At 43.4% G+C, this 72,089-nt stretch overlaps 1 protein-coding gene and 1 gene segment (V, D, J or C); one reads left to right on the top strand and one right to left on the bottom strand.

Annotated features, from left to right (window-relative positions):
- The first annotated feature begins 17,920 nt into the window (after window positions 1–17,920).
- On the top strand, window positions 17,921–20,266 carry LOC137308022 (uncharacterized). Its single transcript, XM_067976981.1, has 3 exons — window positions 17,921–17,925; window positions 19,075–19,146; window positions 19,534–20,266. The coding sequence occupies exons 1-3, from the start codon at window positions 17,921–17,923 to the stop codon at window positions 20,264–20,266; spliced, it is 810 nt and encodes a 269-aa protein (XP_067833082.1).
- Window positions 20,267–25,656: 5,390 nt separating this feature from the next.
- LOC137308052 (T-cell receptor alpha chain constant-like) lies at window positions 25,657–48,746 on the bottom strand. The segment is given in 5 exon segments: window positions 25,657–26,583; window positions 27,593–27,700; window positions 30,291–30,338; window positions 30,429–30,722; window positions 48,695–48,746. Coding segments are annotated over 4 exon segments (501 nt in total).
- Window positions 48,747–72,089: the final 23,343 nt, after the last annotated feature.

Raw genomic sequence — 72,089 nt, forward strand, 5'->3', positions numbered from 1 at the left:
GAGACAGAATGAGGCAAAGGGAGAGAGAGAGACAGAATGAAGCAGAGGGAGAGAGAGAGACAGAATGAGGCAGAGGGAGAGACAGAATGAGGCAGAGGGAGAGAGAGAGACAGAATGAGGCAGAGGGAGAGACAGAATGAGGCAAAGGGAGAGAGAGAGACAGAATGAAGCAGAGGGAGAGAGAGAGACAGAATGAGGCAGAGGAAGAGAGAGAGAGACAGAATGAGGCAGAGGGAGTAGGAGAGACAGAATGAGGCAGAGGGAGAGAGACAGAATGAAGCAGAGGGAGAGACAGAGACAGAATGAAGCAGAGGGAGAGGGAGAGACAGAATGAGGCAAAGGGAGAGAGAGAGACAGAATGAAGCAGAGGGAGAGAGAGAGACAGAATGAGGCAGAGGGAGAGACAGAATGAGGCAGAGTGAGAGAGAGAGACAGAATGAGGCAGAGGGAGAGACAGAATGAGGCAAAGGGAGAGAGAGAGACAGAATGAAGCAGAGGGAGAGAGAGAGACAGAATGAGACAGAGGAAGAGAGAGAGAGACAGAATGAGGCAGAGGGAGTAGGAGAGACAGAATGAGGCAGAGGGAGAGGGAGGGAGACAGAATGAAGCAGAGGGAGAGGGAGATACAGAATGAAGCAGAGGGAGAGGGAGAGACAGAATGAAGCCGAGGGACAGGGAGAGATAGAATGAGGCCGAGGGAGAGGGAGAGACAGAATGAGGCAGAGGGAGTGGGAGAGACAGAATGAGGCAGAGGGAGAGGGAGAGACAGAATGAAGCCGAGGGACAGGGAGAGATAGAATGAGGCCGAGGGAGAGGGAGAGACAGAATGAGGCCGAGGGAGAGGGAGAGACAGAATGAAGCAGAGGGAGAGGGAGAGACAGAATGAGGCAGAGGGAGAGAGAGAGACAGAATGAGGCAGAGGTAGAGGGAGAGACAGAATGAGGCAGAGGGAGAGGGAGAGACACAATGAGGCCGAGGGAGAGGGTGAGACAGAATGAAGCAGAGGGAGAGAGAGACAGAATGAAGCAGAGGGAGAGAGAGACAGAATGAAGCAGAGGGAGAGAGAGAGACAGAATGAAGCAGAGGGAGTAGGCGAGACAGGATGAGGCAGAGGGAGAGGGAGAGACAGAATGAGGCCGAGGGAGAGGGAGAGACAGAATGAGGCAGAGGGGGAGAGAGAGACAGAATGAAGCAAAGGGAGAGAGAGAGACAGAATGAGGCAGAGGGAGAGACAGAATGAGGCAGAGGGAGAGAGAGAGACAGAATGAAGCAGAGGGAGAGAGAGAGACAGAATGAGGCAGAGGGAGAGACAGAATGAGGCAGAGGGAGAGAGAGAGAGACAGAATGAAGCAGAGGGAGAGGGAGAGACAGAATGAGGCAAAGGGAGAGAGAGAGACAGAATGAAGCAGAGGGAGAGAGAGAGACAGAATGAGGCAGAGGGAGAGACAGAATGAGGCCGAGGGAGTGGGAGAGACAGAATGAGGCAGAGGGAGAGGGAGAGACAGAACGAAGCAGTGGGGGAGAGAGAAACAGAATGAAGCAGAGGGAGAGAGAGAGACAGAATGAGGCAGAGGGAGAGACAGAATGAGGCAGAGGGAGAGAGAGAGACAGAATGAAGCAGAGGGAGTAAGAGAGACAGAATGAGGCAGAGGGAGAGGGAGAGAGACAGAATGAGGCAGAGGGAGAGGGAGAGACAGAATGAGGCCGAGGGAGAGGGAGAGACAGAATGAAGCAGAGGGAGAGGGAGAGACAGAATGAGGCAGAGGGAGAGAGAGAGACAGAATGAGGCCAAGGGAGAGGGAGAGACAGAATGAGGCCGAGGGAGAGGGAGAGACAGAATGAGGAAGAGGGAGAGACAGAATGGGGCAGAGGGAGAGAGAGAGAGACAGAATGAAGCAGAGGGAGAGGGAGAGACAGAATGAGGCAGGGGAGAGGGAGGGACAGAATGAGGCAGAGGGAGAGGGAGAGACAGAATGAGGCAGAGGGAGAGGGAGAGACAGAATGAGGCAATGGGAGAGAGAGAGACAGAATGAGCAGAGGGAGAGGGAGAGACAGAATGAGGAAGAGGGCGAGCGAGAGGGAGAGAGAGAATTAGCCCGAGGGAGAGGGAGAGAGAGAACGAGGCCGAGGGAGAGGGAGAGGGAGAGAGAAAATGAGGCCGAGGGAGAGGGAGAGAGAGAATGAGGCCGAGTGAGAGGGAGAGGGAGAGAGAGAATGAGGCAGAGGGAGAGAGAGCGACAGAATGAGGCAGAGGGAGAGAGAGAAAGACAGAATGAGGCAGAGGGAGAGAGAGAGACAGAATGAGGCAGAGGGAGAGAGAGAGAGAGACAGAATGAGGCAGAGGGAGAGAGAGAGACAGAATGAGGCAGAGGGAGAGAGAGAGAGACAGAATGAGGCAGAGGGAGAGAGAGAGACAGAATGAGGCAGAGGGAGAGAGAGAGAGAGAGACAGAATGAGGCAGAGGGAGAGAGAGAGACAGAATGAGGCAGAGGGAGAGAGAGAGAGAGACAGAATGAGGCAGAGGGAGAGAGAGACAGAATGAGGCAGAGGGAGAGAGAGAGACAGAATGAGGCAGAGGGAGAGAGAGAGACAGAATGAGGCAGAGGGAGAGAGAGAGACAGAATGAAGCAGGGAGAAACAGATGAGGTTTAAAGAGATAGTAAGAGAGGGAGAAAGAGAGAACGATGTAGAAAGAGATTTGGACGAATAGAATTACATAGATCGCACAGCACAGAAACAGGCCATTCGGCCCAACAGGTCCGTGCTGGTGTTCATGCTCCTCACGAGCCTCCTCCCTCCCGACTTCATCTCACCCTATCAGCATATCCTTCTATTCCTTTCTCCCTCATGTGTTTATCGAGCTTCCCCTTAAATCCATCTACACTATTCACCTCAACTACTCCTTGTGGGAGCGAGTTCCACATTCTCACCACTCTCTGGGGAAAGACTTTATGGAGAAGTGTAACAGCCTATCAGCACTGATCTGATTTGACTCGCTGCTGGGCAGAGTCGACAGATTTACTGTAACACTCTCCTACTTTCGGTCCCAGTTCCTGAATTCAAGTTCCTGAACAGGTGCACAAGAGGGCAGGCGGCCGTGTTATCAGGGCTCCCTCCCCCCACAGCTGGAGGCCGCTGATGTAAATCTGGGTCTAATGGGGAGATCGTGCTGGTATATTTAACAGCGGTGGGGGTGTGAGGGACTTTCCGCGGCCCAGGGCCGGTGTTATATCGGTGCTGGGCCGGATACAGAAAGAGGAAGTGTGTGGGAATAAAGGTGTGAGTGGCACGTCGCAGGATGTCACGGACAGGAGGCAAAAGGGGAGAGAGAGAGAGAGAGAAAGAAAGAAAGAGAGAGAGAGAGAGAGAGGGAAAGAGAAAGAAAGGGAGAAAGAGAGAGAGAAAAAAAGAGAGAGGGAAAAAAAGAGAGAGGGAAAGAGAGAAAGAGAAAGAGAGAGAGTGAGGGAAAGAGAAAGAAAGAGAGGGAGGGAAAGAGAAAGAGAAAAAGAGAAAGAGAGCGAGAAAGAAAGAGAGGGAGGGAAAGAGAGAGAGAAAGAGAGAAAGAAAAAGAGAAAGAGAGGGAAAGTGCGAGAGAGAGAGAGAGAAAGAGAGAAAGAAAGAAAGAGTGAGAGAGAAAGAAAAAGAGAAAGTGAGAGAGAAAGAAAAAGAGAGAGAGAAAGAAAGAGAGAAAGAAAAAGAGAGAGAGAGAGAAAGAAAGAAAGAGAGAGAGAAAGAGAGAAAGAAAAAGAGAGAGGGAAAGAGAAAGAAAGAGCGAAAGAGAGAGAGAGAAAGAAAGAGAAAGAAAAAGAGAGAGAGTGAAAGAGAGAAAGAGAAAGAGAGAGAGGGAAAGAGAAAGAAAGAATGAGAGAGAAGGAAAGAGAGAAAGAAAAAGAGAGAGGGGGAAAGAGAAAGAAAGAGAGAGAGAGAGAGAGAAAGAAAGAATGAGAGAGCGAAAGAGAGACAGACTTGTATTGAAACAGCTCCTTTAACGGAGATCCCACCATCAACAATGAGATAATGAGCTAATAATCTGTTTTAGACAATAAAAACAGGCCTTAAGGTCCTCGACCTGAAACATTAACTCAGTTTCTTTCTCCACAGACGCTGCCTCACTCGCTGAGCTTCTCAGGCATTTTCTGTTCTTATTTCTGATTTCCAGCATCTGCAGCATTTTGCCTTTGAATCTGTTTTCTTTTTAGTGATGTTGGTTTGAGGGATAAATATCGGCCCCAGGTCACCGGGGGTGAACTCTCCCCCCACAGCTCTTAATTCGAAACAGTGTCCGTGGGATCTTTTACGTCCCGCCTGAGAGGGGCAGACGGGGCCCTCGGTTTAACGTCTCATCCGAGAGACGGCCCCTCCGACAGTGCGGCGCTCCCTCTGTAATTGGGAAACCAGGGGAGGGTGGGCCCTGGATTATGGGGCTCGAGTCTCCGGAGTGGGGACCTGAACGCACGACCTTCTGACTCACAGGCGAGAGAGAGAGAGAGAACAATAACCACCAACCCAAGGCTGACATTATGAAAACTCTCGGACACAGTGGCTGCTCATTCATTGCCCCCTCCTCTTGTGTTGGGGTACAGGTTCCACCGACACTGCCCTGCCCCCCTCCAGTACCCCAGGCAAGCGACCGCTCTCCATGTTTGATCTCAGACAGTGAGTGTCGGCAGGGTATTCGACCATGGGGGGAGCGCGTGACAGCCAAGCACATTCCTCTCCACACACACACACACACACACACATACAGGCAGACTTTGCAGCAGGAGTCACCGACTAGTGATCAGGAGCAGGAACCTGGCTCATCTCTCCCCTTCCCCCCACCCCAACCTCGAGGGGGTCGAGGTCAATGGCATTGCTGCTAGCGCCAAACCAGGCTGAGATTGGCCAGTTGAGGTAGGCCATCTCAGCGCAGGTCCGTGCTGGGCCAGATCGAGAGAGAGGAGGGGTGTGTTTGTGTGTGTGTGTGTGTGTGTGTGGGGTGGGAGGGAGAGAGAGCAGGGAGGGGAAAGAAAGAAAGAAAGAAGGAAAGAGATAAGGAGAGAAAGAGAGAATACAGTGTCTTTCACAGAGGCGTACACACACACTCAGATACAGACATAGAGAAAGAGAGAGACGGAGAGAGAGATGGAGAGAGAGAGAGAGAGAGAGATAGAAACGGACAGGGAGAGAGTTAGAGAGAGCCAGAGACAGGGAGAGAGAGAAAGAGACAGAGAGAGAGTGAGAGAGAAAGAGACAGAGAGAGAGAGATGGAGAGAGAGAGAGAGAGAGAGATAGAAACGGACAGGGAGAGAGTTGGAGAGAGACAGAGACAGAGGGAGAGAGAGAGAGAGAGATGGAGAGAGTGCGAGAGAGAGAGAGACGGAGAGAGAGAGATGGAGAGAGTGCGAGAGAGAGAGAGAGATGGAGAGAGAGAGTGATGGAGAGAGTGAGAGAGAGACACTGTATTCTCTCTTTCTCTCAGGACGTCCCAAAGCCTTTTACAGCCAATGAAGTACTTTTTGAAGTGTAGTCACTCCTGTTATGTAGGAAATGCGGCAGCCAATTTGTGCACAGCAAGATCCCACAATCAGCAGTGAGATAAATGGCCAGATCATCTGCTTTTTAGCGATGTTGGTTGAGGGGTAAATGTTTGAGCCCAAACAGTGAGTGTCGGCAGGGTATTCAACCATGGGGAGAGGGCATGGGAGAGAGATAGAGACAGAGGCACAAAGAGAGGGAGAGAGAGAGAGAGAGAGAGACGAAGAGACAGAGAGAGAGAGACATAGAGAGAGAGACCAAGACAGAGGCATAGAGAGAGACAGACACATACACACACACTCAGATTCAGACATAGAGAAAGAGAGAGACGGAGAGAGAGATGGAGAGAGGGAGAGACAGAGAGATAGAAATGGACAGGGAGAGAGTTAGAGAGAGATAGAGACAGGGAGAGAGAGAAAGAGACAGAGAGTGCGAGAGAGAGAGAGATGGAGAGAGAGATGGAGAGAGTGAGAGAGAGACACAGAGAGAGGGAGAGAGAGACAGAGACACAGAGAGAGAGTGTATGTGTGAGAGAGAGAGACAGAGAGAGAGAGATGGAGAGAGAGAGAGACAGCAAGAGACAGAGACAGAGGCATAGAGGGAGAGAGACAGACATATGCACACACACTCAGATACAGACATAGAGAAAGAGAGAGACGGAGAGAGAGAGAGACAGAAACAGACAGAGAGAGTGAGAGAGAGACAGAGAGAGAGGGGGAGAGAGACAGACAGAGAGGGAGAGAGTGTGTGTGTGAGAGAGAGAGGAGATGGAGAGAGAGGGACAGAGAGAAAGAGAGAGACAGAGAGTGAGACAGAGAGAGACAGAGACATGGACACACACTCAGATACTGACACAGAAAGAGAGAGAGAGGCATCGAAGGAGAGAGAGACAGACATACGAACATACACTCAGATACAAACATCGAGAGAGAGAGAGAGAGAGAGATTGAGAGAGTGAGAGAGAAACAGAGAGAGAGAGATACAGGGAGAGTGACAGAGAGAGACAGAGAGAGAGGGATAGAGGGAGAGAGAGAGACAGATACATGCACACGCACATAGAGAGAGAGAGAGAAAGAGAAAGTGTGAGAGAGACGGAAAGAGAGAGAGATGGAGAGAGAGAGCGAGAGAGAGAGAGAGAGTGAGAGAGAGAGTGAGAGAGATGGAAAGAGAGAGAGACGGAGTGAGAGAGAGACAGAGAGAGAGGGAGATGAAGAGAGAGAGAGGAGATGGAGAGAGAGAGAGAGAGATAAACAGATAGAAATGGACAGGGAGAGAGTGAGAGGGAAAGACAGAGTGGGAGAGAGAGAGAGAGAGAGAGATGGAGGGAGAGATGGAGAGAGAGAGAGAGGAGATGGAGAGACAGAGACAGAGGGAAAGTGAGAGACAGTGAGAGTCAGAGAGACAGAGAGAGAGACAGAGACATGCAAACACTCAGATACTGACAGAGAGAGAGTGAGTGAGAGAGACAGAGGCATAGAAATTGAGAGAGTGAGAGAGAGTTACAGGGAGAGTGACAGAGAGAGACAGCAAGAGACAGAGAGAGAGGCATAGAGGGAGAGAGACAGATGCATGCACACGCACATAGAGAGAGAGAGAGATGGAGAGAGGGACAGAGACAAACACATACAGATACGGACAGAGAGAGAGAGTGAGAGAGAGACAGAGAGAGAGAGGGAGACGGAGAGAGAGAGAAAGAGTGAGAGAGACGGAAAGAGAGAGAGAGAGACGGAGGGAGAGGGAGACGAAGAGAGAGGAGATGGAGAGAGAGACGAAGAGAGAGAGAGAGAGGAATCGGAGAGATAGAGAGAGAGATAGACAGAGAGATAGAAACGGACAGGGAGAGAGTGAGAGGGAAAGACAGAGAGGGAGAGAGAGAGACAGAGACAGAGAGAGAGAGAGGGAGAGAGAGACGGAGAGAGAGAGAAGATGGAGAGAGAGAGACAGAGAGAAAGTGAGAGACAGAGAGAGTCAGAGAGACAGAGAGAGACAGAGACATGCACACACACTCAGATACTGACATAGAGAGAGAGTGAGAGAGACAGAGGCATAGAGGGAGAGAGAGAGAGAGAGAGAGTGAGAGAGAGAGAGAGAGAGAGAGTGAGAGAGATAAACAGAGGCATAGAGGGAGAGAGAGACAGACATACGAACATAACTCAGGTACCGACATAGAGAGAGATGGAGAGAGAGACAGAGACAGAGAGATTGAAAGAGTGAGGGAGAAACAGAGAGAGAGAGATACAGGGAGAGTTACAGAGAGAGACAGCAAGAGACAGAGAGAGAGGCATAGAGGGAGAGAGACAGACGCACGCACACGCACATAGAGAGAGAGAGAGATGGAGAGAGGGACAGAGACAAACACATACAGATACGGACAGAGAGAGAGAGTGAGAGAGAGACAGAGAGAGACAGAGAGAGAGAGAAAGAGTGAGACGGAGAGAGAGAGAAAGAGCGAGAGAGACGGAAAGAGAGAGAGACGGAGAGAGAGCGAGAGAGACGGAGAGAGAGAGAGTGAGAGAGAGTGAGAGAGATGGTAAGAGCGAGAGAGACGGAGAGAGAGAGAGAGAGACGGAGAGAGAGGGAGACGAAGAGAGAGAGACGAAGAGAGAGAGAGGAATCGGAGAGATAGAGAGAGAGAGATCAACAGAGAGATAGAAACGGACAGGGAGAGAGTGAGAGGGAAAGATAGAGAGGGAGCGAGAGAGACAGAGACAGAGAGAGAGTGAGAGAGAGAGGGAGAGGGAGACGGAGAGAGAGAGTGAGTGGGACAGAAAGAGAGAGAGAGACGGAGGGAGAGAGAGAGAGCGAGAGAGATGGAGAGAGGGAGAGTGAGAGAGACGGAAAGAGAGAGAGATGGAGAGAGAGGGAGCGAGAGAGAAGGAGAGAGACAGAGAGAGAGAGAGGAGATGGAGAGAGAGAGACGAAGAGAGAGAGAGGAAACAGAGAGAGAGAGAGATGGAGAGATAGAGAGAGAGAGACAGAGGGAGAGACGGAGAGAGAGAGAGGAGAGAGAGAGAGAGAGAGTGAGAGAGACAGACAGAGGCATAGAGGGAGAGAGAGACAGACATACGAACATACACTCAGATACAGACATAGAGAGAGATGGAGAGAGAGAGAGAGAGACAGACAGAGACACAGATACAGAGAGATTGAGAGAGTGAGAGAGACAGAGAGAGAAAGATACAGGGAGAGTGACAGAGAGAGACAGCAAGAGACAGAGAGAGAGGCATAGAGGGAGAGAGAGACAGATGCATGCACACGCACATAGAGAGAGAGAGATGGAGAGAGGGACAAAGACAAACACATACAGATACCAAGAGAGAGAGAGAGTGAGAGAGAGAGAGATAGAGACAGAGAGAGAGAGTGAGCGAGAGAGAAAGAGACAGAGAGAGAGATGGAGAGAGAGGGAGAAAGAGTGAGAGAGATGGAAAGAGAGTGAGATGGAGAGAGAGAAAGTGAGAGAGACAGAGAGAGAGAGTGAGAGAGAGTGAGAGAGATGGAAAGAAAGAGAGACGGAGAGAGAGAGCGAGAGAGACGGAGAGAGAGAGAGAGAGACGGAGAGAGAGGGAGACGAAGAGAGAGAGTGAGGAGACAGAGAGAGACGAAGAGAGAGAGAGAGAGAGAGGAAACGGAGAGAGAGAGAGAGAGAGAGATAGACAGAGAGATAGAAATGGACAGAGAGAGTGAGAGGGAAAGACAGAGAGGGAGAACGAGATCGAGACAGAGAAAGAGAGTGAGCGAGAGAGAGAGAGACAGAGAGGGAGCGAGAGAGAGAGAGACAGAGAGGGAGAGCGAGATCGAGACAGAGAAAGAGAGTGAGCGAGAGAGAGAGACAGAGAGGGAGAGCGAGATCGAGACAGAGAAAGAGAGTGAGCGAGAGAGAGACAGAGAGAGAGAGACAGAGAGAAGGTGAGATGGAGAGAAAGAGACAGAGGCAGAGATAGTGAGAGTGAGAGAGAGACAGAGACAGAGACATGTCTACACACTCAGATACTGACATAGAAAGCGAGAGAGAGAGTGAGAGAGATGGAAAGAGGGAGACGGAGAGAGAGAGAGCAAGAGAGACGGAGAGAGATGAAGAGAGAGAGAGAGGAAACGGAGAGAGAGATAGACAGAGAGATAGAAATGGACAGAGAGAGAGTGAGAGGGAAAGACAGAGAGGGAGAACGAGATCGAGACAGACAAAGAGAGTGAGCGAGAGGAAGAGACAGAGAGAGAGGAGATGGAGAGAGGGACAGAGACAAACACATACAGATACGGACAGAGTGAGAGTGAGAGAGAGACAGAGAAAGACAGAGAGAGAGAGGGAGACGGAGAGAGAGAGAGAAAGAGTGAGAGAGACGGAAAGAGAGAGAGACGGAGAGAGAGAGAGCGAGAGAGACGGAGAGAGAGTGAGAGAGATGGAAAGAGCGAGAGAGACAGAGAGAGAGAGAGAGACGGAGAGAGAGGGAGACGAAGAGAGAGAGGAGACGGAGAGAGAGACGAAGAGAGAGAGAGGAATCGGAGAGATAGAGAGAGAAAGATAGACAGAGAGATAGAAACGGACAGGGAGAGAGTGAGAGGGAAAGACAGAGAGGGAGAGTGAGAGACAGAGACAGACAGAGAGAGAGAGTGAGAGAGAGAAGGAGAGCGAGACGGAGAGAGAGAGGGAGAGAGACAGAAAGAGAGAGAGATAGAGGGAGAGAGAGAGCGAGAGAGATGGAGAGAGGGAGAGTGAGAGAGACGGAAAGAGAGCGAGAGAGATGGAGAGAGAGAGAGACGGAGAGAGAGAGGGAGATGAAGATAGAGAGAGAGAGGAGACGGAGAGAGAGGGACAAAGAGAGAGATAGAGCGGAAACAGAGAGAGAGAGAGATAGACAGAGAGATAGAAACAGGCAGGGAGAGAGTGAGGGAAAGGCGGAGAGGGAGACAGAGAGACAGAGAGACAGAGAGAGAGAGACAGAGAGAGAGGGAGAGAGAGAAGAGATAGAGAGAGGGAGAAACGGAGAGAGAGAGAGAGACGGAGAGAGAGAGACAGAGAGAGAGACGGAGAGAGAGAAGAGCTAGAGAGAGGGAGAAACGGAGAGAGAGAGACAGAGAGAAAGAGACAGAGACAGAGACAGAGGCAGAGAGAGAGAGTGAGAGAGAGACAGAGAGAGAGAGACAGAGAGAAAGAGACGGAGGCAGAGAGAGAGAGTGAGAGAGAGGCAGAGACAGACACAGAGAGACAGAGACATGCACACACACTCAGATACTGATATAGAGAGAGAGACAGAGAGAGAGAGTGAGAGAGTGACAGAGAGAGAGAGAGAGAGACAGAGACGGAGTGAGAGAGAGACAGAGGTAGAGAGAGACACACACAAACACACACTCAGATACAGACATAGAGAGAGATGGAGAGAGAGACAGAGACACAGATATATATATAGAGAGAGAGATTGAGAGAGTGAGAGAGAGAGAGACAGAGAGAGACAGCAAGAGAGAGAGAGAGAGACAGAGGCATAGAGGGAGAGAGAGACAGATGCACGCACACGCACATAGAGAGAGAGAGAGGGAGATGGAGAGAAAGAGAGAGACAAACACACACAGATGCCGACATAGAGAGAGAGAGAGACGGAGAGAGAGACAGAGAAAGAGGCAGAGAGAGAGAGAGAGAGACAGACAGATAGAGAGACAGATAGAGAGAGAGAGAGAGAGAGCGACAGAGGCATAGAGGGAGAGAGAGACAGACACACACTCACACACACGCAGATACAGACATAGAGAGAGAGCGATGGAGAGAGAGAGACAGAGAGACAGACAGAGAGAGAGAGTGAGGAGTGAGAGAGAGACAGAGAGAGAGGGAGTGCGACACAGACAGAGAAAGAGAGACAGAGAGAGAGAGACGGAGAGAGAGAGAGAGACAGAGAGAAAGAGAGACAGAGAGAGCGAGTCAGAGAGACAGAGACAGACAGAGACAGAGACATGCACACACACTCAGATACTGACATAGACAGAGAGAGAGAGAGAGAGACAGAGAGAGAGAGAGAGAGAGACAGAGGCATAGTGGGAGAGAGAGACAGACATACGAACATACACTCAGGTACAGACATAGAGAGAGATGGAGAGAGAGAGACAGCAAGAGACAGAGAGGGAGAGGCATAGAGGGAGAGAGAGACAGATGCACGCACACGCACATGGAGAGAGAGAGAGATGGAGAGAGGGACAGAGACAAGCACATACAGATACTGACATAGAGAGAGAGAGTGAGAGAGAGAGTGAGAGAGACGGAAAGAAAGAGAGATGGAGAGAGAGAGGGACAGAGAGACGGAGAGAGAGCTAGAGAGACGGAGAGAGAGGGAGACGAAGAGAGAGAGAGAGAGAGAAGACGGAGTGAGAGAGACAAAGAGAGAGAGAGGAGACGGAGAGAGAGACAGAGAGATAGAAACGGACAGGGAGAGAGTGAGAGAGATAGAGAGGAAGAGAGAGAGAGATACAGGGAGAAAGAGTGAGCGAGAGAGAGACAGAGAGATGAAGAGAGAGAGGGGAGTTGGAGAGAGAGAGTGAGAAAGGGAGAGACAGAGAGAGAGAGGAGACGGAGAGAGAGAGAGATGGAGAGACAGAAACGGACAGAGAGAGAGGGAGAGAGACAGAGACAGAGACAGAGTCAGAGAGAGAGAGTGAGAGAGAGACAGAGAGAGAGACAGAGAGACAGAGCCAGGCACACACTCAGATACTGACATAGAAAGAGAGAGACAGAGAGACAGACAGAGAGAGAGAGTGAGAGAGAGACAGAGGTATAGAAGGAGAGAGAGAGACACACACAAACACACACTCAGATATAGACATAGAGAGAGATGAAGAGAGAGACAGAGACACAGATATATATATAGAGAGAGATTGAGACAGTGAGAGAGGGATGGAGAGAGAGATACAGGGAGAGAGACAGAGAGAGACAGCAAGAAAGAGAGAGAGAGAGGCATAGAGGGAGAGAGAGGACAAATGCATGCACACACACATAGAGAGAGAGACGGAGAGAAAGAGACAGAGACAAACACATACAGATACTGACATAGAGAGAAAGAGACGGAGAGAGAGACAGAGAGAGAGGCAGAGAAAGAGACAGAGAGAGAGAGAGAGAGAGTGAGACAGAGGCATAGAGGGAGAGACAGACACACACTCACACACACTCAGATACAGACATAGAGAGAGCGATGGAGAGAGAGTCAGAGAGATAGACACAGACAGAGAGAGAGTGAGGGAGTGAGAGAGAGACAGAGAGAGGGGGAGAGAGAGACACAGAGACACATATGCATAGATACAGACATAGAGTGAGAGAGAGATGGAGAGAGAGAGACAGGGAGAGAGAGGCAGAGAGAGACAGTGAGCGAGAGAGAGGGACAGAGAGACTGAGGGAGAGAAACAGAGACAGAGGCATAGAGGGAGACAGAGACAGATACACGCACACACACTCAAATACAGATATAGAGAGAAAGATGGAGAGAGACAGAGAGACAGACACAGACAGAGAGAATGAGGGAGAGGGAGACTGAGAGAGACAGAGAGAGAGACTGAGACAGAGAGAAAGGGAGAGACAGACAGAGGCACATACAAAGATACAGACAGAGAGAAAGACTGACACACAGAGAAAGGGGAAGAGAGGGAGAGAGAGAATTGGAGATATTGATATAGAAAGACAGAGACAGAGGGAGAGATATACACGCAGAGAAAGAAGAGAGGGACAGAGAGAATTAGAGAGCACGATAGAGAGATAGGAAGACAGAGACGGAGGACAGAAGATGAGCCCAGTGTTTGCAGGCCCCGGCGCTAAAATCCATTACCGTAATGAAGACAATCTCCCAAAGCAAAAATTAAATTGAATTTAACGATGAATTCTCCAGTGGAGGTAGGTGGAAATCTTGTTTTAGCTGCCCTCTTACACAGCATTCGGTGCAGTTCTGAGCAGACAGGAAGTTGTAGTGAAAAAGATAAGATGCTGCAGATATTCAAAATCAGAAAATAAAGTCAGCAGGTCAGGCAGCATCTGTAGAGAGACAGCAGGCAACATCTGGGGCCTTAAAACCCTTCCTCAGCACCAGGTGTAGTGTCCAGGTAAGGCCATTAGATGGGGCACAATGACCAGCTCCCCGTCACTGTACCCAGCAGTAGCCCTTCACTGACTGCATCTCCCTCACGTCAATCTGTCCCCTCCGTGAATCTGTGTGTGTGTGTGTGTGGGTGAGTGTGTGTATGGGTGTGTCAGTGCGTGTGCGTGTGTGTTGAGTGTGTGTGTGTGTGTGGGTGTGTGCGTGCATGTCTTTATGTGTGTGTGGGTGTGTGTGTCTGTAGGTGTGCATCTGTCTGTGTGGGTGTGTCTATAGGCGTGTGTGGGTGTGCGTGTCTGTGTGTGTGTCTATGTGTGTGTATCTGTGTGTGTAGGTGTGCGTGTCTGTGTGTGGGTGTGTGCAGGTGTGTGTCTGTGTGGGTGTGGGTGTGTGTGTCTGTAGCTGTGCGTCTGTGTGTGTGGGTGTGTGTGTGTATGGGTGTGTCAGTGCGTGTGCGTGTGTGTTGAGTGTGTGTGGGTGTGGGTGTGTGCATGCATGTCTTTATGTGTGTGTGGGTGTGTGTGTCTGTAGGTGTGCATCTGTCTGTGTGGGTGTGTCTATAGGCGTGTGTGGGTGTGCGTGTCTGTGTGTGTGTAGGTGTGCGTATCTGTGTGTGGGTGTGTGCAGGTGTGTGTCTGTGTGGGTGTGGGTGTGTGCGTCTGTAGCTGTGCGTCTGTGTGTGTGGATGTGTGTGTGTGTCTGTAGGTGTGTGTGGGTGTGCGTGTCTGTGTGTGTGGGTGTGTGTGTGTGTCTGTAGGTGTGCGTCTGTCTGTGTGTGGGCGTGCGTGTCTGTGTGTGTATCTGTGCGTGTGGGTGTGTGTGTCTGTGTGTGTAGGTGTGTGTCTGTGTGAGTGTGTGTCTGTGGGTGTGTGTGTGTGTCTATCTGTGTGTGTGTGTGTGTCTGTGTATGTGTGTGTGTGCACATGTGTCTGTGTGTGTGCGGGTGTGCATGTCTGTGTGTGTGGGGTTGTGTGTCTGTAGATGTGTGTGTCTGTGTGTGTGCGCGTCTGTGTGTCTGCATGTGTGTGTCTGTGTGTGTGCGTGTCTGTGTGTAGGTGTGTGTGTGCGTGTGTCTGTGTACATGAGTCTGTCTGTGTGCGTGTGGCTGTGTGTGGGTGAATATTTGTGTGTGGGTGTGTGTGTGTGAATGTTTGTGTGTGGGTGTGTGTGTGTGAATATTTGTGTGTGGGTGTGTGTGTGTGAATATTTGTGTGTGGGTGTGTGTGTGTGAATATTTGTGTGTGGGTGTGTGTGTGTGTGAATATTTGTGTGTGTGTGTGTGAATATTTGTGTGTGTGTGTGTGTGTGTGTGAATGTTTGTGTGTGGGTGTGTGTGTGTGAATGTTTGTGTGTAAAAGATCCCTACGTGCTTCACAGGAGTGTAATTAGACAAAATTTGACACCAAGCCAAATAAAGAGCTATTAGGACTGCTGAAAGTTTTGTCAAAGAGGTAGGTTTTAAGGAGAAACTTCAAGGAGGAGAGGCGGAGAGGTTTAGAATCATAGAAGCATGAAATAGCACAGATATCAATCAGTCCCACTCCCCCCTCCTCTTGCCCCGTACCCCTGTGAATTTTTTCCCTTCAAGTATTTATCCAATTCCCTTTTGAAAGTTATTATTGAATCTGCTTCCAACGCCCTTTCAGGCAGTGAATTCCAGATCATCACAACTCGCTGCGTAAAACAAATTCTCCTCATCTCCCCCTCTGGCTCTTTTCCCGATCACCTTAAATCCGTGTCCTCTGGTCACCGACCCTTCTGCCACTGGAAACAGTTTCTCCTTATTGACTCTCTCAAAACCCTTCATGATTTTGAACACCTCGATCAAATCTCCCCTTAACCTTCTCTGTTCTAAGGAGAACAATCCCAGCTTCTCCAGTCTCTCCACGTAACTGAAGTCCCTCATCCCTGGTACCATTCTAGTAAATCTCCTCTGCACCCTCTCTAAGGCCTTGAGAAGTTAATCTGTTTTGTCATTAAATATTAATAAGCAATTTCTCAAAATACAGCTTTACAGAGAATTTTATACGGATCATAAGAGAGAAACTGAAATCAATAATTCAGTGTTACATCGAGAATAAAACACAGGTGGTCTCATTCACCAACTGTCCACCTAATAGGCCTCATCCATGGCTCAGTGGTTTCACTCTGGCCTCTGTTTTGGTTGAGGGATAAATATTGGCTCCAGGACACCGGGGAGAACTCCCCCCTGCTCTTCTTCGAAAGGGTGGCGGTGGGATCTTTTACGTCTACCTGAGAGGGGCAAACAGGGCCTCGGTTTGAAAGATGGCACCTCCGACAGCGCAGCGCTCCCTCAGCACTGGCACCGGGGGAGTGTCGGCCCTGGATTATGGGGCTCGAGTCTCTGGAGTGACCCTTCTGCCTCAGAGGCCCGAGTGAGACCGACTTAGCCAAATCTGTCCCCTTAAGCCTGGGAGTAGGTTACTGTTAACTGTTAGATTCTATAGCAATGGAATACAATATATTTGTGAGAATTATGTAAGTGTTTGTTCACGAGATTTTCCTCATGAAATATAATTATAATGCACAGGCAACAGGAGCTCTATTTACAGACTTATTTCAATGACAATAACTCTATAATCCTCTTACACACGCAACTCATAATGGCACGCGTCCGTCTCCCTGTTTCCTGGTGCCAGCACAAATCGCATTGCCTCCTCTTGAGGCTGGGGAGTCAATTGAAAACTTCAAACCTGAAATTGATAGATTTTTGTTAGGCAAGGGTAGGAACATAGGAACAGGAGTAGGCCATTCAGCCCCTCGTGCCTGCTCCGCCATTTGATAAGATCATGGCTGACCTGTGATCTAACTCCATATACCTGCCTTTGGCCCATATCCCTTAATACCTTTGGTTGCCAAAAAGCTATCTATCTCGGATTTAAATTTAGCAATTGAGCTCGTATCAATTGCCGTTTGCGGAAGAGAGTTCCAAACTTCTACCACCCTTTGTGTGTAGAAATGTTTTCTAATCTCGCTCCTGAAAGGTCTGACTCTAATTTTTAGACTGTGCCCCCTACTCCTAGAATCCCCAACCAGCGGAAATAGTTTCTCTCTATCCACCCTATCTGTTCCCCTTAATATCTTATAAACTTCAATCAGATCACCCCTTAACCTTCTAAGCTCCAGAGAATACAACCCCAATTTGTGTAATCTCTCCTCGTAACTTAACCCTTGAAGTCCGGGTATCATTCTAGTAAACCTATGCTGCACTCCCTCCAAGGCCAAGGGTATTAAGGGTCATGGCAGTAGAATACAACCCCAATTTGTGTAATCTCTCCTCGTAACTTAACCCTTGAAGTCCGGGTATCATTCTAGTAAACCTACGCTGCACTCCCTCCAAGGCCAAGGGTATTAAGGGTCATGGCAGTAAGGCGGGTAAATGGGGCTAAGATACAGATCAGCCAAGATCTAATTGAATGGCGGAACAGGCTCGAGGGGCTGAATGGCCTCCTCCTGTTCCTATGTCCATAATAGATATGAGGGGCTGAATGGCCTCATTCTGTTCCTATGTCTCTAACAGATATGAGGGGCTGAACGCCCTCCTCCTGTTCCCATGTTCCTAACAAGCTCGACGGGCTGAATGGCCTCATCCTGTTCCCATGTTCCTAACAGGCTCGAGGGGCTGAATGGCCTCCTCCTGTTCCTACTGCTTTATTACATTATTCATCCTTATTGTAAGTCCGACTGACACCCCCACCACCCCAACACATGCACTAAAACGAAGACAAAAAAAAGCAGGTTGGGAGGTGCAGGGTCCCTTTAAGAGGCCCCTCGGGGGTCAGGGGTCACGGCCCTGCGCAGACTGCGGCTCTTTCCACCCTGAGTCCAATGGGCGGATCAGCCAATCACGGGGCTCTGTGACGGTGCGGCGAGCATTGTGGCGTCATCCAGCTGCAGGGCAAACCGGCGGCCATGTTTGCGTAACGTGCGGGCGGCCATCTTTGCGTGACGTACGGCCGGCCCCGGGTTGGTCAATAGGGGGCGCTGCAGGACCGCGGATGACCGCAACAGTTGGGAATAGGCAGCTGCGTTGATTTTAGGCGGATTACGGTAGCGGCTCCTCCGCGACCTTGAAGCCAGACGCCCAATTTGACGCCAATATTGCAACCGGCGCAACAGCAGCGCAACTGGCCGCGGCCAATTGCGCCCCAAAACGCGACGCTCAAAGGCTTTAAGCGCCTGGATGCGGCCAAAATGAGCATGAACCCTTGCATGCAAAAAAATGCATAACACGTTTTCCGCCGGCAGAAATACATCCCTTTAATAATAAGCACCGCTTCTAGCTTTGGCATCATTGCACCGGAAAGAGCAAACTCGGTCAGATGAGGTCGGGGGGGTGCGATTACCAAAGATGGTCTCAGAATGCAAACCTGTAACACTAGCCAAGCATTAAAGCATGCAAATATTATGCAACTTTGTGCAGATACTGCATCCAGTGATTTTTGCATTTCGGCCTGTAAATGATCTTTTAATGGATTTTTTGGCAAATTCTTAACGCCTCCTGCGGGATATATGTGTGTGTCACCGGTTTGCAGTTTTGCACCGTGCGTTTTGCAAATTGCACCTCGCCTCCTTGCGGTGTAACTGAATTCCGCTTGAGTTCCACAGCTGATGTTATTTGCTTGAAACTCGGTGCAAAAAAAAAAGGACGCATCAGATCTTATCTTGCAGAAATGGATGGTTCTTTCTGTCAGCAACGTCCCCAACCCCGGCCAGTGTCAATAACACCTGTCACTCCGCATCCTGCCTGTCTGACCCACTTTTTCACTTCGACTTTTGGAAGAAAGAGAACAAAATAGCGGCTGAGTTTCCAGTGACCAAAGCAGAAGTTTCAGGACATAAGGAAAGGTCATTTTCATCTGTTAATAAACATTTACATTATTACTAGTAGCAGCATTCCCATTGTTACTACTGCTATTAGTGTTAGTGTTACTATTAAGATTTTTAAACTTTATTATGAGTACAATTATTGCCGTTCTCGTTATTACTGATGTTGTTAATAATGTTACAAGTATTATTATTATTGGCATCACCATTATTATTACTGTTGTTAATGCCACTTCAGGGACCCAGTCCGTAACACCACCTGCTGGCTAGATATTGCAAGGACATCCTTACAAAGAACATAGGAACAGAACATGAGAAATAGGGGCAGGAGTAGGCCATTCGGCCCCTCGAGCCTGCTCCGCCATTCAATCAGCTGATCTTCGACCTCAACTCCACTTTCCCGCCCGATCCCCATATCCCTTGATTCCCCTTAAGTCCAGAAATCTATCCATCTCAGACTTGAGTATGCTCAACCACTCAGCATCCACAGCCCTCTGGGGTAGAGAATTCCAAAGATTCACAACCCTCTGAGGGAAGAAATTCCTCCTCATCTCGGTCCTAAATGGCCGGCCCCTTATCCTGCGACTGCGCCCTCTGGTTCTAGCCCTGCGACTGTGCCCTCTAGTTCTCCTGCGACTGTGCCCTCTAGTTCTAGTCCTGTGACTGTGCCGTCTAGTTCCAGTCCTGCGACTGTGCCCTCTAGTTCCAGTCCTGCGACTGTGCCCTCTAGTTCCAGTCCTGCAACTGTGCCCTCTAGTTCTAGCCCTGCGACTATTCCCTCTAGTTCCAGTCGTCCAACTGTGCCCTCTAGTTCTAGCCCTGCGACTATGCCCTCTAATTCTAGTCCTGTGACTATGCCCTCTAGTTCCAGTCCTGCAACTGTGCCCTCCAGTCCTAATCCCGTGACTGTGCCCTCTAGTCCTAGTCCCGCAACTGTGCCCTCTAGTTCCAGTCCTGTAACTGTGCCCTCTAGTTCCAGTCTTGTGACTGTGCCCTCTAGTTCCAGTCCTGTGACTGTGCCCTCTAGTTCCAGTCCTGCGACTATGCCCTCTAGTTCCAGTCATGTGACTATGCCCTCTAGTTCTAGTCCTGCGACTGTGCCCTCTAGCTCTAGTCCTGCGACTGTGCCCTCCAGCTCTAGTCCTGCGACTGTGCCCTCTAGTTCCAGTCCTGCAACTGTGCCCTCTAGCTCTAGTCCTGCGACTGTGCCCTCTAGTTCCAGTCCTGCGACTGTGCCCTCGAGCTCTAGTCCTGCGACTGTGCCCTCGAGCTCTAGTCCTGCGACTGTGCCCTCTAGTTCCAGTCCTGCGACTGTGCCCTCTAGTTCCAGTCCTACGACTGTGCCCTCTAGTTCTAGTCCTGCGACTGTTCCCTCTAGTTCTAGTCCTGCGACTGTTCCCTCTAGTTCTAGTCCTGCGACTATGCCCTCTAGTTCTAGTCCTGCGACTGTTCCCTCTAGTTCTAGTCCTGCGACTATGCCCTCTAGTTCTAGTCCTGCGACTGTTCCCTCTAGTTCTAGTCCTGCGACTGTGCCCTCGAGCTCTAGTCCTGCGACTGTGCCCTCTAGTTCCAGTCCTGCGACTGTGCCCTCTAGTTCTAGTCCTGCGACTGTTCCCTCTAGTTCTAGTCCTGCGACTGTGCCCTCAAGCTCTAGTCCTGCGACTGTGCCCTCTAGTTCCAGTCCTGCGACTGTGCCCTCTAGTTCTAGTCCTGCGACTGTGCCCTCTAGTTCTAGCCCTGTGACTGTGCCCTCTAGTTCTAGTCCTGCGACTGTGCCCTCTAGTACAACCAACTGTTCTACTGCGGATTCTCCATTCCAAATATTTACACAGTTAGCCTAAATATTACAGAAAAACACGACCCAAACCAGCGAAAACAGGCAGTTGCACAGGAAGTGTGCACTTGCACGAGGTTAACATACAGCCATGTAACCTTCAAAGGGTCAACAGAAGCATTAGCTAAATGCTGAAGAGATACATCTAAAACATCATGTGTTTTCTTCACGATTTGATTGATGCTGAAATTAATTCCATGATCAGTATTCTGAAACCAGTAAAGTCTCACATTTTCCACTGTGACATCAATATGGTTGTGGTGGGTGGCCTACTTTTCACTTCAGAGAACAGCTGAAACCAAGATCCAACTCAGTCGAGCACCTGCGTATGTCTGTTGACCCTCATTTGAAGGTCATGAGTTCAAATCCAACTCCAGGAGATTTGAGCACCAAATTGAGGCCGACACTCCCCGGTTACCAGAACCGAGGGAGCGCTGCACTGTCGGGAGGTGCCGTCATGCGGATGTGACGTTAAACCGAGGGGCCCGTTTGCCCCTCTCAGGTGGACATAAAAGATCCCACGGCCTACGAAGAGCAGGGGGAGTTCTCCCCGGTGTCCTGGGGCCAATATCAATCAACATCACTAAAGAACAAATTATCTGGTCATTATCTCATTGGGATCTTGCTGTGCACAAATTGAACCTCACTGGGTGGGGATTCTAGGAGTAGGGGGCACAGTCTAAAAATTAGAGCCAGACCTTTCAGGAGCGAGATTAGAAAACATTTCTACACACAAAGGGTGGTAGAAGTTTGGAACTCTCTTCCGCAAACGGCAATTGATACGAGCTCAATTGCTAAATTTAAATCTGAGATAGAGAGCTTTTTGGCAACCAAAGGTATTAAGGGATATGGGCCAAAGGCAGGTATATGGAGTTAGATCACAGATCAGCCATGATCTTATCAAATGGCGGAGCAGGCACGAGGGGCTGAATGGCCTACTCCTGTCCCTATGTTCTCACTTCTAAAGTACTTCATGGGTTGTAAAAGGCTTTGGGATGCCCCGAGGTCATGAAAGGTGCCACTGAAAGTTATTTTTTATTTAAATTTGAAAGAAAAATGAATCATTTTTTTTCACATTATCTTTCTTAATGGACGGACGGTGTAGCGAGTCCCTTCAATCGAGGCCCAGGTGTGGTATCCATCTCCCTGCTGCGGGATTGGATGGCGCAGTAAGTGAGGCCCAGTCCTTTCACATTTAGGACCTGGGACCTGATCCAAAACTGGCAAAAGGGCCGCCCGTTCACTTGCTCTAATGGGTGGACTCGGTGGTAAGCCAGACTGTGTGGTTTCACATCTCGGAGCAGGGATGAAATCCAATATGGCGCAGGGCAAATGAAAGTTTCCTGACTGGTAGAAGATTGGTGCTCTGGGGAACATGGGAACAGGAGGAGGCCATTCAGCCCCTCGAGCCTGTTCCGCCATTCAATTTGATCATGGCTGATCTGTATCTTAACTCCATTTACCCGCCTTGGTTCTGTATCTCTTAATCCCCTCACCCAACAAAAATCTATCAATCTCAGTTTTGAAATTATCAATTGACCCCCCCTCCCAGTCGTAAACAGCTTTTTAGGGGGAGAGTTCCAGATTTCCACTCCCCTTTGTGTGAAGAAGTGTTTCCCGAACGGCCTGGCTCTAATTTTAAGGTTCTGCCCCCCCTTATTCTGGATTCCCCTCACCAGAGGAAATAATTTCACTCCATCTATCCTATCAACACCTTCTCAAGGGCAATTAGGGATGGGCAATAAATGCCGGCCTCGCCAGCGACGCCCGCATCCCATGAACGAATAATAAAAAAAAAACACCTCGATTAGATCATCCCACGCCCCCTAATCTCTCAAGACTGCTCTGTGCAACCTGTTCTGGGATTCGGGTTCCAATCCAGCCCGTGCAGAAGCGATGAAGGCCGCCTGTGTGTGGGCGGCCTTGATTGTTGCAGTGCATCAAACACCCATCAAAGGCAGGAGGCCTTCGTGACTTATGGCCGTGTCCCAGAAGGGTTGACAGACTGTTCTCTTCTCCCTCTGCTGGGGAGATACGTGGTGCAGTGGGTCAGAAACTTGCATTCATCCCTCCTAAACTGGATTTAAATCCATCCCGGAAAAAGAACATGCTCTGGGACCTGAACTCAAATCGACTCCCCCTCCCCCACAGAGGGGATAAAAGTCTCCTCTCTCTGATGAGGGACTGGGTAGGGCAGTGAGTCATACATTGAATGCCTAAGAAAGGATATACTTGCCATAGAGGGAGTGCAGCGAAGGTTCACCAGACTGATTCCTGGGACGGCAGGACTGTCGTATGAGGAGAGATTGGGTCGACTCGGCCTGTACTCACTCGAGTTTAGAAGAATGAGAGGGGATCTCATTGAAACATATAAAATTCTGACAGGGCTAGACAGACTGGATGCAGGGAGGATGTTTCCCCTGGCTGGGGGTGTCCAGAACGAGGGGTCACAGTCTCAGGATAAGGGACTGAGATGAGGAGAAATGTCTTCACTCAGAGGGTGGTGAACCTGTGGAATTCTCTACCACAGGAGGCTGTGGAGGCCAAGTCACTGAATATATTTAAGAAGGAGCTGGATAATAGACACAAAAGGCATCAAGGGGTATGGGGAGAGAGCGGGAATATGGTATTGAGATAGAGGATCAGCCATGATCATATTGAATGGTGGAACGGGCTCGAAGGGCCGAATGGTCTACTCATGCTCCTATTTTTCTGGTGTTTCTATGTTTGTTCTTTCTCCTCTGGGACCCGTGTTAAAAGCCAACCCATACTGAGGGGATGTAGGTCCGATCTTTCTGGGCTCATCCTGGCAGTAGGACCAAAAAATCCTTCTCTCACCTCCACGAAATGGATTCAAATCAGACTGAGGGCATGAAGGCCTCCAGGCAGGATGAAGGCCTCGTTTCTTTAATGGAACATTGGGTCAGGCTAAGTACTTTCAACCTCTGGGGCTTGAGCTCAATTTTTTTTTATTCGTTCATGGGATGTGGGCGTCGCTGGCGAGGCCGGCATTTATTGCTCATCCCTAATTGCCCTTGAGAAGGTGGTGGTGAGCCGCCTTCTTGAACCGCTGCAGTCCGTGTGGTGAAGGTTCTCCCACAGTGCTGTTAGGAAGGGAGTTCCAGGATTTTGACCCAGCGACGATGAAGGAACGGCGATATATTTCCAAGTCGGGATGGTGTGTGACTTGGAGGGGAACGTGCAGGTGGTGTTGTTCCCATGTGCCTGCTGCTCTTGTCCTTCTAGGTGGTAGAGGTCGCGGGTTTGGGAGGTGCTGTCGAAGAAGCCTTGGCGAGTTGCTGCAGTGCATCCTGTGGATGGTACACACTGCAGCCACAGTGCGCCGGTGGTGAAGGGAGTGAATGTTTAGGGTGGTGGATGGGGTGCCAATCAAGTGGGCTGCTTTGTCCTGGATGGTGTCGAGCTTCTTGAGTGTTGTTGGAGCTGCACTCATCCAGGCAAGTGGAGAGTATTCCATCACACTCCTGACTTGTGCCTTGTAGATGGTGGAAAGGCTTTGGGGAGTCAGGAGGTGAGTCACTCGTGCCCCAATGATTGGGATGAAATCCCGCTTGTTCCGATTGACTGAGAGGTGCAGTGAGTCCGGCACTATGCTTTAACCTTTGGCACCTGGGTTCAGCGCCAGCCCAGACAGAAAGGGTAAAAAGCCTATTATCTCTACTGGGGGAGCTGGCTGGTGCTGTGGGGAAACTATTGCCATGTTACCTTTGGCACTAGGGTGCAAATGCAGTCGAGACAGAGAGAGTGAAAAGGTCCCCTCTCAGATACGGGCCTAGGTGCATCAGCCAATTCCCCTATCAGAGAGCATTCCTCTCTGCCTGGGCTGGATTTTAAACCAGATGGCAGGGAAGGTAATATAAAAATCTCTCTCTGAAGGCAGACTGGGTTTCACAGTGAATCAGATCCTGTCTTTTTGCTTCCGATGCCTGGATTGAAATCCCGCCCAGATGAGGGTAAGATGCTTTAGACTCTCTGCCAGCTGCCCAATATTGGAGGTTACCAAACTCGAATCATCGAATGATACGACACAGGAGGAGGCCATTCGGCCCATCGTGCCTGTGCCGGCTCTTTGAGAGAGTTATCCAATTATTCTCACTTCCCCCCTACTCTTTTCCCTATTGCCCTGCAATTCTTTCCCTTCAAGTATTTATCCAATTCCCTTTTGAAAGTTACTATTGAATCTGCTTCCACCGCCCTTTCAGGCAGCGAATTCCAGATCATCACAACTCGCTGGGTTAAAAAAAAACTTCTCTACTTGTCTCTGGTTCTTTTGCCAATCTGCGTCCTCTGGTTACCGACCCTCCTGCCACTGGAAACAGATTCTCCTTATTTACCCTATGAAAACCCTTCATGATTTTGAATGCCTCGATCAAATCTCCCCTTAACCTTCTCTGCTCTAAGGAGAACAATCTCAGTTTCTCCAGTTATAAGGCCTGCACTAGTAATAGGATCATAATCAATGATCGGGGAAAAAAAGTTTAACTAATATTTGCAATGTTCGAAAAGGAGACACTTGTGTCTTGAAATGTTTCCAAAGAGTTGAGAGTAAAATCTTAACGGTGTCTTCTTCTGGTAATTTGCTCTTGTGTAGAAGTCAGTGTCGGACCGCGACAATAATTTGATAAAAGAATAAGTATAAGATTTTGATTTTATTCGTTCATGGGATGTGGGCGTCGCTGGCGAGGCCGGCATTTATTGCCCATCCCTAATTGCTCTTGAGAAGGTGGTGGTGAGCCGCCTTCTTGAACCGCTGCAGTCCGTGTGGTGAAGGTTCTCCCACAGTGCTGTTAGGAAGGGAGTTCCAGGATTTTGACCCAGCGACGATGAAGGAACGGCGATATATTTCCAAGTCGGGATGGTGTGTGACTTGGAGGGGAACGTGCGGGTGGTGTTGTCCCCATGTGCCTGCTGCTCTTGTCCTTCTAGGTGGTAGAGGTCGCAGGTTTGGGAGGTGCTGTCGAAGAAGCCTTGGCGAGTTGCTGCAGTGCATCCTGTGGATGGCTGTGTGTGTGTGTGTGTGTGTGTGAGACTGTGTGTGTGTGTGTGTGTGTGTGAGACTGTGTGTGTGTGTGTGACTCTGTGTGTGTGTGTGTTACAGTGTGTGACTGTGTGTGTGTGTTTGTGTATGTGTTTTTGTGTGCATGTGTTTGTGTGTGTGTTTGTGACTCTGTGTTCGTGTGTGTGACTGTGTGTGTGTGTGAGACTGTGTGTGACTGTGTGTGTATGATTTGCTATATTAAGAACATATGAACAAGTCATTTTTCTTTCAGTAATGAACATTTATAAAAAAGTAAAATAATGAACTTGACAAAATTCTGAACATAAATGCATCTTACATTTGAAGTCACTGAAAGCAAACTGATGACCAGTAACAATTGTTGATAAAATGTATTTTATTTTCAAGAAATACCAGAAGAAATTTATCAGCGTATATCTTATAAATTCTTATTAAAAGATAACAATACTTGGCAAACTAATATCTAAACCTGCAAAAATGCATTTTAATATAATGTTGCATTTCTTAACAATAGAAATAAAAATAAAAATATATTCATACAATTGTAATTCAGTATTCCAACCTCAAAATGAACTTCTTGATGCATTTAAGTGCAATCGTGCTGACATGAAATTTGCATTTTTTTTCTTAATGGACGCCTGCACCTGTTTATTCTCAATGGGTTGAGCCTGGAGATTACTGTTGGGATGTTGCTGGGTTATTGTTGAACACATTCCTTTGTTGTTTCTCTAAACATCTATTTTAACAAAAGCCCAATCGGTTTAAAATGAAAGGGATAGACCCTACATTGGAAAAGTCGACACTACAATATCAGGCAAACACATCAGGCTCCTGCCCACTGATATCACTAAAAGACTTTAGTTGCTCATTAGAAAGTGGAACAAGAATTTAGAACAAACGCGTTATTGTACTCTAATATTGCAAGGACCTAATTTGTAAGCATTACACTCAATCTGCATAGACTGTACAATTTAAATCATACCGTAATCCACGTTATAATGTTAACACAATTTCAGTAATGTCAAAACGGTAATAAGCAATTAGAATTCTTAAAACTCTAAATATAACAGAATATTCTCAACGAGGGGCATTTTAACTCAAGAGGTAAGGGTACAGATTAGGCAAACAGGCCACCAGGACGATTCATTAAACCAACACCCAACACGCGAGTACATCAGTTGTGACCATTATTCAGGGTATACGTGAAAAGGCCATCAGTGACAAAGCAAATTTTTGTTCTTCACTGTCGGGGTAGCTGTTCTGTTCTGATCGTTGTTTCATGATCCCTGTGGAGAGAGAAAGCAGGAACAAGTGGTCTTAATATATCCTAGTCAATAAGTCTGTCGCCCCTAAGCAGAATTAATCATTAACTGTAAACTGCCAATGTTACCAAAACTGAGCTCATAGTTCATTACATCTACAGACTTAACTGATGTAAAAACTTTTAATATGTACATAAGATAATTACTATAAACACACAACCCCATACATATTTTTATTTGTACTCGAGATGTCGGTAAGACTGATAATTATTACTCATCCCAAGTTTCCCTGAGAAAGTGTTAGTGTTTTCCTTTGGTTTATAAACTATTTAAGATAATTGGCGAAAGAGCCAGAGGGGAGATGAGGAGATTTTTTTTTAACGCAGCGAGTTGTTACGATCTGGAATTCACTGCCTGAAAGGGCGGTGGAAGCAGATTCAATGATAACTTTCAAAAGGGGAATTGGATAAATACTTGAAGGGGGAAAATTTTACAGGGCTATGGGAAAAGAGCAGGGGAGTGGGACTAATTGGATAGCTCTTTCAAAGAGCCGGAACAGGCACGATGGGCTGAATTGCCTCCTTCTGTGCTGTACGATTGTATTTGGCTCACAGGGCATGAAAAGTTAATCGCATGATGTGGGCTAATCGCCTATCGGCCAGGCCATTCCACGAATTATATAGAATTACATAGAATTTACAGCATAGAAACAGGCCATTCGGCCCAACTGGTCTGTGCCGGTGGTTTTGCTCCCTCCCTACTTCATCTCACCCTATCAGCATATCCTTCTATTCCTTTCCCCCTCGTGTACTTATCTAGCTTCCCCTTAATGGCGTCTATGACATTGGAAGACGAGCAGGGGAGTTCTCCCTGGTGTCCTGGCCAATATTAACCCTCAAGCAACATCTGTTTGTGGGAGCTTTGTAAAATTATTCGGTCAATACATACAGGTGTTCATTGAAAGGGGGCTGCCTGAGGTGGGGTTTAGTCTTAGATACGGTGCACGGAAGACCATGGGACATTGTGGTCTCACCTTATGAAATCCAAGCACGAACAGTCATCAACAGATTGAATGCGATGCTTTTGAAGAAGATGATTCTTAAACTTAAGACTGTCAGAGAGAGAAGATTCATATGTTCGTCTGTGAGAAGGAAAGAAAACAAAATGTTGAGACTATCTGTCTGTCTGTCTATGCCTGTCTGTCTGTCTATCTATGTTTGTTTGTATCCATATATCTATCTATCTATCCATCTATTTTTATTCGTTCATGGGATGTGGGCGTCGCTGGCGAGGCCGGCATTTATTGCCCATCCCTAATTGCCCTTGAGTAGGTGGTGGTGAGCCGCCTTCTTGAACCGCTGCAGTCCGTGTGGTGACGGTTCTCCCACAGTGCTGTTTGGAAGGGAGTTCCAGGATTTTGACCCAGCGACGATGAAGGAACGGCGATATATTTCCAAGTCGGGATGGTGTGTGACTTGGAGGGGAACGTGCAGGTGGTGTTGTTCCCATGTGCCTGCTGCTCTTGTCCTTCTAGGTGGTAGAGGTCGTGGGTTTGGGAGGTGCTGTCGAAGAAGCCTTGGCGAGTTGCTGCAGTGCATCCTGTGGATGGTACACACTGCAGCCACAGTGCGCCGGTGGTGAAGGGAGTGAATGTTCAGGGTGGTGGATGGGGTGCCAATCAAGCGGGCTGCTTTGTCCTGGATGGTGTCGAGCTTCTTGAGTGTTGTTGGAGCTGCACTCATCCAGGCAAGTGGAGAGTATTCCATCACACTCCTGACTTGTGCCTTGTAGATGGTGGAAAGGCTTTGGGGAGTCAGGAGGTGAGTCACTCACCGCAGAATACCCAGCCTCTGACCTGCTCTTGTAGCCACAGTATTTATGTGGCTGGTCCAGTTCAGTTTCAGGTCAATGTCGATGGTGGGATGTCGATGGTGGGGGATTCAGTGATGGTAATGCCGTTGAATGTCAAGGGGAGGTGGTTAGACTCTCTCTTGTTTGAGATAGCCATTGCCTGGCACTTGTCTGGCGCAAATGTTACTTGCCACTTATCAGCCCAAGCCTGGATGTTATCCAGGTCTCGCTGCATGCGGGCACAGACTGCTTCATTATCTATCTATCTATCTATCTATCTATCTATCTATCTATCTATCTATCTATCTATCTATCTATCTATCTATCTATCTATCTGTATACGTCTGCCTGTCTGTCTGTCTATCTAGCTATATTTGTCTGTCTGTCTGTATCTATCTATCTATCTATCTATCTATCTATCTATCTATCTATCTATCTATCTATCTATGTCTGCCTGTCTGTCTATCTAGCTATATTTGTCTGTCTGTCTATCTATCTGTCTATCTATCTATCTATCTATCTATGTCTGCCTGTCTGTCTATCTAGCTATACTTGTCTGCCTGTCTGCGTCTATCTATCTATCTATGTCTGCCTGTCTGTCTGTCTATCTAGCTATATTTATCTGTCTGACTATGTCTATCTATGATTGTCTGTCTGTCTGTCTGTGTCTATCTATCTATCTATCTATCTATCTATCTATCTATCTATCTATCTATCTATAATTGTCTGTCTGTCTGTGTCTACCTATGTATCTATCTATGTCTGCCTGTCTATCTTTGTCTGTCTGTCTGTCTATCTATCTATCTATCTATCTATCTATCTATCTATCTATCTATCTATGTCTGTCTGTCTATCTATCTATCTATCTATCTATCTATCTATCTATCTATCTATCTATGTCTGCCTGTCTATCTATCTATCTATCTATCTATCTATCTATCTATCTATCTATCTATCTATCTATCTATCTATCTATCTATCTATCTATCTATCTATCTATGTCTGCCTGTCTATCTTTGTCTGTCTATCTATCTATCTATCTATCTATCTATCTATCTATCTATCTATCTATCTATCTATCTATCTATCTATCTATCTATGTCTGCCTGTCTATCTTTGTCTGTCTATCTATCTATCTATCTGTCTATCTATCTATCTATCTATCTATCTATGTCTGCCTGTCTATCTTTGTCTTTCTATCTATCTATCTATCTATCTATCTATCTATCTATCTATCTATCTATCTATCTATCTATCTATCTATCTATCTATCTATCTATCTATCTATGTCTGCCTGTCTATCTTTGTCTGTCTATCTATCTATCTATCTATCTATCCATCTATCTATCTATCTATCTATCTATCTATCTATCTATCTATCTATGTCTGCCTGTCTATCTTTGTCTGTCTGTCTGTCTATCTATCTATCTATCTATCTTTGTCTGTCTATCTATCTATCTATCTATCTATCTATCTATCTATCTATCTATCTATGTCTGCCTGTCTATCTTTGTCTATCTATCTATCTATCTATCTATGTCTGCCTGTCTATCTTTGTCTTTCTATCTATCTATCTATCTATCTATCTATCTATCTTTGTCTGTCTATCTATCTATCTATCTATCTATCTATCTATCTATCTATCTATGATTGTCTATCTATCTATCTATCTATCTATCTATGTCTGCCTGTCTATCTGTGTCTGTCTATCTATCTATCTATCTATCTATTTCTGCCTGTCTATCTTTGTCTGTCTATCTATCTATCTATCTATGTCTGCCTGTCTATCTTTGTCTGTCTGTCTATCTATCTATCTATCTATGTCTGCCTGTCTATCTTTGTCTGTCTGTCTATCTCACACACACACGGACAGCGCTCACCTGTCTCCTCATCATCCTGCACCTCGATGCACGGCACTGCGGAATCATCTGAAGGAGCAATAATAATAATCAGTATTAATGACAACATCTTCGCACGTCACCTTAATGTCTTGGGTCGATTGTTACTATTTAACATACCAAGAGCTTTTAACTTCCTGGGTTTTGGTTCATTCAGGACGTTGCATTGAAATCCCTCCTCCAGCTCCGATTTAGGCCCTGTCAGATATCCGACCAGACTGTAGCTCTTATCCTCGATGGATACCATAGCGTCCTCTGGGGTTCGATTCTGGGCATTCCCCCCGGCCGTCAGGGACACGGTGAGGTTGTTGGGGAAGAAGTCTGTAACCAGGCAAACGGCTGAAACCACGGGCTGAGTGGTGTGTTTGGGTGGAGGGAGAATATAGACCGATGGTTCCAAAATAACGTCCCTTTCTGTTGATAGACATGACAATAACCGAAATGTTACATTTAGGCGATCAAATCACAATCATCATGCTCTATTCTTGAATAAACAGACGCCAGTCATTATTTATTAACGCATGAGGAATGTGTAAAGGTTGAAAGGCATTAGCTTGGAGCAGGAAACTTTGTTGTTGTTAAATTTTTGATCAAAATTCCACTCCTTGTAATAACATTGAACTTTGGGATTATATAGAATTTACAGCACAGAAACTGGCCATTCGGCCCAACTGATATACCTCGGTGGTTATGCCCCATATGTAATTGACACAAGAACCAGAGGCGACATGAGAAAACACTTTTACGCAGCCAGTTGTTATGATCTGGAACGCCCTGCCTGAAAGGGCGGTGGAAGCAGATTCAATAGTAACTTTTAAAAGGGAATTGGATAAATACTTGAAAGGGAAAAATTTGCAGGGCTTTGGCGAAAGAGCAGGGTGAGTGGGACTAATTGGATAGCTCTTTCAAAGAGCCAGCACAGGCACGATGGGCCGAATGGCCTCCTTCTGTGCTGTATCATTCCGTGCTTCTATGACAATGTGCATGTTTCACTCTTTTGCTCTGTCTTGCCGCTTCTCTCTTTCTCTTCCCCCCTCTATATCCCCGTGCACAATCTGTGATATCATCGAACCTTGCAGCACAGGAGGAGACCTTTCGGCCCATCGGGCCCGTGCCGGCTCTTTGAAAGAGCTACACAATTAGTCCCACTCCACCGTGCTCTTTCCCCATAGCCCAGCATTTCTTTTCCCTTTGAAGTATATATCCCAGAATGATATTAGGGACGAGGGACTTCAGTTATGTGGAGAGACTGGAGAAGCTGGGGTTGTTCTCCTTAGAGCAGAGAAGGTTAAGGGGAGATTTGATCGAGGTGTTCAAAATTACAAAGGGTTCTGATAGAGTACATAAGGAGAAACTGTTTCCAGTGGCAGAAGGGTCAGTAACCAGAGGACACAGATTTAAGATAACTGGCAAAACGAGAGCGGAGGAGGAGCAATTTATTTACACAGCGAGCTGTGAATTCACTGCCTGAAAGGGAGGTGGAAGCAGATTCAATAATAATTTTCAAAAGGTACATACACGAGAAGGAAAAAATTCCAGGGCTATGGGGAGTGGACTAATTGGATAGCTCCTTCATAGAGCTTGCACAAGCACAATGGGCCGAATGTTATCTTTCTGTACTGTATGATTCTATATCCAATTCTCCTGTGGCCTGGGTTATGATTTGAAAACTGTTGAGTTTGTATCTTTCACAACCAATGTATATTTTAGAATAATATATTTGTTGGGGAACTCAAAGCGTCTATAAAATTGCTCTGGAAGTCTCGGTGCAATGGTGAGCACTGAGTGATTGCATAAATGTAATCAATATTTGTTATATTCCTTCTACATTATCCATAGCTAGTGCCTATTTTGAATATTGATAGATTTACATTTGTTGGTTAACCAATTATTGTTGACTTTTTCAGTAACTAGAAATTATTATTTGATATAAATAATATTACCCCCCTTTGGTTTTCATTCTCATTGTGAATTATGTGTCACATCAGGGGCGATGTATTTATTAAATTTGACAGTCAGCAACCAACCACCCAGTCTTTGATCTGTTTGGCTCTATTTCAAAATTACGTGTTCAAAATTATGAAGGGTTTTGATAAGAGTAGATAAGGAGGGACAGTTTCCCAGTGGCAAGGGGAGTCGGTAACCAAAGGATATTTAAGATAATCGGCAAAAGAACCAAAGGGGAGATGAGGAGATTTTTTTTTTTACACAGCGAGTTGTGATGATCTGGAATGCACTGCCTGAAAGGGCGGTGGAAGCAGATTCAATAGTAACTTTCAAAAGGGAATTGGATAAATACTTGAAAAGGAAACATTTGCAGGGCTATGGGGAAAGAGTAGGGTAAGTGGAACTAATTGGATAGCTCTTTCAAAGAGATAGCACCAGGCACGATGGACCGAATGGCCTTCTTCTGTGCTGTAAGATTCTGCGATTTCACTATAAGTGCCGATAATAAAAATATAAGAAATAGGAGCAGGAGTAGGCCATATGGCCCCTCGAGCCTGTTCCGCCATTCCATCAGATCATGGCTGATCTTCGACCTCAACTCCATTTTCCCGCCCGATCCCCATATCCCTTGATTCCCCTAGAGTCCAAAAGTCTATCGATCTCAACGACTCAGCATCCACAGCCCTCTGGGGTAGAGAATTCCAAAGATTCACAACCCTCTGAGTGAAGAAATGCCTCCTCATCTCAGTCTTAAATGGCCGATCCGTAACTCTGCCCCCTAGTTCTAGACTCTCCAGCCAGGGGATACAACCTCAGCCTCTACCCCTGTCAAGCCCCCTCTGAATCTTATATGTTTCAATGTGATCCCCTCTCATTCTTCTAAACTCCAGAGAGTATAGGCCCATTCTACTCAACCACTGATCTAGTGATAATGGCACTTTCTTAGCCATTATAGGAGCAGGAGTAGGCCAGTCGGCCCCTCGAGCCTGCTCCGCCATTCAATAAGATCATGGCTGATCTGATCCTAACCTCAAGTCTAAATTCATGTCCAATTTCCTGCCCGCTTCCCGTAACCCCTAATTCCCTTTACTTCTAGGAAACTGTCTATTTCTGTTTTAAATTTATTTAATGATGTAGCTTCCACAGCTTCCTGGGGCAGCAAATTCCACAGACCTACTACCCTCTGAGTGAAGAAGTTTCTCCTCATCTCAGTTTTGAAAGAGCAGCCCCTTATTCTAAGATTATGCCCCCTAGTTCTAGTTTCACCCATCCTTGGGAACATCCTTACCGCATCCACCCGATCAAGCACCTTCACAATCTTATATGTTTCAATAAGATCGCCTCTCATTCTTCTGAACTCCAATGAGTAGAGTCCCAATCTACTCAACCTCTCCTCATATGTCCACCCCCTCATCCCCGGGATTAGGATGGTTTCACTCCAAGAACTAGCTTATGAGTACCTGACAGTCCTCACACATTAATATGTATGATGGTAAATTCTTTCAGCTAACTTACAGAGCCAGACGCTTTAGAAAATGTTTAATGCTTATGACTAAACACGGATTACTTGGCAAATAACCAGAGAATAAATAGATACCAAACTATCTATTTCTTCATTTTGATTAATTGTTCTACCCATAGATTTAAATATCTTTGCAGTTTATTAAAAGATTGAGACCGTGCTTACCGCTATTTTAACTGGTGGCTATATAACACCAGAAGACTTGCTATACACGCATAACATTTTGCAGTGTACAAGGACACCGGTCCAGTATCTATGATACTGGACTAGCGACCTGGAAGCCATGAGTTCAAATCCCACCATGGCAAGTTCTGAAATGGAATTGAATACAGATAATAACTTGTAAGCTTGTAGCTTTAAACTCTGGTGGATTGTGATAAAAAAAATCAGTGTTTATTAATGTCAGGCCTGGTCCAGTCTATACGTGACTACAGTCCATACTCCTAACATCCTCAGAATTGGCAACGAGGGATGGGCGACCAATATGGCCTTGCTAGTGTCGCCTTCATGCAGAGAATAACATTTCAATATGTTTAAACTTGAATCTTTCTTCTGCCTCCAAATTATTACCAACTTTTCACAGAACATGTTGTCCTAACTTGTGAATCTACCCAAAAAAGCTGATTTCATTTTTGTACAGTCCTACGCATAGCCTGGACTTGACTTCATTTTGCACCTATCTCCCTGCTATAGTTTACAAATCTATGACATGACTATTGTTTCCTTCAATGGACTGATCAGTAATCCTTCATATTTTCTTGTTTCTTGTTGTCAATTAATCACAAATTCGTGGATTTGTAACTTGTTATCTTGAATATCTATCAAACTACTTTGATTGAATTACTCGGTATTACAGTCAGTCTGGTTCCAGATCTGAATGTTAACTTGTAGTCACTATTCACACAGTATCAAAGGGTCATACACAAATGACCTGACTTTGTCAACTCGTGATGTGTACGTGTTTGGAATGGCGATGGTAACCATTTTGTAGTGTTTAACTGAAGGATATATGATCACCTCCTGATCTTTATCTACTCCTGGCGCTTGATTGGTTCTATAGGTCTTAGGGCACCTGTCCCAAAGATAACCTGATACTCACTACATGATTTCCAACGAGTGAATTATATCAACCACATGTATTAGAACATAAGAAATAGGAGCAGGAGTAGAACATAAGGCCCCTCGAGCCTGCTCCGTCATTCAATAAGATCATGGCTGATCTTCGACCTCAAGTGGTAAATAGCGAGGAGGATAGCCTCAGTCTGCAGGACGATATAGATGGGTTGGTCAGATGGGCGGAACAGTGGCAAATGGAATTTAACCCGGAAAAGTGCGAGGTGATGCACTTTGGAGGGACTAACAAGGCAAGGGAATACACAATGAATGGGAGGACCCTAGGCAAGACAGAGGGTCAGAGGGATCTTGGTGTGCAAGTTCACAGATCCCTGAAGGCGGCGGAACAGGTAGATAAGGTGGTAAAGAAGGCATATGGGATACTTGCCTTTATTAGCCGAGGCATAGAATATAAGAGCAAGGAGGTTATGATGGAGCTGTATAAAACACTGGTTAGGCCACAGCTGGAGTACTGTGTGCAGTTCTGGTCGCCACACTACAGGAAGGATGTGATCGCTTTGGAGAGGGTGCAGAGGAGATTCACCAGGATGTTACCAGGGCTGGAGCGCTTCAGCTATGAAGAGAGACTGGGAAGATTGGGTTTGTTTTCCTTGGAGCAGAGGAGGCTGAGGGGGGACATGATTGAGGTGTACAAAATTATGAGGGGCACAGATAGGATGGATACTAAGGAGCTTTTTCCCTTCGTTGAGGGTTCTATAACAAGGGGACATAGATTCAAGGTAAAAGGCGGGAGGTTTAGAGGGGATTTGAGAAAGAACTTTTTCACCCAGAGGGTGGTTGGAGTCTGGAACTCACTGCCTGAAAGGGTTGTGGAGGCAGGAACCCTCACAACATTCAAGAAGCATTTGGATGAGCACTTGAAATGCCATAGCATACAAGGCTACGGACCAAATGCTGGAATATGGGATTAGAGTAGACAGGGCTGATGGCCGGTGCGGACACGATGGGCCGAAGGGCCTCTATCCGTGCTGTATGACTCTATGACTCTATGACTCTATGAACTCCACTTTCCCGCCCGATCCCCATATCCCTTGATTCCCCTAGATCCAAAAATCTATCGATCTCAGCCTTGAATATGCTCAACGACTGAGCATCCACAGCGCTCTGGGGTAGAGAATTCCAAAGATTCACAACCCTCTGAGTGAAGAAATTCCTCCTCATCTCGGTCCTTAATGTCTGACCCCTTATCCTGAGACTATGCCACCTAGCTCTAGACTCTCCAGCCGGGGAAACAGCCTCTCAGCATCTACCCTGTCAAGCCCCCTCAGAATCTTATTTGTTTCGATGAGATCACCTCTCATTCTTCTAAACTCCAGAGAGTTTTGGCCCATTCTACTCAATCTCTCCTCATAGGACAACCCTCTCATCCCAGGAATCAATCTAATGAACCTTCATTGCACCGCCTCCAAGGCAAGTATATCCTTCCTTAGATAAGGAGACCAAAACTGTAAGCAGTACTCCAGGTGAGCTCCCACCAAAGCCCCGTACAATTGTAGTAAGACTTCCTCACTCTTGTACTCCAACCCCCTTGCAATAAAGGCCAACATGCCATTTGCCTTCCTAATTTCTTGCTGTACCTGCATGCTAACTTTTTGTGTTTCTTGTATGAGGACACCAAAATCTCTCTGAACACCAATATTTATTAGTTTCTCATCATTTAAAAAAATCTGTTTTTCTATTCTTCCTGCCAAAGTGAATAACCTCACATTTCCCTACATTATATTCCATCTGCCACCTACTTGCTTATTCACTTAACCTGTCCATATCCCTTTGCAAACTCTTTGTGTCGTCCTCACAGCTTACTTTCCCAATTAACTTTGTATCGTCAGCAAACTTGGATGCATTACACTCGGTCTCTTCATCTAAGTCATTAATATAGATTGTAAATAGCTGAGGCCCAAGCACTGATCCTTGCAGCACCCCACTAGTTACAGCCTGCCAACCTGAAAATGACCCGTTTATCCCTGCTCTCTGTTTTCTCTCCGTTAACCAATCCTCTATCCATGCTAATATATTACCCCCAACCCCATGAGCCCTTATCTTGTGTAAAAACCTTTTGTGTGGCACCTTATCGAATGTCTTTTGAAAATCCAAATATACTACACCCACTGTTTCCCCCTTATCTATGCTGTTAGTTACATCCTCCAAAAACTCTAATAAATTCGTCAAACACGATTTCCCTTTTCATAAAACCATGATGACTCTGCCTGATCATATTATGATTTTCTAAGTCCCCTGTTATCACTTCCTTAATAATAGATTCCAGCATTTTCCCGACGACTGATGTCAGGCTAACTGGCCTGTAGTTCCCTGTTTCCTCTCTCCCTCCTTTCTTGAGTAGCGGGGTTACATTTGTTACCTTCTAATCCACTGGGACCGTTGTAGAATCTAGGGAATTTTGGAAGATCACAACCAATGCATCCACTATCTCTGCAGCCACCTCTTATAGAACCCTGGGATGTAGGCCATCAGGTCCAGGGGATTTATTGGCTTTTAGTCCCATTAGTTTCTCCAGTACTTTTTCTCTACTGATATTAATTATATTAAGTTCCTCATTCTCATTAGCCCCTTGGTTCCCCACTATTTCTGGTATGCTTTTTGTGTCTTCTACTGTGAAGATAGATACAAAATATTTGTTTAACACCTCTGTCATTTCCTTATTCTCCATTATAATTTCTCCTGTCTCAGCCTCTAAAGAACCAACGTTTAATTTTGCTGCTCTCTTCTTTTTTACATACTTGTAGAAGCTCTTACAATCCGTTTTTATATTTCTTGGTAGGTTACTTTCTTATTCTATTTTCTCCCTTTTTATCAATTTTTTGCTCATCCTTGGATAGTTTCTAAAACTCTCCCAATCCTCAGGCTTACTATTCGTCTTGGCAACATTATAGGCTTCTTTTAATCTAATATTATCCTTAACTTCTTTCGTTATATTAATATGCAAACCTACTTAATATCTGGTCAGCACCATACATCGAGACAAGTAGACAATATCTTAATTGTCTGGCACATAAACCATTAACAGAACGAAACAGTTCGTTGGAATTTCTCATTCACTCACTCATTCCCTCACTCACCCATTCACACTTTCTCCAGTATTCTTACAGAATATTCCAAACTGCAAAAGATTTACCCGCTAGGTTAAATTAGTTTGTGGTGACTGTCAGTTATCTTTGTACATATTCTTCAGTCAATTACTAGTAAAAAAAATAATAAAATAGCATACCAGGCGCACTGAAAACAATACTAGATAATTTGTCCTTTGCTACCAATAAGCTGCGTGCTTACTAGTTTGTATATCAAACTTTCTTTCTGGACCAAATATTGTTTTATTACCACACAGTAGACAGGCCTCTGTGCAGAAACACTGCCAACTGTCCAACGTCTAGTAGGAAATATGATTAAATTACAATATTTTCAATTTGAGATCTGTAGTAGTCTTTATTTAGATACACGCCAAACTTCCAATTAAAAGTTGAGTGTTGTTTGCGATTGTTATTTCTCTAATTAAAAAAATTAAAAGTAATTCTCAAAAGTAGCATGTCTCTATTCCTGCTGCATTGGTTGTCCAGTTATTATTTCTGTATGATGACGCTGCTTGTCCATTCCTAATTCTTGGGTGTACTATAAACCATTAAGTTTCAAAAGTATGAAATAATAATGAACTTCAGTCGCTCATATTAAACTAATATTGCAGCACACCATGTGCATAAGTATCAAGAATCCTTTATTATAATGAATAGAACATGAATTATAGCATTCAATTTACATGGGATCACATTCAGTCTAGTCCTGGGCCCAAATGTTATCTCAGTGCAATTGAGCAAGCGACATTCTATATTAGTACAGATGTTACGGGACATCTTGAACTGACATTTCTTTATGTAGATATATATACTATATATGTATACATAGATGTATGTACATATATATATACTATATGTACATATGTACATTTCTTTCCCCTTCTCCATCTCTCTGTCCCCTTTTGCATCTTTCCCCTTTTCCGTCTTTCCCCTTTTCCTTCCTTCTTTCTTTCTTTCTGGCTATATATCTATCGGAATGCCAGTTGCTATTGTAAATAATGCATAAATATATATATATATATATACATTTTAGACCATATGGTATTGGTGTATGAAGTTGAATTAATCGTCTATCTTTGAACTGCTTAGATGCCCTGACTAACTATCTCATTAATTTTAATGCCAATCTATTCTGTGGTACTTACTTGCTTCTACAGCCAGTTTGGTCCCAGTTCCAAAGGTTAAAGCATAGCCAGCCCCTGAATTCTGCACAGTGATAGACGCCTAGCCCAAAACCATAGCACTGATTTCTAATCCCCTTTCCTATATAATCTATTCCCCGAGATAGAAGCAACGGGCATCATACCTAAGTCAGCAGAAATCTGATATAAATTGTTGAACCCAATGCAATCACTCCTTTCCCCGGTAAAGATGCTAATTATCCAACGCCCCTCTCTTTGAAAGAGCTACCCAATTAGTCCCACTCAGCTACTCTTTCCCTACAGCCCTGCATTTGTGTTGCTTTGCAAGTGTACATCCAAATGAGATAGAGATTACAGTATGGAAGCAGTTGCTTGAAAATATTTCATTTATGATTCATCTCAATATGAGCTAACTCTTCGATCTGTTCTGAAAAGGGAAGAAATGAGTTTTAGATGAAAAAAAATAACCTACTTGGTATTACGGTTAGCCTGGTGCCAGGTCCAAAGATCAGCTTATTGACGTTATTCACACAGCATTATCCCTCAATACGAAAACTGTTTAACCAACACCCAGGTAACCTTTGGGGAAAAGGGGATAGTCTATGCACCCAACAAATAAGGTGTGTCACGGCGTTCTTTATAAATTGTTTACTATTTGATTAAGCTAAGCGTACAAAAGATGCCTTACCCTTAAGTGACAATTTGGATTTTTCTTACCACTGTTTCTCTTGCATTTAATTTCTAATCAATTACACATCATTAACAGTGTTCCGAGTAACCTCATACTGTTGTCATGTGTGTACAGATTTAACCTTACAAAAGGTCACACAAGTATAAATCTGATGAAAGGTCATTGACTTGAAATGTTAACTTTGTCTCTCTCTCCACATATGCTGCCTGACATGCTGAGAGCTTCCAGCATTTTCCGTTTTTATTTAATATAAATCATGCCTCCCTGAAATATTTCCTTTCATGGATATTCATTTGGGATTGGATCCTAAAAATATCAAAATTCAACACTTACTTGGTTTCACGGTGAGCCTCGTTCCCTCTCCAAATATCGATTATCATAGCTACCAGAATTCACACAGTCACACAGTCCTTAACAAAAACATTTGATGGATGCCAGGACCAGCAACATCTATTAGATGAGCAGCGAACACACCGAGCAAATAACTTGATCGTGCTTTTCCTGAACTGCTTGAATACCACTGATAACTATTTGATTTATACAAATATGATTAATATTTATTAGGTTCTGTAACTAAATGATTTTCTGATAGCCAGGCCCAAATAATCCAGTTCAGATCAATTGCACTGATTAATTATAGAATCCTAGAATCTTAGAATGGTTACAGCACGGAAGGAGCACGAGGAGAGATTACACAAATTGGGGTTGTATTCTCCAGAGTTTAGAAGGTTAATGGGTGATCTGATCGAAGTTTATAAGATATTAAGGGGAACGGATAGGGTGAATAGAGAGAAACTATTTCCACTGGTTGGGGATTCTAGGAGTAGGGGGCACAGTCTAAAAATGAGAGCCAGACCTTTCAGGAGCGAGATTAGAAAACATTTCTACACACAAAGGGTGGTAGAAGTTTGGAACTCTCTTCCGCAAACGGCAATTGATACTAGCTCAATTGCTACAGTTAAATGTGAGATAGATAGCTTTTTGGCAACCAAAGGTATTAAGGGATATGGGCCAAAGGCAGGTATATGGAGTTAGATCACAGATCAGCCATGATCTTATCAAATGGCGGAGCAGGCACGAGGGGCTGAATGGCCTACTCCTGTTCCTATAAAGGAGGCCATTCGGCCCATCGAGCCCATGCCAGCTCTTTGTCAGAGCAATCCAGTTAGTCCCATTCCCCCACTCTTTCCCCGTGGCCCTGCAAATTTTTCTCTTCAAGTATATATCCTGTTGCTTCTTGAAAGCTACAATTGAATCTGCTTCCACCACCCTTTCAGGCAGTGCATTCCAGATCATAACTACTCGCTGCATTAAAAAAAAGTTTTCCCTCATGTCGCCTCTGGTTCTTTTGCCAATCACCTTAAATCTGTGACCTTTGGTTCTCGACCCTTCCGCAAATGGGAACAGTTTCTCTTTATTTACTTTATCTAAATCCTTCATAATTTTGAACATTTCTATCGAATCTCCTCTCAACCGTCTCTGCTCCAAGGAGAACAATCCCAGCTTCGCCAATCTATCCACGTAACTGAAGTCCCTCATCCCTGGAACCACTCTAGTTAATCATTTCTGCACCTTCTCTAAGGCCTTCACATCCTTCCTAAAGTGCGTGCCCAGAATTGGACACAAGGCTCCAGCCGTGGCCGAACTAGTGTTTTATAAAGGTTCATCATAACTTCCTTACTTTTGTACTCTATGTATAAAGCCCAAGATCCCGTGGACATAGAGAAGATGTTTCCACTTGAGGGGGAGACCAAAACTAGGGGCCAGAAATATAAGATAGTCACTAATAAACCCAATAGGGAATTCAGGAGAAACTTCTTTACTCAGAGAGTGGTTAGAATTGCTATCACCGGGAGTAGATGAGGTGAATAGAGTTCTTACATTTAAAGGAAAGCTAGATAAGCACACGAGGGAGAAAGGAATATAAGGATATGCTGATAGGGTTAGCTGAAGAGGGATGAGAGATAGTTCATGCGGAGGATAAATGCCAACATAGACCAATTGGGCCGAATGACCTGTTTCTGTGCTGTAGACTCTATGCAATTCTATGCAAATTACTCTTAACTTAAAATTAAATAATTCAATATTTCTTTGCGTTTCTCAAAGATTATGAGTAGCATTATGTTGTTGCCATGTGTTTACTTTCCTAATAAATGATACATTTTTGTTAAGTAATTATTATTCTAATTTGTAAATATATAAGCTTGGAATAGTTTCAAGCTGTTCAAAAAGAGAACAGGGATAAATGGGTCATTTTCAGGTTTGCAGGTTGTAACTAGTGGGGTGCCGCAAGGATCAGTGCTCGGGCCTCAGCTATTTACAATCTATATTAATGACTTAGATGAAGGGACCGAGTGTTGTGTATCCAAGTTCGCTGACAATACAAAGTTAGGTGGGAAAATAAGCTGTGAGGAGGACACAAAGAGTCTGCAAAGGGATATGGACAGGTTAAGTGAGTGGGCAAGAGGGTGGCAGATGGAATATAATGTGGGGAAATGTGTGGTTATTCACTTTGGTAGGAAAAATAGAAAAACAGAATATTTTTTAAATGGTGAGAAACTATTAAATGTTGGTATCCAGAGAGACTTGGGTGTCCTGGTACAAGAAACACAAAACGTTAGCATGCAGGTACAGCAATAAATTAGGAAGGCAAATGGCATTTTGGCCTTTATTGCAAGATGGTTGGAGTTCAAGAGTAAGGAAGTCTAACTACAATTGTACGGGGTTTGGTGAGACCTCACCTGGAGTACTGCGTACAGTTTTGGTCTCCTTATCTAAGGAAGGATATACTTGCCTTAGAGGCGGTGCAACAAAAGTTCACTAGATTAATTCCTGGGATGAGAGGGTTGTCCTATGAGGAGAGGTTGAGTAGAATGGGCCAAAACTCTCTGGAATTTAGAAGAATGAGAAAAATATAAGACTCTGAGGGGGCTGAGAGGTTGTTACCCCTGGCTGGATGGTCTAGAACTGGGCGGCATAGTGGCAGGATAAGCGTTTGGCCATTTAAGACTGAGATGAGGTGGTATTTCTTCACTCAGGGGGTTGTGAATCTTTGGAATTCTCTCCCCCAGAGAGCTGTGGATGCTCAGTCGTTGAGTATATTCAAGGCTGAGATCGATAGATTTTTGGACTCTAGGGGAATCAAGGGATATGGGGATTGGGCGGGAAAGTGGAGTTGAGGTCGAAGATTAGCCATGATCTGATTGAACGGTGGAGCAGGCTCGAGGGGCCGAATGGCCTACTCCTGCTCCTATTTCTTACGTTCTTATGTTATCACGAGTTTCTTGCAATACAATAATTATATATTCCGCTTGTTAATCTGTCACCAAATTTTGAAACCTTCACGTGTATACCCTAGGAAACTTAGTTTGAAGACTCGGTCCCATGTATCCGTTAACTCAATATAGGATCTCTTATTGAATTGCATAGATTTGAACATAAATTTCTTAGCACTCATTGAACCTTTATTCCTGATGACTCCTGCAAACTTATTTTTCCACAAACAATCCACCTATCTTGTGATCTAACTTACAATGTGTTACATTATTCATTATCCATTAGAATGTCGCCCTTTCTTTTGAAAAATGCACAGATGGAGTGTTGTATCATCACTGAGTGTACATCAAGCAGTTTTCTTGGATAACCGAATACAGAATGCTTCAATCAATTAGAAATCCTTGGAGAATATTAACCCCCTTTAATGTTGATCCACACCATTTCTTTCTCAAAGCCTAGAGCTTTTATTAAAAACAATTAGCATTGACATTATCCTCTCCATAGTCCATACAATAGTCTGTAATGCATTGAAAGCTAACTTCCATATGTGCAGATGCTGAACGTGGTTAAAAACTCAATTAACTTCAATAGATTACTTACTTGGCTGCACTAATAATCTAGTCCCTCTTCCAAAAACCAGCTTATCGGTTGCTCCAATATTCACACATCGTTGGATCCCATGACAAAATCTCTTCCTGTGAACCGAAGTTTACTTTTGTTGGCCTCAGGGTGCCTTCATAATTGCGCAGTCCATCCGAATCTGTTTTTAGCTACAGAGCAGCCTAATAAATGCAGTCATTTCACAATAAATTAAATAATTCTAGGTTCCAAAATTCCGCTGCCCCCGTATCCTAACTCGCACCAAGTCCCGTTCACCCATCACCCCCTGTGCTCGCTGACCTGCATCGGCTCCTGGTCTGGGAAGCCTCGATTTTAGAATTCTTATCCTTGTTTTCGAATCCCTCCCTTCTCCCTGTAACCTCCACCAGTCCTACAATCCTCCAAAACCTCTGCGCTCCTTCACTTCTGGCCTCTTGCCTTAAGCCGTCTGGGCCCTAAGCTCCGGAATTCCCTTCTCTACGTCTCTCTCCTTCTTGAAGACGCTCCTTAAAACCTACCTCTTTGACCAAGCTTTTGGTCACCTGTCCTAATATCTCCTTATGTGGCTCAATGTCAAATTTTGTTTGGTAATCTCTCATATGTACGTGAAAGGCGCTATATAAATGCAAGATGTTGTTAAATATGAATTAATTTCCAATGTTGATTGCATTTCGATTGGACATTTGAAATGCCTTTGGGTTATTATCTTTGAGCAACCTACAGTGGCAAAGATTTCAAGTCTTCAACAAATCTTTGTAGAAACACTTTTTCGAAAGTAAGACGAGAGATATTTTACTGGGTAGAATATTCTGTACACTAAAGAGTTTACCACACAGGAATGCAGCACCTGGATTAGTATACTTTCAAATTCCTGGTGTTCTTTGTGTGCTCTAAACTGAGCTGAAGGAGACACTTGTCGTTCCCGATCTCTTGTCCACTAATAAACTAATATTTCGGCAATCAACCCTTCTGTTTTACATTTTCAATATATAGAAATATATCAATCATTTCGCAAATTGTCTACATTTCCAACATAACGCCCAGATTCATGCAACTTAGCTCTATGATTTAATGTTTCATCTTGAAAGATCTTGTTTGCTGTTCAGTCATTGTTGTAAAAAAATGCACTCTGCTTTTCCCACTTTGCCTTAATTCTCACATTCAAAACTCTCACTGAGTCATAACAAGTGTGTGGAATATATACTAACCCAACTAACATTCTAATTCTAGGCTATATTAAAGCATTTACACCATATTTTGTAAAGAGAACATAAATATAATGGGATGTAATAGGGAACCAAAGGTTTGGAAATAATCTTCTCAGGTAGGCATCGTTTATAGAAAAAAACTGGACGTTTAGCAGATGTCAACTATCTAAATTAAATTTTATATCCCCACTTGAGAATCTTAACACCATACTTCTAACAACTATCTGCATTTAAGGATAAGTATCGGAAATCCATTTTCCCCCAAAAGAAATCTGTAAAAGGATTTACTAATTTACAATGGTTACTAGGAGTTTCATGGAAAGCGAGAATAGTTCTATAATTTATTGGATGCTACTTCAAAATTTTAACCTAAGCCATAATCATTCAGACAACAGCAAAGCCAATGGCAGAACTCGCCCATATACTTAACTTACTTAATGTGCATCGACTGTTGTTCCCATTCCACTAACCCAGCAGTGCCATCATTATTAAATGGTGCACTGTTTCCAATTGATTCAAAAGCACACGAAGTTTAAGGAGACTTGTAAACCAGCATCAGTAACACTTACTACCACATGCTGGGACAATTGGAGCTTCTAAGACAGAGATCGGATTATGTTTGTTAGGTAAGGGGATCAAGGGATCTGGAGCAAAGGAGGGTAAATGGAGTTGAGGTACAGATCAGCCTCGATTTAAACTGAATGGCGGAGCAGGCTCGAGGGGCTGAATGGCCTACTCCTGTTCCTATATTCCTATGCAAAGGCAAATTATCGTTAAGTTTGGGCTGAAATTATCTTTACGTCCTTTAATCGTGGGTGAATCAATCGGTTCAGACTTTATCTGTGGCACCAAAACTAATTTACATAACCAGTTCAAGTAAATATTAATAGGCACTTACTGGGATTAACAGCGAGCTTGGTACCATTTGCAAATACTATTTTACCATATGTGCTAGCATCCACACAGTCACTTATCCCACAACATAAACGTAAGATGCCAATCGCATCCTCACGGCTTAATTCACAATACTTCCATTTTCATTAAACAAATTAGCAATAAAATCCCCAACTATTATAGTTGCGCTATTGTTTTCAGGATATTGACGGTGTCCTGTTATTCTTAATCTATATTTGTGTTCTTACAGTTGTACTTACTGGGCTGTACCATTAGTTTAGTCCCACTTCCAAATACAAGCTTGTAGGTTCCATCATTCACACAGTCCCACACTGCTTAACAAGAACCTTCTGGTGTTAGTTGATAACTCATGTCTATTTTAGTGAAAGATGCCTATAATTAAAGTTAATTATATCTTAACTTATTATTTAGCTACAATCTACCCATCCATCCATATATCTATACATGGACAGATAGAAAGAGAGAGAGAGGGGGAGAATGAGGAGAGGTTGAGTAGATTGGGACTCTACTCATTGGAGTTCAGAAGAATGAGAGGTGATCTTATTGAAACATATAAGATTGTGAAGGGGCTTGATCGGATGGATGCGGTAAGGATGTTCCCAAGGATGGGTGAAACTAGAACTAGGGGGCATAATCTTAGAATAAGGGGCTGCTCTTTCAAAACTGAGATGAGGAGAAACTTCATCATTCAGAGGGTAGTGGGTCTGTGGAATTTGCTGCCCCAGGAAGCTGTGGAAGCTACATCATTAAATAAATTTAAAACAGAAATAGACAGTTTCCTAGAAGTAAAGGGAATTAGGGGTTACGGGGAGCGGGCAGGAAATTGGACATGAATTTAGATGATTTAGGATCAGATCAGCCATGATCTCATTGAATGGCGGAGCAGGCTCGAGGGGCCGATTGGCCTACTCCTGCTCCTATTTCTTATGTTCTTATGTTCTTATAGAATGAGGGAATAACAGGCCAATAGTTAAATATGTGGATAGATAGATTAATGATAGATATATAGAAAGATAGATAGATGATAGATAGATAGATAGATAGTCAGACAGACCTACAGACAAATAGGCAACACACGTTGGACAATCTATTATTTAGTACACACAGAAGTACAATTTCCTGTTATATATACCTTTATTTGAACAAAGACCCATGGTTGGAAATCTAGTTATCCCCTATACAAATTAAACCTAATGTTTTACTTTGCTATATGAATAATGGCTGCATTGTGCCATTTCCCAACAGTAATTGGCAACCTGACACTTTGAACTGTGGCGACTTTGACACAGTCGAATACTGTTTTTATTCTGCCAGTTATTTTCATGTTTCCACCTGTCTATGAATGACAGTTCTGCATGAACCAATATTAAAAAATGCTCTGTTTTTGTTTATTGAACTTATATTGGACGTTTCGGTGCATTAGAGTTAAGCTGAACGGACGACTAATGTGTAACAACACTTACTGAGTTCCACCGTTAATTTAGTCCCGATTCCAAAAATTAGCTTTTCATATCCGGTAAGCCGCACAGAATTGCATGTTTCAACAAAAATTCACTTCTCTTGCTGTTTTTCTCCTTAACTTCTCCAAACTGGATGCAACTTACTAAGAAATATAACCCTGCTTACATCGCATTTACTTTTAAATGTAACATTGATTCAATCGCACTTATTATGACCTAATTCTGTTCCATTGTTTTTTCTAAGCCTGGAAGTTCACATTTTCATTATTTCTGTATCAACTATGCTGTTGCTCGTAATTTAGACGTTATTTTGATATATACCTTCATTTGTTAGGTTTTTATTTGATTTCCCCGTTTGATCTTATAATTACAAACTCAAGAATTCAAACACCCTTCTTCCATTTGTCCTCATCAAATGGCGTCACCCTCATTACACAATAAATATTAGTGAAACTGTAAACATCTCAAAATTATTAAGCCGTCTTACAAAGTATCAAAAGAATTCAGGAGAAACTTCTTTACCCAGAGAGTGGTGAGAACGTGAGGAATGTGGGCATTTTGCTTTCAAAAGTCCATGAAATCATGGGATGGTTGAGGCGAGCAGCGTAGATGCATTTAAGGGGAAGCTAGATAAACACATGAGGGAGAAAGGAATAGATAGGGTGAGATGAAGTAGGGTAGGAGGAGGCTGGAATGGAGCATAGACACCAGCACAGCCCAGTTGGGCCGAATGGCCTGTTTCTGTGCTGCAAATTCAGTGTAATTCTATGCAAACGGTCAAATAATTATGCGGACCGTTACACATGCATTGAAATTAAGCAATTTAATAATTATTGTGAAGACTCTTGAATGAGAAACCAGACGCTCGTCTTACTTCATCTTGTTATCCGACACTTAGCATTGAATAATTATGAATATTTTGCTCCATACTTGCAAAAGTATTATAACCCATGAAACTCTTTATTGCCAAAGTGAAAATGCTTATCCTAGAATCAAATACATACCAATAAGCCACAACTAATCATTAATTTTAGAGTAACCTGTAATCTGAAATAGAATTTTAGCTCAGCCAAGTATATGACATTATCCCAGCCTCCAGTAACAGGTCTATTCACAACAAAATTTATTCATTCAAAAAAAACCGTGTTTTTAAAAATTCTATATCAGTTAGGATCAGAATAGGATTCTGTGTGTGCCCTTTTGTTGTTTCACTTTTAATTTTGCCAATCTTGTCTACTCAAAGCTATATCCTAAAGAGTCATCAACAATTAGTGTCAGTCAAGATAGACAATTAGGCCTGAATAGATTTAATTAATTCATTTTAAGTACAGAAATGTTTATTTACGCTATAAAACAATGATCTATTTTTTCCTCTATCCATTTGATGCATCAGAACTTCACTTACTAGGTATAATATCCAGCTTTGTTCCAGAACCAAATATCAATGTGTTTTCCATAGTCCACACAGTATAATTTATCAATGCAAAAACTTTTGGATGCTACTTACTTGAGAATAAGTGCTATAGAATTAATTTCCTATGGTGTGGTCATGCCCAGTTGAGCTGTCCTAAGTTTTGAATAAATGTTGGTAGTTTTTAAACGTGATTTCAAATTTAGATATTATTTTTATGTACTCCAAATTTTGAAATGCCACTTAACTTACAAGGTGCTACTAAGCAAAATTAAATACTTACTGGGTTCTACAGTGAGTTTGGTTCCATTGCCAAACGTGAGTTTATTGTTGGCTCCAAGAGTTACACAGCAACACAGTCCTGATCAAAAACTTACAAGGAGTCTCATTACCTCATTCACTTTAATCCAAATCTTCCTGGAAAAGTAACGGCGAGTTTACAATGCACGCTGTTATTCATGCACAAATCGGCCAGCAAGTTCAGAGATGCGCCCTGAGTTCTGAATAGCCAGGTCAATTTACGCCGTTCTGTCCTTTGCCTCGCACAAACGGCATCTCGCCCTCAACATCCCTTTCCCATCAAATGTAAACAAGCTGCCCCAGTGCTTAATTCAAGAGAATCTTTCTTGCAGTTGTTATATTTTTGCATTTATAATGCTGCTGTCCAAATCACGTTTCAAAATGAATACATCATATTAATACAAATTAGAACTGACATTGATGAAGGCCTCTGCCGTTGAAATCTAAGTGCTGACTTGGTTCCCTAATTAGTTATATGTCCCCTCCAAAAATCAGATTCTTTGTTCCAAAACTCACAGGGTATCATAAATCTAAAAGCATCTCTTGTTCCACTGATCACGTGTAATCTCACTGAGGAGCATTTACAGTTCAACCCGGTTCATTCTTTGATATAGAGGACTGGTGTCGAGATTTATTTGTGAAATGGAAAAGGAGGTCACAGGTCAGCATCACTACATGTGCACAGGAGGCACTATTACCTTAAAGAGCCTGTCTGACCACAGGCTCCAATGATTCAATAATATTTCCAAGCAAAGATTGGCCAGTGACCATTTGATTTACTGATCCCATTTTGAGGACAAAGGTATTTTTTTGAGACTGGAGTCTTTGGGGTCACTTCCAAATATTAGTTTGCTTCTGTTTTAAATGGGTCACATAAAGGTCGTAAATAGAATCTTTCCTGCTTAATTACAACATTCCTACATCACAACAGTGACTACACTTCAAAAATACTCCACTGGATCTAAAGTGCTTTGGGACGTCGTGAAAGGTGCTATATGAACGCAAGTTCTTTCTATCTTTCTTTCTTCCTATCTTTCTTTCTTTCTATCTTTCTTTCTATCTTTCTTTCTATCTATCTTTCTTTCTTTCTATTTTTCTTTCTTTCTATCTTTCTTTCTATCTATATTTCTTTCTTTCTACCTTTCTTTCTATCTATCTTTCTTTCTTTCTATCTTTCTTTCTATCTTTCTTTCTTTCTTGCTATCTTTCTTTCTATCTTTCTGTCTATCTTTCTTTCTATCTTTCTTTCTATCTTTTTATCTTTCTTTCCATCTTTCTATCTTTTTATCTTTCTTTCCATCTTTCTTTCTATCTATCTTTTTATCTTTCTTTCCATCTTTCTATCTTTTTATCTTTCTTTCTATCTTTTTATCTTTCTTTCTATCTATCTTTCTTTCTTTCTTTCTATCTTTCTTTCTTTCTATCTTTCTTTCTATCTTTCTTTCTTTCTTTCTATCTTTCTTTCATCTTTCTTTCTGTCTATTTTTCTATCTTTCTTTCTATCTTTCTTTATTTCTTTCTTTCTATCTTTCTTTCTATCTTTTTATCTTTCTTTCCATCTTTCTATCTTTTTATCTTTCTTTCCATCTTTCTTTCTATCTATCTTTTTATCTTTCTTTCCATCTTTCTATCTTTTTATCTTTCTTTCCATCTTTTTATCTTTCTTTCTATCTTTCTTTCTATCTTTTTATCTTTCTTTCCATCTTTCTATCTTTTTATCTTTCTTTCTATCTTTCTTTCTTTCTATCTATCTTTCTATCTTTCTTCCTTTCCCCCGCTGCCTCCGGTGTGTGAAACCTATTTACTTGATCATCACCGGACAATACTGCTTAGTGCAATAGTGCAATAGCAATACAACTCTACAACGCTTCGAAATGGACATGAAGGTTAATCATTCTTTCTTGATGTCAACTGTCATCACATAGGCTGAGTACAGGGTTGTGTTTAATGTTCAATGTGACATATAAAATAAAACAGATCCTTACTGGGCTCTACGGTGAGTTTGGTTCCAGTCCCAAATACGAACTTATAGTTGCCTCCAGTATTCACACAGCAGCACACCCCCGAACAAAATCTAAGAAACTCCCAAACATTATTTATTGATACTTCAGTCTAGTTTTACACCAACTGCGAATGGGGTCAATGAAATGGAATCTGGTTTCATTTGTTGTAAAATTGTTGGAATTTTCATCCTCTTTTCAAATGTCTGTTAAATGAGGTATTTACTATATTTGCAGGGAAAACTATTAGACAGATAACTTCCTGCGAACAATTGGTCTTTTTGCTTAGATTTTTTGTACGAGGTTTCACAGTTTAAAATGGTGACACCTCGAAAGACAGATCTGTTTCAGTAAGTTAAAGGCTTACTTTATGCCTGAAAAACTTTGGCTTAGCTTGGATCGCTTCTTTTACGTTTGAGAGTAGAAACATTTCGCCTGTACCATTTTAGGTGTTATTAATCACAGCATTGTATTTCAGCGATAAGATGACAAGGAAGTTATTACAGACTTTGACGTTTTAATAGCAATGTAAGAGCGAGCCCTATTGGATATATTTTTGCTTCAGCATGGAACATATGTTAAAATGAATCGATAAACAATTTAAAAACTGCCTACACTTTTATGCATTAACTTCTGCAACACTTACTTGGTTCTACGATTACTTTTGTCCCATTTCCAAATATGAGCTCGTTGAGTGCTCCAGAATCCACACAGCGACATATTCTTTAGCAAAAACCCTTGGCCTGAACTTTGGTTCATTTCTATCCTTGCTCACATATCTAATGTTTATGGTTGCTGCTTCTGAAATTCCTCAATATTCCATTATCCATACAATGTGGCTTTTGAATGATGAATGTTATCTATTCGGTAGTTGCAGCGTTTAAATTATTTATGTACACTAAATTATTTATGTACACTGCCTTTTAACCAAAACAGCACTCAATCATTTTTCTTTATTTCCATTAAAAGAAAGAAGGACTTAATTTTATCAAACACCTCATCACAGCTCTTAGAAACAGCTAAAGGCGCCACTAACAATAGAGAATCACCTCACTATTTCAATATATTTCCAGGTTAGTTAATGCGCTTAAAGTTGGTAAGAGCAAGCTCCCACTGTGAACTGAAATCTTCACAATAATTCAGCTATGCATCAGTACCAATTGTTTCAGTATACAATGTCTATAGCCGAAGGCTTTCTTCTGCATTAAGAGACCAAGATGCACCCAAGTTGACTCAAAAAGTAGCTTCAGTTCATTATCATGCTTAATTAAATGAATTTTTGTTCCAATTTCCTGTACATGAAAACTTTTAAAACGTAGCATACATGAGATGATTGTCAATTGTACCATTCATTACTAAGCAATGAAGCATCTTTTCACGTATTGAGTTATCTTGTGGTTCAAATCTGCTATTGATTTTTTTTGGTGACGATTAGCTTTGAACGATAATTTCTAGTGTAGACAAAATACATAGAACACTGTTAGAAATATTCTGCCAGGTGTTAGTTGCTATAAATTGACCAAAGCCTCACTTTGAAACAATACAACAGAGATTCAGTTTATGTGGGTTATCCTGGGGGAAAAAAAGAAATAGAGAAACGAAAGAAAGAAAGAGGGAAAGCAAGAAAGAAAGCAAGAAAGAGACAAAGCAAGAAAGGAGGAAGGCAAGAATAGAAGAGAGAAAGACATTTTGCTGAGAGGTTGTTTCCCCTGGCTGGAGAGTCTAGAACTAGGGGGCATAGTCTCAGGATAAGGGGTCGGCCATTTAAGACTTAGATGAAGAGGATTGTTTTCACTCAGAGGGGTGTGAATCTTTGGAATTCCCTACCCCAGAGGGCTGTGGATGGTCAGTCGTTGGGTGTATTCAAGGCTGAGATCGATAGATTTTTGGACTCTAGGGGAATCAAGGGATATGGGGATTGGGCGGGAAAGTGGAGTTGAGGTCGAAGATCAGCCATGATCTTATCGAATGGTGGAGCAGGCTCGAGGGGCCGAATGGCCCACTCCTGCTCCTATTTCTCATGTTCTTATGTTATTATGAAAGAACATCTCAGGACATCTGATATGAATAACTATTGAAGTGTAGTAATTGTTATGTTAACAAACGCGAATAATTGTCACTGGTGGGGGAGTTTAGGACAGGGGGACATAACTTTAAAATCAGAACCAGGCCATTCAGGAAAGCAGTTAAGAAACACCTCTTCACGCAAAGGGTGGTAGAAGTGTGGAATTCTCTCCCAGTCGATACGAGCTCAATTAATCATTTTAAATGTGAGATCGATAGACTTTTGCTAGCCAAGAATATTAACAGATACGGAACTAAGGCGGGCAGATGGGGTTAAGATACGGATCAGCCGTGATCTAATTGAATGCCGGAACAGGCTCGAGGGGCTGAATGGCCTACTCCTATGTCCCATAAACAACAAATAAGGAAAAATAGCGATTGTTTTCTGCTTTTTGGTGATGTCGATGGAGGGAGAATCGTTGGCCCGGGCCCCATCTTTTCTTCAAATAGGCCCATGGAGATTCTTAATAGCTATATGAACAGGCAGTACACGCCAGGGTTTAACATTTCATGCGAGACACAGCATCGCCAACACGGAGTATTCCCTTATCAATGCAGGGAAGTATCGGAGTAAATCACGTGGTCAAGTCCTAGAGTCCGCTTAGACCCATAAAATGTATTGAGTGATGATAAAGAAAAGAACGGGGAAAAAAAGTTCATTTGGTCCATCTCGCATACTATCTCATGCTGAACCTGCACCGAGACCCAACCCATCTTTTGCTATGAATTGCTATTCCTACCCAAGACAGCATCATATGGAGCAATCCTACTAGACAAAGGATATTGCAAAGGTCATCGACTTTAAAACGTGAAGATTAAAGAATCATTATAATCACCCTTTAGAATTTATTACCCTGCACTCTGAATCTGCAGTGAAACATAAAGAGTTAATTAACTTACTGGGCTGAACTGTGAGCTTGGTGCCTGCTCCAAACTCCACTTTGAATGTGTTACCACTCACACATCATTACGACTTCCAACAAAAACCCTTCCATGGTGTGGCTCGGGTCATTTACACCCCGCCTTTCACAGAAGACTCACCATCCTGAATCTCCAGATGCCGCACTTAAGCTGAGAATATGTATGAAGCAACATTTGAATTAAACTGTTCGAGTTGAGCATAAATCATAGAATCATTCAGCGCAGAAGGAGGCCATTCGGCCCATCGTGGCCGTGCGGGCTCTTTGAAAGAGCTATCCAATTAGTCCCACTCTCCCCTGCTCTTTCCCCCATAGCCCTTGCATTTTTTCCCCCTTTTCAAGTGTTTGTACAATTCCCTCTTTAAAGTTATCTGTTTCCATCTCCCTTTCAGGCCGTGCATTCCCAGATCATAACAACTCCCTGTGTAAGCACTTCGAATGCCTCACTAAATAGGATTCTAGTGTTATATCCAACAGTGTGAGTGGTGTGATGCAATTCGGGATACATACTTGGTTCTACAGTCAGCCTTGTCCCACTTCCAAAATCAAGTTTTCCAGTGTTAGCATAACTCACACAATGCTATACCCCCTAACAAAAACTTTTCGTGCAATGTGCCTATGACCATGTCACTATATACCCAATGAAGTTTGATAGTGTCCAGTTGCAGAAACGCGTGCAGAACAATATTCAATTCTATCAGATTCTATTGCCAATTATTTCGTTATTTTATAATTCTGTGATCATATTTACAAGGTTGATGCCAGAACTCAGGGGTTATATCTATCAGGAAAGACTGAACAGGCTGGGGCTCTTTCCTCTCGAAAAGAGAAGGCTGAGGGGTGACCAAAGAGAGGAGAAACTTCTTTACCCAGAGAGTGGTGAGAATGTGGAACTCGCTCCCACAAGGAGTAGTTGAGGCGAATAGTGTAGATGGATTTAAGGGGAAGCTCGATAAACACATGAGGGAGAAAGGAATAGAAGGATATGCTGATAGGGTGAGATGAAGTAGGGAGGGAGGAGGCTCGTGTGGAGCATGAACACCAGCATGGACCTGTTGGGCCGAATGGTCTGTTTCTGTGCTGTAAACTCTATGCAATGTAATTCTATGTAATTTCATCCGTTACGCATGGTATTAAATCTACTTCTATGATTTATACCTGAATAACCCCCTGCTCAGGAACAAACCATAGCAAATGTTGTATTTCTGAGAGTGTTCTGAAAACCACTTGTTCAATTAAGACTCAATCAGGTTCCGCCAGTTTGTCCCACGACCTGAGGGCCAATTAAATAACAAACCCCATGAAATCTCTCGTTAGCTCTCTCATTAGGACTCCATGTTCAACCTTTGCACATAATTCGTTTTTAATTAGTAAAGCAATCATGTCACGTGTGGTTTTCTTTCTCTCAAGTTAATAGAAGTACTTTCAATTGTTTTCTGGAAAAATAATAAACACGTGAATTTATACATTTTTGCAAATTCAACTAATCTAATATATGTAACTAATATATATATATTTAAATCTACTTACTGGGTTGTACAATAAGCTTTGTACCAGCTCCGAATGTTAGCTTGTACCCAACTGCATCATTCACACAGTGATTAACAGGCTCACAAAAAACATTTTTGCCAAACTCTCACTGTCTTCTTAATGAGTGTTTATAATGCTCAGGAAACTCTCGATTCTATGAATTAATTTTAAGATATAAATTGTCGCATCCATTCGTACTAAGTGTTACGCTTAGTTTCCCTCCATTTCTCAATATCACCTGATAATATGCAGCGTAGCTAATCCCTGCACATAAGATCAGGACAGCATTTGCAAAGCGACTGCCTAATAATTTCTGATTGTTAAAGTTTTTAATTTATGTTTCACTTAATCATTATTTAGATTCAGGAAATCTATTTTGCTTTGTTCTAAATTCGACCCTAATGCCCACGACAATGCGATTTACCCGATATTTCTAATTGAACGGAATTAAGAACACAGGAACAGGAGCAGGCCATTCAGCCCTTCCAGCCTGCCCCACTATTCAATTAGATCACGGCTGATCTGTACCTCAACTCTATTCTCTCGCCTTCGCTTCATATCTCTCGATAACCTTACCCAGCAGAAATCAATCAATCTCAATCTTGAAAGCTCCAATTGTCCAGGCAAGCACAGCCTTTTGGGGAGAGAATACCAGATTTCCATCACCGTGCGAAAAAGAGCTTCCTGATTTCCCTCCTAAATGGCCCAGTTATAATTTTAAGATTATTTGCACTCGTTATTGATTCATAGAATCATAGAATCATAGAAAATAGGAGCAAGAGTAGGCCATTCGGCCCTTCGGGCCTGCTCCGCCATTCGAAATGATCATGGCCGATCGTCTAACTCAGTACCTTGTTCTCGCCTTTCCCCCATATCCTTTGATCCATTTAGCATTAAAAAATATATTTATCTCCTTCTTGAATATATTTAATGACTTGCCTCCACTGCCTTCTGTGGTAGAGAATTCCACAGGTTCACCACCCTCTGAGTGAAGAAATTTCTCCTCATCTCGGTTCTAAATGGCATACCCCGTATCCTGAGACTGTGACCCCTGGTTTTGGACTCCCCAGCCATCGGGAACATCCTCCCTGCATCTAGTCTGTCTAGTCCTGTTAGAATTTTATATGTTTCGATGAGATCACCTCTCATTCTTCTAAACTCTAGTGAATATAGGCCTAGTCGACCCAATCTCTCCTCATACGTCGGTCCTGCCATCCCAGGAATCAGTCTGGTAAACCTTCGTTGCACTCCCTCCATGGCAAGGACATCCTTCCTCAGATAAGATAGTCCCCCATCAAAACAAATAGTTTTTCCGCGTCTACCCTACCGAATCCTTTAACCATTTTAAACAGCTCGATTCGATCATCCCTCAATCTTCTATACCCAAGAGAATATAATTTTGCAACCTGTCCTCATAATCTAACTCTCTAAGCCCTGGAATCATTCTGGTGAATTGCAGTTTTATGTCCAGCAATATGACCAGTGTAATTTCGTTCATGAAACTTACTGGGTTCCACCGTTAGTTTGGTCCCACTTCCAAATGTGAGCTTGGTAGCACCGCTCATCCTACACAGTGCTGTGCCCCCTAACACAAACTCCTGAGCTCAGCAGCCTTGTATGGTCGTGCCTTCAGCCCTGGAATTCCCTCCCGAAACCTCTTTTCCTCTCTACTCCCTCCCTCCTCCTTTAAGACTTAGGGGTTCAGGTACATAGATCATTGAAGTGTCATGAACAGGTGCAGAAAATAATCAATAAGGCTAATGGAATGCTGGCCTTTATATCTAGAGGACTAGAGTACAAGGGGGCAGAAGTTATGCTGCAGCTATACAAAATCCTGGTTAGACCGCAACTCGAGTACTGTGAGCAGCTCTGGGCACCACACCTTCGGAAGGACATATTGGCCTTGGAGGGAGTGCAACGTAGGTTTACTAGAATGATACCCGGACTTCAAGGGTTAAGTTACGAGGAGAAATTACACAAATTGGGGTTGTATTCTCTAGAGCTTAGAAGGTTAAGGGGTGATCTGATCGAAGTTTATGAGATATTAAGGGGAACAGATAGGGTGGATAGAGAGAAACTATTTCCGCTGGTTGGGGATTCTAGGAGTAGGGGACACAGTCTAAAAATTAGAGCCAGACCTGTCAGGAGCGAAATTAGAAAATATTTCTACACACAAAGGGTGGTAGAAGTTTGGAACTCTCTTCCGCAAACGGCAATTGATACTAGCTCAATTGCTAAATTTAAATGTGAGATAGATAGCTTTTTGACAACCAAAGGTATTAAGGGATATGGGCCAAAGGCAGGTATATGGAGTTAGATCACAGATCAGCCATGATCTTATCAAATGGCGGAGCAGGCACGAGGGGTTGAATAGCCTACTCCTGTTCCTATGTTCCTATGTGTCCCTATATATGTGAATCGTTATCTTTTAAGACTCTCATTAAAAGCTACCTCTTTGACCGAGCTTTTGGTCACCCATCCTGATATCTCCTTCTTTGGCTCATTTTGGTGTCATTTTTTGTCTGATTTACCTTTCTCTGAAGCGCCTTGGGACGTTTTACTATGTTAAAGGCGCTATATAAATGCAAGTTGTTCTAAAGGCAGATAATCCAACTGATAAACAACCCTCGACTTACTTGGAATTACAACGAGTTTGGTCCCAGTTCCAAATATGAGCTTATAACCAACTCCAGTATACCCACGGTGAGAATTAACTTGACAAAAACCCCTTTTGGTACCAAGTAAGGTTTTAGCATCTATCACCTGATGATGATCGGCCAACATTTTTCCTTATAAATTAAGATCATAAATATTCCTTTATTACCACGATAGCGACACTCACGTTATCAGCATTGTTTATTAAACTAATTTCACTTAGTTATTTATTTTATAGTTGTCATTTGGCTAAACTCCAAAGTACATGATTGTAAATTTAATGTTTAACTTCCAATGCATGTTATTTTGAAAAGTTAAATTGTGAATCAATAACAATTATTGAATGTAACCTGGGCGCACTTTCAAACATCGCCTTAATATTATTTAGTTCCCAAACCAAATTTCACCATACAAACACGTACTATTGGGCTTAGGAATTAAGTCAAACAAAGATTGAAATATTGCCAAATAAAAACATTGATGATAATTTTACTCGCGAAATGGTACTACAAATATTGCCCGTCATAAAATCAGATGATACTCTCTGGACATTATAGGAACAGCTATTTCCAATCTCACTGGATATTATAGGGTACGAATTCGCACAGAATCATACAGCACAGAAGGAAGCCATTCGGTCCATCGTGCATCTGCCGGCTCTTCGGAAGATCTATCCCATCAGTCCTGCTCTTTCCCCATAGCCCTGCAAATTTTACCTTTTCAAGTATTTATCCAATTCTCTTTTGAAAGTTATTGAATCTGCCCTCCCAGGCAGTGCATTCCAGATCATAACTCGCTGCATAAAAAAAATCCTCATCTCCCCCTCTGGTTCTTTTATCAATTATCTTAAATCTGTGTCCTCTGATTACCGACCCTTCTGCCACTGGAAACAGTTTCTCCTTATTTACTCTATCAAAACCCTTCATGATTTTGAACACCTCTATTAAATCTCCCCTAAACTTTCTCTGCTCTCAGGAGAACAATCCCAGTTTCTCCAGTCTCTCCACATAACCGAAATCTCTCAGCCCTGCTATCATTCTGTATTCTTTAGTCAAATGCCTAGACGTGGGACCGGTTCTGAATCGTATTTAAGGCGAAACTTTTAGTAGGGCAGCGTTGAATTATTAAATATTGAATCTCAATCTATGACTGGAGCAAATTATTATTACTGTTGTTTATATTCATAATAATATTCCGTTCTTACTGGGTGTTATGGACAGTCTGATCCCACGTCCAAATATCAGTGTATCTACCCCCCCTTTACTCACACAACACTGAATGCCTTCATAAAACGGTTCCAATTAACTGTACGAGTTAGATACGTGGGTTTTAATGTCTAACTGAGGTAATCTCGATATAATAAAATAAATTATTTCTGAATTTTGCTTTTGAATTATTTCAGAAGAAGAGGTGCATTTAATTTTGCCTTCCTCAGATTTTTGAAAAACAATTTTTTTTTTTGAGACAATAGGAATAAATTGCACAACGATTTTGGCAAAATGGGACGTTAAAGACTTACTGGCTGAAACAGTTAACCTTGTACCAGCTCCAAATGTTATCTTCCCCAGACCTCCTCCAACGTTTACCACAGTACTAAACAGCAGCACAAGAATTGCTGGAGGCACTGTTTCTGTTTTCAGACCTTAATTAGGCATCACCTTAGATCTGTGTTTATTTTCAGGGATATATCATAGAAGTGACTTCGTTGCATTTATATCAGTAATCGTATTTGTCGTCTTAACAGTAAACACCGTATCCAACTTGTTGATAACCAACACTTAGCTGAACATCTTATAACCCCCTGAACATATCTGCCCAAACTTGATTGATGGATCACGGTCCCCCTCATACAAAAGGTCGCTTGAGTTAGGCACACACATACCGTCACATATCTAACAATGCAAAATCTGCAACTCTCTCCCCCCATGGCGATCATTTGAAAATTTCAAAACGGATATTGATAGATTTTTGGCTGGCAGGCAAGCTGCGGAACCAAGGGGGGTAGATGGAGTTAAAATGCGGGTCGGTCATGATCTAATTGAATGGTGGGACAGGCTAGAGGGGCTGAATGGTCTACTCCAATGTCCCTATGTTCCAAATGACCAATTCACCATTTATTCACATGTAACAGTAGGTCGTGTAAACCCACCCATCTCAAAACAGACAACGATTTAATTCCTTCCAGTATAAGTTACTTCTATTAGTGATCTTGTGACCACTGGGCAATTGTTTTAATAGGTAATTACATAGAATTACACAGAATGCACAGCACAGAAAGAGACCATTCGGCCCAACTGGTCCATGCTGGTGTTTATGCTCCACACAAGCCTCCTCCCTCCCTACTTCATCTCACCCTGTCAGCATATCCTTCTATTCCTTTCTCCCTCATGTGTTTATCCAGCTTCCCCTTAAATGCATCAATGCCATTCACCTCAACTACTCCTTGTGGTAGCGAATTCCACATTATCACCACTCTCTGGCTAAAGAAGTTTCTCCTGAATTCCCTATTGGATTTATTAGTGACTATCTTATATTTATGGCCCCTCGTTCTGGTCTCCCCCACAAGTGGAAACATCTTCTCCACGTCTCCCCTGTCAAACCATTTCATAATCTTAAAGACCTCAATCAGGTCACCCCTCAGTCTTCCCTTTTCTAGAGAAAAGAGCCCCAGCCTGTTCAATATTTCCTGATAGGTAGAACAGATCAGTTCTGGTATCATCCCAGTAAATCTTATTTGCACCTTCTCCAGTGCCTCTGTATCGTTGTTATAACATGGAGACCAGAACTGTTCACAGTGCTCCAAGTGTGGTCTAACCAAGGTTCGATACAAGTTTAACATAATTTCTCTGCTTTCCAATTCTATCCCTCTAGAAATGAACCCCAGTGCTTGATTTGCCTTTTTATGGCCTTATTAATCTGCATCGCTACTTTTAGTGATTTGTGTATCTGTACCCCCAGATCCCTCTGCTCCTCTCCCCCATTGACACTGTTACTATCCAAGCAGTATGTGGCCCCCTTATTATTCCTACCAAAATGTACCACCTCACACTGATCTATATTGAAATTCATTTCCCAATTAGACGCCCATTCTGCAGTTTATTAATCTTGTATTTTGTCACAGTCCTCCTCGGTATTAACTACACCCCCCAATTTGGTGCCGTCCCCAAATTTTGAAATTGCACTTCCGATTCCTGAGTCCAAATCGTTGATGTAAATGGTGAACAACAGTGGTCCCAGCACCGATCCCTGGGGAACACCACTTCCCACCTTTTGCCAGTCTGAGTAATTACCGTTAACCTCTACTCTCTGTTTTCTGTTTTGTAGCCAGCTTGCTGCCCATTCTGCCACCTGTCCCCTGACTCCACATGCTCTGACCTTCGTCATGAGTCTATGCCGTACTTTATCGAAGGCCTTTTGAAAATCTAAATATATTACATCGACTACCTTACCCTTGTCTACCATTTCTGGTTAATTCTTCAATAAGATTGGTCCATCATGACCTTCCCTTTTGAAATCCGTACTGACTATTCTTTATTATATTTTCTTTCCTAACACCGACAATAAGCTAATTGGTCTACAGTTCCCTGGACTTGTTCTATTTTCTTCTTTAAGTATAGGGATCAGATTACCTGTCCGCCAGTCTTCTGGCACTATTCCCTTTTGTAATGAATGTTTATATATATAATAGTACCTCTGCTATTTCTTCCCTAACTTCCTTTAATATGCACGTAATAGTATTGGGTCCAGAGAATTGTATACACATATATGTTATTTTAGAAGTACATCGACACAACAGAAATCTTCAAATCCACTTATGTTACATTGGTAAATATTTAATTTATGAATTAAGCTCTGTTCCCTAATACATGCTAATCTATTCCTGTGTCAGTTTTCACACAATGGTTGATTCTCTTGAAAAATACAACTATCCCAAGATACGAATCGATATGATGTTATTTATGTGTAATTATCATTACAGGGATATGCTTGCAGTCCCTACAGAAACAAGCAAGCTTTATATCATCTGCTTTACAATGAATATTTGTGACCTACTCATCTCAGTGTTGCCTGAATACATATCCCCTCGTTAGATCCTATTGCAACTGCTACATAGAATTTACATCACAGAAACAGGTCATTAGGTCCAACTGGTCTATGTCGGTGTTAAACTCCACACGAGCCTCCCCCCACCTTACTCCATCTAACCCTATCAACATATCCTTCGATTCCTTTCTCCCTCATGTACTTATCTAGATTCCCCTTAAATGCATCTATAATATTCGCTTCAACTACTGCATGATTTCTTGGATTTTTGAAAGCAAATACCCAAACTTTATAGCCACGTTTGTTATTTAATGAATGCATCCACTGTAATATGTCACCACCCACCGTTGTTACCATTTGGGTCAATAATATTTCCATAACTCATTAATTCCAATAAAATATTACACTGTGATATCGACAGTCTGGGCATTTGTGAAAGTTTACTTACTGGGTAGCACCGTGAGTTTAGTTCCACTCCCAAAAGTGAGTTTCCGCGTCGATCCATCATTCACACAACAGTTAATAGCCCAACAAAAACTTATTCCCAAGATTTAATGGGGACCCGTGTAGATTTTCTAATTCTGTTCATTCCACAATTACCTACACTTCCAGGAACTTAATTCCGATTCAAGCTTTACTTTATTGGTGAAAGTTACTGTCCTAAGTAGCAGTCCAAGAAGATTGGACCTTGACATTGCATCAGCAAACCATCGTATCATTCCATCACACAATTGCATATGATTTGGGATTGATAGATTGTACCAAGTAGTTGATTTAAGTGAGTTCACTCAATCGCTTTAACGTGTATTTAATACTGGATATATGCACTAATTAGCATAATAGAATCATTCATAATTCCTCCGTGAGAAAATGCCAACTGAATTTACCATCATGAATTAACAGAATCATAGAAGTATGCATTTAATATGACTAATTTTGTGCCTTCTACTTAATTAGTGTGTTCTGATATTTAATATTTAATCGGAATTCAATTGAACATAAATTATAATATTTAACTAAATGTTAAAATGCCCCTCCCTTATAAAACTCTAAGTCAACTTACTTGGTGTCACACTGAGCTTGGTTCCACTTCCAAATATTAGCTTTTCTGCTCCTGCAGAGTACACACAGTGCAAAATCCCTCAACAAAAACTATGGAAGTCCGACTGTTTCTTCCTGCCCCACACGCTTTGTTGGGTATAATTATGGGATCTGATGCATTAACACTTGATATCGTTTGCATGCCGCTATTACTCCCAGTGTTCACCTTTTGCAATCTGTTATTATCCATGTTTAGCGTTGGTAATTTGGGGTTTTTGTGATTGATCTGGAATCACTGACCAGTGTCAGATTCGGAATTATCTCAACCTGCCATGATTTGCCCAACCCTATGTAGAGATCTCCCATTTTCTGCTTAATTTCTTCCCAACCCAGGGTCACTATCAACACTCGTGAAAAATTAAATCCAAGAATTCCGTTTGTGAAATTCTCCTGATTGCTCTGTTATATTTAGATATGATGCTTCTTTCTGACATGTTTCAGTTTAACACTTCGTAATGTTATTTTGGATTAGCATGATTAAGACTTTACGATAACTCTCCCCAGTGGACATAACCAGAAATAAAATCACAAAACTTACTCGGTTGAACAGTTAACTTGGTACCAGTTCCAAATGTTAGCTTGCTAAACCCGGAATTCACACAGTGTTAAACACTCTTACAAAAAAAACCCTCACAATAGAAAATATCTGAATGCAGATTTTGTTTCTTTTGAAAAAATGACAGACAATGCAACATTTCATTTTGAATCTTACTTCGGAATAAATGGAGAAAGATTTAGCACATTAATTTATCTGAATATTATGCACCAGTCTCTCCCCTATTTCTCTCCGCGCCTCTGTCTCAATCTATGTCAGGCCCTCTCCCTTGATCCATCCTCTCTGTCAGCATTATTTGTTACAGCGAGTGGAGGTTCATTCAATCGCTTCCCTAACTGGCGAATCCCTTAAAAATATAATTAGGACGAAGAGCAATTTGTAAACATTATTACCTGAAGTTTATTTTGGTGGACTGACATTTCTCAGCATGAAATCTAATTCCGAACATCACGCCAGTACACAAAGACGTTAATATATTTAAAAAAAAAGGCTGTGATTACACTGCAAAATTCAAATCACCAGTTGTTGCTTAATACTGTGCTTTGCATTCTGTTTCAATGCACCTTCAAATATAACCTATTTCACAACCCCAATTGTATGGTTCAGTGACGAATTCATAGAATCATACTGAACAGCAGGAGGCCACTCGGCCCATCGTGCTTGTGCCGGCTCTTTGAAAGAGCTATCCAATTAGTCCCACTTCCCTGCTCTTTCCCCGTAGCTTTGCAAAGCTTTCATTTCAAGTATTTATCCAATTCCCATTTGAAAGTTTCTATTGAATCTGCTCCCACCGCCCTTTCAAGCAGTGCATTCCTGATCATTACAACCCCCTCTGTAATTCAATTTCTCCTCATTTCCCCCTCTGGTTCTTTGGCCAATTATCTTAAATCTGTGTCCTCTGGTTACCGACCCTTCTGCCACTGGAAAGAGTTTCTCCTTATTTATTCTATCAAAACGCTTAATAATTTTGAACACCTCTATCAAATCTCCCCTTAGCCTTCTCTGCTCTAAGGAGAACAACCCCAGCTTCTCCAGTCTCTCCACACAACCCTCATTCTCTCAGTCCCTGGCATTATTCTAGTAAATCTCCTCTGCACCCTCCCCAATGCCTTGACATCCTTCTTAAAGCACGGTGCCCAGAATTGGACGCAATAGTCCAGCGGAGGCCTAGCCAGTGGCTTATAAAGGGTTAGCATAACTTCCTTGCTTTTGTACTCTGGACCTCTATTAGTAAAGCCTAGGATCCCGTATGCTTTTTTTTTGAACAATCTTATCAACTTGTCAGTAAGATCTTGGACAGTTTTGTAAAACGGGCGGTATCACATCGGCCGCCCGTTATACACCCCGCCTGATATAAATAGGCCGCCCGTTATACACCCTGCCTGATATTAATAGGCCGCCCATTATACACCTCGCCTGATATTAATAGGCCGCCCGTTATACACCCCGCCTGATATTAAAGCTCCATTGAGGTCACTGTTAGAAGTCAAGGGCCAACCGTTCAAAAGCTCACCCAAGTTAATATTCTTCATGAGACTAAGAGGTTTACTGCTGTCCCTGATTCAATTCCTCATATTTCAAGTTTTGAATCACCAAGTCCTTCTATTATATAAATAGTAATGTCACACCGGCCGATCAGGTACTCACTTGGTACAACGGTCAATGTTGTTCCAGATCCAAAGGTGAGCTTGTCACCTGCACCTCCAAAAGTCCCACACTGCTAAACACCCGAACAAAAAATAGGGCTTGCTCCCACCTCAAGAATATGTCTCACTGTGAATACTGTTGTGTAGCCCAGAATCACAAAGTTAGCTTTCTATTTTACAGACACAGCTCATCGTTAACCTCACGGCTCAAAAATGTGACTCTTAATTATATTGATGTTGTTAGCTGCACTACAGATTCAGCATAAAAATTTAGGAGTGCTGATGAAAGGTCATCGACCTGAAACGTTTACTCTGTTTCCTCTCTCTCCACAGATGCAGTCTGACCGGCTGAGTGTTTCCCTGCATTTTCTGTTTTTATTTCGGATTTCCAGCAGCCTCAGTATTTTGCTTTTGTAAAAGTAATTGGGCTGTACCTTTATCAGGAATGAAATCGACTAGAAAATTCCCTTCCCAGCTTCCCTTACTTTCAAGTGCTTTATCCGGGAATGTTTACAGTGTCAATAATTGTTTTCTTTACAAATCAATGGTAAGACAGGGAGCTGTAAACCAGGAAACAAAAACCAGGCCCTCTCCTCCTTCCTCATGTCGTTCCATCCAATGGCTTTTGATCGCCCGGTAGGATGTAATTCTGGTCAGCTTGATTCAGACGCCGATCTGACAATTACAATTATCAAGGGTTTTGATTAACTAATTAGAGTGGGCCAATAACTAGAGGGCATATATTTAAATTTGTCACCAAGGGAGACAAAAGAGAGGTTGGATTTTGATGTTACTCAGAGGACATGGACAGCTCGACCATACGTCCATAGGAAATTGACGGGCAGGTAAAGACCAGTTGTTCCATCAAGCTTGCCCCACACACCATGATGGCTGGAACATCATGACTGGACCCTCCTGGTTAAATAATTACCGCAAGATCAAGTTCTGATACTTACTGGGTGCGACTGATAACTTTGTTCCATTTCCAAATATTAGTTTGTTTGCACCTCCTCCATAATTCACACATCGTTCAAGACCATTACAAAAACCCAAATGTTGCGCAGAGTTGCACGATAGAAATAGATTCAAAATACATTTGAATGTGTATATTAATATGTTGTGTTGTTTCTCAGGAATATGCACTTGTAAAATAGTCGTGCCATAAAATGAGTATTACTTGGACAAATTGCCAGATTTTATGTCATTTTATTTCGAAAAACAACTTTTAAAACCTACTGTGGGACATGCTATGCTTGATTCGACATTCTTTTTATCTGATCCACCCAAACATCCACCCATCCACCCACCCATCCACCCACCCAAACATCCACCCATCCATCTATCCATCCATCCACCCACCCATCCATCCACCCACCCATCCATCCACCCATCCATCCACCCACCCACCCATCCATCCACCCAAACATCCACCCATCCATCTATCCATCCATCCACCCACCCATCCATCCACCCACCCATCCATCCACCCATCCATCCACCCATCCATCCATCCATCAACCCACCCATCCATCCACCCATCCATCCATCCATCCACCCATCCATCCACCCATCCATCCATCCATCCACCCATCCATCCATCCACCCACCCATCCATCCACCCATCCATCCACCCACCCATCCATCCACCCATCCATCCACCCATCCACCCATCCACCCACCCATCCACCCACCCATCCATCCACCCATCCATCCATCCATCCATCCACCCATCCACCCACCCATCCACCCACCCATCCATCCACCCACCCATCCATCCATCCACCCACCCACCCATCCATCTATCCATCCATCCATCCACCCACCCATCCACCCACCCATCCATCTATCCATCCATCCATCCACCCACCCATCCACCCACCCATCCATCTATCCATCCATCCATCCACCCACCCATCCACCCACCCATCCATCCATCCATCCATCCATCCATCCATCCACCCACCCATCCATCTATCCATCCATCCATCCACCCACCCATCCACCCACCCATCCATTCATCCTTCCATCCATCCATCCATCCACCCATCCACCCACCCATCCATCCACCCACCCATCCATCCTTCCATCCACCCATCCACCCAACCTTCCATCTATCCATCCGTCCATCCATCCATCCACCCATCCATCCACCCACCCATCTATCCGTCCATCCGTCCATCCATCCATCCATCCATCCACCAATCCACCCACCCATCCATCTATCCATCCATCCATCCACCCATCCACCCACCCATCTATCCGTCCATCCGTCCATCCATCCATCCATCCATCCACCAATCCACCCACCCATCCATCTATCCATCCATCCATCCACCAATCCACCCACCCATCCATCTATCCATCCATCCATCCACCCATCCACCCACCCATCTATCCGTCCATCCATCCATCCATCCATCCACCAATCCACCCACCCATCCATCTATCCATCCACCCATCCACCCACCCATCCTCCCACCCATCCACCCACCCATCCACCCACCCATCCACCCACCCATCCATCTATCCATCCACCCACCCATCCACCCACCCATCCACCCACCCATCCATCCACCCATCCATCCACCCATCCATCCACCCACCCATCCACCCACCCATCCATCCACCCATCCATCCTTCCATCCACCCATCCATCCACCCATCCATCCATCTATGCATCCACCCACCCATTCATCCATCCATCCATCCATCCATACATACATAAATACATCCATTGTTACACACACCCACACATACATGCGTTTATACATGCATAGCAAAGTCAAGATTGGTTAATTGCTCGAGACTCGATTGTTTTAGCACGAATACAGGGCAGAATTAAGTCCTCCAACTTAAGTAGACTACCGATCGTACATAAGTACATCCATGCGTCCATACATATATACATTCATCCATCCATACATATGTACATCCATCCATAGATACACACACAGATGCGTACATACATGCATACCAAATTCAAGATTGATTAATTGGTCGAGACTCGATTGTTTTAACACGATTACAGAGCAGAATTAAGTCCTCCAGCTCAACTAGACTACCTATCCTTGTCAACAGACCGAAGGAAACTGAAAACACAATTCCATTAATTGGACTTTAGTTTTGGGGCAATTTATGCTTTCAACGGTTCACCCAGAAAATTCGTATTTTTAATGCTGCGTGTCAGTAAGGTTATTGAATTTTCAGGTCATTACTGTTCAGTTTAGTGTAAGAGATAATTTCATTTTTCTCTGCTTACAATCAGCAACTGCTCAGGATGAGATGGGTAGATGACACTTATTGCAGTTAATTGCACGTGCATTAAGAAATATGCCATGAGCGTTCTCAATATGTACTCCAGATATGGAATATTTCCTTCATTCTCCTTCTCAACGGGGAAATGCCAAACGTGCTTTGTATAAGCAGGTTTACGATTTTTATACACATAGCACATAATGGATGTCTCATCCAAATGTTGTTAGAATTCTTAATTATAGTCAAGTATAATTTTACGATTGCTAATGGATTTGAATTGTTTCTTCTGCAAGGGAAACAAGTCCATCGGATTACTTTGTGTGTTCAAGGAGTTTACATAGATTTACATAGAATATACCGCACTGAAACAGGCCGTTCGGCCCAACAGTTCTATGCTGGTGTTCATGCTCGACACGAGCCTCCTCCCAAACCTCCTCATCCAACGCTATCAGCATATCCTTCTATTCCTTTCTCCCTCATGTGTTTATCGAGCTTCCCCATAAATGCATCTCTGCTATTCGCTTCAACTACCCCTTGTGGTAGCGAGTTCCACATTCTCACCACTCTCTGGGTAAAGAAGTTTCTTCTGAATTCCCTATTGGATTTATTTAGTGGCCATCTCATAATAATGGCCCCTAGTTTTGGTCTCCCCCACAAGTGGAAACATCTTCTCCACCTTTAACTATGAACAGATTGAAAATGCCTACTTACTGTGTTCTACCGTATTGGGATCGAACAGAGTCTGAGCATAGGGACACAACAGGGTTGTCCAGAGAATTGTTGTTTACAACGTAATGTACCAGTGAGGAATTCACACTTAATTACAGTTATCGTATGATTGCTCACACTACGCTATACATATTTAGCTCCAAGTGACTGACTTATTACTTACTGGGTTCAACTGATAGTTTGGTCCCACTTCCAAATGTTAGCTTGGTACCCGATCCATAATTCGCACAGTGTCAAGCGTCATAACATAAACCAGACCGGGGGAGGTCAATCCCAATTGATCTCTTTATGTTCCAAAACATTCGATCCAAAATAGCTTCTACAATGTGCCTAATATTTAGCCCTTTATTGTTATGAGCTAATTAGCCGTATGGGTTCATAAACGTATTGATATTGGTAAGAATTTATATTGTTCATCATTTGTTTCTGTAAATCATAAACGCAATTAAACTTAACGTTGACAACTATAATTTACGATTACATGTTTTAAAGTAACGAATCGATAACTAGGTAAGTCTGAGGCGAGTTGTTGACTGTTCCGCCCTGTAATAACTTGGAAGAAGGGACCTCCTGCTTGCCGTATTTGTGCCCCAGTTGTGAATGGAAACTTAAAGGACACGTTTGTAATGTCTGTAAAACTATCAATCGGATAAAATTCCTCCCGGAAGAATTTTCAGGTTCCCGTCTTCAGCAACATGGTAAATACTTTCCCTGGAACTAATAAATCGAGGGAATCTTTCGGATTTCACTTCCCAAGTCACTACACGTTATTATTCACTTGCTGCCAGTGATGGCGCATTCCATAGATTTTTCTGATAATACAAATTTTTATCAGTTCTTGGATATAAATTCTCAAATGTTAACGCAATCCTATTTCAGTTCGTAATCGGGAAGTTAGACAGATATTACTCAATGAATGCCATTGTTACTTTCCTTGTTAGCTGTTGTGGTATAGTTTACTAATTGCAATAAGGAAATTTTGTTTGATAATCGCTCCTGTGATCTCCTTGGGATGTTTTATTACGTTAAAGGCGCTATATAAATGCAAGTTATTGTTGTTGCAAGGCTCGCTGTTTCTCCTTCATATATATCAAACAGCAACTGGGGTCTCTTTCTTAACTGTTCTGTTTTCAATTATTATTTGAAAAGAACATTCAAATAATTAATTAAATACGGTTGTATTCTTTCTTGCCGGAGAAAATAGAGCAAGCAAAACGCCTAAATGTTAAAATGCCCTAATCTTATAAAATGATCAGTTAACTTACTTGGTGTCACACTGAGCTTGGTTCCACTTCCAAATATTAGCTTATCTGCTCCTGCATAGTACACACAGTGCAAAATCCCTCAACAAAAACTATGGAAGTCCGACTGTTTCTTCCTGCCCCACACGCGTTGTTGGGTATAATTATGGGATCTGATGCATTAAAACTTGACATCGTTTGCATGCCGCGATTACACCCAGTGTTCACCCTATTATAATCTTTTATTATCCATGTTTAGCGTTGGTAATTTGGGGTTTTTGTGATTGATCTGGATTCGCTGACCAGTGTCAGATTCGGAATTATCTCAACCTGCCATGATTTGCCCAACCCCATGTAGAGATCTCCCATTTCTGCTTAATTTCTTCCCAACCCAGGGTCACTATCAACACTCGTGAAAAATTAAATCCAAGAATTCCGTTTGTGAAATTCTCCTGATTGCTCTGTTACATTTAGATATTGATGCTTCTTTCTGACATGTTTCAGTTTAACACTTCGTAATGTTATTTTGGATTAGCATGATTAAGACTATACGATAACTCTCCCCAGTGGACATAACCAGAAATAAAATCACAAAACTTACTCGGTTGAACAGTTAACTTGGTACCAGTTCCAAATGTTAGCTTGCCAAACCCGGAATTCACACAGTGTTAAACACTCTTACAAAAAAAACCCTCACAATAGAAAATATCTGAATGCAGATTTTGTTTCTTTTGAAAAAATGACAGACAATACAACATTTCATTTTGAATCTTACTTCGGAATAAATGGAGAAAGATTTAGCACATTAATTTATCTGAACATTATACACCAGTCTCTCCCCTATTTCTCTCCGCGCCTCTGTCTCAATCTATGTCAGGCCCTCTCCCTTGATCCATCCTCTCTGTCAGCATTATTTGTTACAGCGAGTGGAGGTTCATTCAATCACTTCCCTAACTGGCCAATCCCTTAAAAATATAATTAGGACGAAGAGCAATTTGTAAACATTATTACCTAAAGTTTATTTTGGTGGACTGACATTTCTCAGCATGAAATCTAATTCCGAACATCATGACAGTACACTAAGACGTTAATATATTTTTAAAAAAAGGCTGTGATTACACTGCAAAATTCAAATCACCAGTTGTTAGTAACAGTGTGCTTTGCATTCAGTTTCAATATACCATCAAATATGACCTATTTAACAACCCCAAGTGTATAGTTCAGTGAAAATACTGTGTTCTACCGTATTGGGATCGAACAGAGTTTGAGCATGTGTACACAACAGGGTTGTCGAGAGAATTATTGTTCACAATGTAATGTACTGGTGAGGAATTCACACTTAATTACA

The sequence above is a fragment of the Heptranchias perlo genome, unplaced genomic scaffold, assembly GCF_035084215.1.
Source record: "Heptranchias perlo isolate sHepPer1 unplaced genomic scaffold, sHepPer1.hap1 HAP1_SCAFFOLD_118, whole genome shotgun sequence".
NCBI lineage: Eukaryota > Metazoa > Chordata > Chondrichthyes > Hexanchiformes > Hexanchidae > Heptranchias > Heptranchias perlo.

Excerpts from the sequence above, each read along its gene's own strand:
- LOC137308022 (XM_067976981.1), top strand. Across the intron at positions 19,147-19,533 it reads AGTTCCAGTCCTGCGACTGT|CTCTAGTCCTGCGACTGTGC; the intron begins GCCCTCTAGTTC and ends TGTGCCCTCTAG.